The 72,089-nt window shown below is 38.3% G+C and overlaps 2 protein-coding genes across 10 annotated transcripts in view; both read left to right on the top strand.

Annotated features, from left to right (window-relative positions):
- Positions 1-232: 232 nt before the first annotated feature.
- LOC127157236 (R3H domain-containing protein 1) lies at positions 233-58,330 on the top strand. 8 transcript variants are annotated; one of them, XM_051100474.1, is made up of 27 exons: positions 233-377; positions 22,677-22,875; positions 24,377-24,539; positions 28,351-28,386; positions 28,677-28,769; positions 29,983-30,103; positions 30,190-30,268; positions 30,438-30,497; positions 31,392-31,532; positions 31,711-31,819; positions 31,929-32,021; positions 32,104-32,132; positions 33,030-33,083; positions 33,166-33,383; positions 34,389-34,616; positions 37,022-37,164; positions 37,469-37,570; positions 39,293-39,517; positions 41,738-41,858; positions 46,544-46,695; positions 46,838-46,953; positions 48,595-48,698; positions 52,201-52,370; positions 53,183-53,327; positions 53,407-53,501; positions 53,641-53,712; positions 56,505-58,330. In XM_051100474.1, exons 3-27 carry the CDS (start codon positions 24,417-24,419, stop codon positions 56,505-56,507), a joined length of 2,832 nt encoding a protein of 943 aa, XP_050956431.1. In that variant the 5' UTR covers positions 233-377; positions 22,677-22,875; positions 24,377-24,416; the 3' UTR covers positions 56,508-58,330. The 8 variants fall into 8 exon arrangements, with proteins under 8 accessions (XP_050956431.1, XP_050956433.1, XP_050956435.1 ...); XM_051100476.1 differs by having other exon boundaries at positions 39,296-39,517; XM_051100475.1 differs by lacking the exon at positions 233-377 and adding an exon at positions 20,108-20,394.
- Positions 58,331-64,916: 6,586 nt separating this feature from the next.
- Positions 64,917-72,089, top strand: part of LOC127157246 (serine/threonine-protein kinase Nek5) — an 18,767-nt gene continuing 11,594 nt past the window's right edge. The window contains exons 1-11 of one of the 2 annotated variants that reach the window (XM_051100500.1): positions 64,917-65,112; positions 66,002-66,101; positions 66,199-66,296; positions 67,131-67,214; positions 67,302-67,372; positions 67,444-67,530; positions 68,206-68,260; positions 69,129-69,329; positions 69,574-69,649; positions 69,749-69,849; positions 70,246-70,394. In XM_051100500.1, the coding sequence (XP_050956457.1) occupies positions 64,993-65,112; positions 66,002-66,101; positions 66,199-66,296; positions 67,131-67,214; positions 67,302-67,372; positions 67,444-67,530; positions 68,206-68,260; positions 69,129-69,329; positions 69,574-69,649; positions 69,749-69,849; positions 70,246-70,394 (1,142 nt within the window). In that variant the 5' untranslated portion in view covers positions 64,917-64,992. Of the gene's footprint in view, positions 65,113-66,001; positions 66,102-66,198; positions 66,297-67,130; positions 67,215-67,301; positions 67,373-67,443; positions 67,531-68,205; positions 68,261-69,128; positions 69,330-69,573; positions 69,650-69,745; positions 69,850-70,245; positions 70,395-72,089 lie in introns of both variants that reach the window. The other variant, XM_051100498.1, reaches the window with a different exon arrangement.

Raw genomic sequence — 72,089 nt, forward strand, 5'->3', positions numbered from 1 at the left:
TTAAAAATTCAAACACTTCTTATCTACCATTAGCCATATACATCACAGAAAAGCGCATTTATTGGCATAAACACGAACGCATCCAGACCCCAATCAACCTGAACTCATGTGCGCCGCTGTCGCAGCTCTGCTGGTATTTATAGCGCTCTTGTCTTCAGCACCCGCCTCTCAGGTCAACGCTGTGAAGCGATTGGCTCGCGATCGCAATTAGACGGCTGTGATTGGCCCATCGAGCTGCCCATCAAAGTGTTCCACGCCGCTCTCCTCAGCGGTCGCTCTCTCAGCCCGTGAGACCTAATGTTTCCACATTAAATGACTACAAACACTCCAAAAATATAAGCATTACCGTCCACAAACGACACACTGTACCGGAACCGGTAAGAATATGTGTATACTTGTTGTTTTTGGTGTAATGTTGAGAAATGGCCAACTGCTGCACGAGCGGTTCATTAGCGCGCCTGCTAACGCGGTAGCGGGATTAGCTGGTTAGTTGAGTCCTCAGACAGCTGGTTTAAATACACAAGCTGACTGTACTAGTCCTGTATTTGGTCAGAAGAGCTCGGGCTAGTTCGTGTTTTGGTTTCACAGCCTCGGTAAATGAATTCGCCGAGTGTCTTTCATTGAATCGGGCGCCGGTTTCTGTGACTGAACTCCTCAGATGAGGCCTGTGATTTTAAATGATTGACATGTCACATGAATACAGTCGCTTTGAATATTTAATGATCTGAATGAATACACTTCACTTTGAGATGACATGTCGGCCTTATAAAGGTTTACCACAGCCGCTGTCAAATGTCTGTGTTATTACTGAGTGTCTGTTAGCAGCAGAGCTAGCATGCTAGCTGTTGTCAGTGAGGGATTCAGTCAGAGATGATGATGATGATGATGATGATGACACCGACACCGCTGACAGGTGCTCACAACGCTTCATCTACAACTGTAAATATGATTCTGTGGAGTGACAATTGTTTATGTCCTGCTCATAAGTGACAGTAAGTGTGTGTGTGTTTATATGGTCATGTGTGACACATGTTTGTAATGGAGGGCTCAGTCAGAGATGCTTCAACCACACCGACAGTAAGTTTTCCACACGTGCACATGTGCAGTTAACACAGTGTACAGTACTGGAGAGCAGTGCAGCTGTTGTGTAAATGCTGCAAACCAGGCATTCACTGATGGTTGAGTAATGATGGATGCTTTTGACTTGTCTTTTGACCCCCATTATGAGGTTTGCACTGAGATTTAATGAACTGTATCTGGTGTTTGCAACATTTCAGATAAAAACAACTTTACAGTTTGCATCTTTAACCCTGTAAAGCCTGACATATGAAATAATAGTCCAAAAATCAGTTTTTTTGAAATGCCGAAAGTTATTGAACCTCTGGACAAAATAGAAAACCTAATAAAAAGTTTGCATGTGTGTTTTTTGTTTTGTGTCATATTTGATGCATCAAATCTGATACAGTGAGAATATGGAGCTCTGTTTTATTCAGAGACTCAGACTGAATCTGCAGCAGATGCTGATGTTAATATGATGAAATTCTGATACTTACAGTGTTGGGCACGTACCTTTAAAAAAGTAATTAGTTACAGTTACTAGCTACTTCTCACAAATAGTAACTGAGTTAGTAACTGAGTTACATCATTATAAAAGTAACTAATTACCAGGCAAAGTAACTATTGCGTTACTTAAAAAAAATCTAATTTAATATAACTATTAAATAAATATAAAACATTGTACACTAATCTACACTATTTTAATGTTGTTGTGGGCAGTGTTGGGAATGTTACTTTGAAAAGTAATTAGTTATAGTTACTAGTTACTTCTCACAAATAAACTCAGCAAAAAAAGAAACGTCCTCTGACTTTCAACTGTTTTTACTTTCAGTAAACTTAATGTGTAAATATTTGTATGAACACTAAAAGAGTCAACACCATAAGACATAAACTAAAAATGTTTCACAATGTGTCCCTGAATGAAGGGAGGCTCAAAATCAAAAGTACCAGTCAGTATCTGGTGTGGCCACCAGCTGCTTGAAGTACTGCAGTGCATCTCCTCCTCATTGACTGGACCAGATTTGTCAGTTCTTGCTGTGAGATGTTACCCCACTCTTCCACCAAGGCACCTGCAAGTTCCTGGACATTTCTGGGGGGAATGGCCCTAGCCCCTCACCCTGCGATCCAACAGGTCCCAGACGTGCTCAATGGGATTGAGATCCGGGCTCTTCGCTGGCCATGGCAGAACACTGACATTGCTGTCATGCAGAAACTCACGCACAGAACGAGCAGTATGGCTGGTGGCATTGTCCTGCTGGAGGATCATGTCCGGATGAGCATGCATAAAGGGTACCACATGAGGGAGGAGGATGTCTTCCCTGTACCGCAAGGCATTGAGATTGCCTGCAATGACAACAAGCTCAGTCCGATGGTGATGTGATATACCGCCCCAGACCATGACGGACCCCCACCTCTAAATCGATCCCACTCCAGGGTACAGGCCTCGGTGTAACGCTCATTCCTTCGACGATAAACACGAATCCGACCATCACCCCTGGTGAGACAAAACCGTGACTCATCAGTGAAGAGCACTTTTTGCCATTCCTGTCTGGTCCAGCGAAGGTGGGTTTGTGCCCATAGGCGGCGTTGTTGCTGGTGATGTCTGGTAAGGACCTGCCTTACAACAGGCCTACAAGCCCTCAGTCCAGCCTCTCTCAGCCTATTGCGGACAGTCTGAGCACTGATGGAGGGATTGTGTGTTCCTGGTGTGACTCGGGCAGTTGTTGTGGCCATCCTGTACCTGTCACCCAGGTGTGATATTCGGATGTACCGATCCTGTGCAGGTGTTGTTACACGTGGTCTTCCACTGCGAGGATGATCAGCTGTCCTTCCTGTCTCCCTATAGCGCTGTCTTAGGCGTCTCACAGTGCGGACATGGCAATTTATTGCCCTAGCCACATCAGCAGTCCTCATGCCTCCCTGCAGCATGCCTAATGCACATTCACGCAGATGAGCAGGGACCCTGGGCATCTTTCTTTGGGTGTTTTTCACAGTCGGTAGACAAGTCTCTTTAGTGTCCTGCGTTTTTAGAACTGTGACATTAAATGCCTACTTTCTGTAAGCTGTTAAGGTCTTAACGACCATTCCACAGGTGCATGTTAATTAATTGATTATGGTTAATTGAACATGCATGGAAAACATTGTTTAAACCCTTTACAATGAAGATCTGTAAAGTTATTTGGATTTTTACAACATTATTGTTGAAATACACAGTCCTGAAAAAGGGACGTTTCTTTTTTTGCTGAGTTTAGTAACTGAGTTAGTAACAGAGTTACATCATTATAAAAGTAACTAATTACCAGGGAAAGTAACTGTTGTGTTGCTTTTAAAAAAAAAACAAAAAAGGAAATATATTAACTTGGATGACCCCAATATTAAATATGTTAAATGAATGAAATTTTAATGAAATTAATTACATTTTTAGTTTACTCACCAGACTAATATTAAATATCTGATATAATATTATAATTATAATTAGCATTCAACTTTAGCCATTAGAACTTTAGTAATTAGAATAAGCATGTATGAATGCATGTTTGTCATGTTGACTGAACTTAGGACTGGTGCTGATATTGTTTGTAATTTAGTGTTTCTATGAACGTCTTGTTACTACCACAAATTCTACTATTAATAACAATATTAAACACACTAAGGTTTAATGAGCAGCTGGGTTCATGAATATTAATCGCGTTGTCTGCGTTCGCTCTAACTGATTTGCTGTAATCAAAACAGGGACGATAATAGGTGAGCGCCAGCCAATGAGATTGCTGTTTGCACATTAGTTCCGCCTACTACCGGAGAAACCAGCAGTTCTTAAAAGCTGAAGTATTCCAAAGGAGCTCCGTTGTTTTGAGAGGAAAATACAACAAAGAATATCGTTTACATGTAGCGCGTCAATTCTGCATGGTATGAGACTCTGTCGCTCTGTATCTTTCTTTGCGTGTGTGTGAGACAAAGCGACAGCGAGTCGTGTGCCTTCACACTAGAGTTTACAGCTCGTCAAATACATTCAGATGAACTGAAAAATAAAATTATAATAATATTATAATAAATGATAGTAACGCCGTATTTTATTGGCAGTAATGGTAACGGCGTTGTAACGAAGGAAACAGTAATTCGTTTGATTACTCGTTACTGAAAAAATAACGCAGTTAGTAATGCTGTTTATTTATAACGCCATTATTCCCATCACTGGATACTTGTCATGTAAATCAATGAGTTCTTTATAACAGTAGAGCAGATGCCGGCATAAAATGATCTAAATATCAGTGGTCACTCTCGTATCTCTAATAATATGTCTTGGTAAGATGAGATTGAAGTGATCCAAACATATAATGCAATGCAGTCTAATGATTGAGAGATGAAAAAATAACTCAAAAGATGTGAGATGTTTTGGAGGCTCGGGAAGATCATTCAAAGTAAAGCTTCTGGAAACAAACATTCCTAAAAACATCTTGATGATCAGACTTGGAAAAAAAAAAAGATTCATGGAGAATCAAGTAAAGCCAAGCTGCTTCAGTCCAGTAAGTGTTCATCTGGAAATATGACTGCAGTAATTCTGGTGATAATTCTTACACGTGAAGCTAATAAACTATTAATCAGATAACAGAAGGCATGGAGAAGATTTTGTGAAACAGGTTTTTTTTAATGAATGTGTTGATCATTTAGATGCCTTATAAATTCATGATCACATATTAGGGATGTGACGAGATCTCGTGATGATATCCCCCCAAAACATGCTGCAGTGTTTACATCAGAGCTGCACGATTAATCCTTAAAAGATCTCGATTCAAACACCCATGTGATCTTATTCCTGAATGACAACGATTTATCTATGTCTATTAGGACTGTTTCACATCGCGAGTGTCGGTGGAGCGTGAGCAGCACGTTTTGTAGCTGCCCATGTTAATGAATCAGAGGGTCGCCATCATTACGCTTCTGATGTGAACGCTGTCATTCACTGATATGGGCGGCGACAAAACGCTCTGCTCGCGCTCCACTGACGCTTAAGACGTGAAACAGGTGTTAAACGCATTGAAACCTACATTCATACTGCTGCTGATCCAGAAACAGCAACAAACAGTGTTTTCAACCACATTATAATCATTATTTCTGTGTTACAGACCTTTAGACAACAGAAGTACTGGGATAAAAGTTTATAGTTTGGGTATAAACACTTATTGTCTACAGTAGCGATCAAAACGAAAGTATCTTAACACTTGTATGTATAGTAACGCTGAACCTCTTCCGCCAGGAGGTGGCGACAACTGCCGTTTAAAAAAAGTATGTCATTGAATCATTCATTCAGGAGATTTCAATAGTGAAAAAAGTCTTAATGAATTGAGACACTGAGTCCTTCATTTAATTAATTTTTTTTTTTTTTTTTTTTTAATTTTGTTTAAATGAATATATGTTTTTAAAAGACTTAAGCAATGAACAGTTTGTCAGAACCACTAGTAAATTACCTTATTTTGTTTACTTTTCTAATCTTTTTTTTTTTTTTTTTTTTTTTACTGTGAGAGAATCCTGGTCTCCAATTTATTAAAAATCCAGAATCGTGCAGCTCTTGTTTAAATGTTGTTTATTACTGCATATAATGCATTAAAATGTAAGTTTCATTTTATAAAGTTCAAAATGCACCTCCATTTTTTTTTTTTTTTTTTTTGTACTTTGTCTTTTTCAGTTGAATAAGAATATTTTCCCTATATATTTCATCATTGAGGATTTCTTTAAAAAAAGTTTCAAAAATCAGTCTCGTGTCTCGTCACACCCCATCACATACGATACAGTAGCTTAATAGGGTCTGCGTCCAGTTATTCTGCTTGCAGTATGTATTTTCTTTTCTCTTTTAATAGTGCTTCTGAATGTTCTTAATAGTTTGATCGCAGTTTGTCAGAAGACGCACATTGTTGTTCTCAGTGAATGAGTTGAACCAGGTGTGGTAAATAAGGGAGGCTGTTGCTGTCAAGTGCTCTCAATAGTGGTGTAGTAGTGTATGTCTTGAGAACATTGTCTTTTTAGTGTGTAATGCACAGGGGTCAAACTCAGTTTAGTGGAAAAAAGTTTTGAATGAATGTTGATGAAAATTCTTTGAAATTTCAAATTATCCATTAACCACACACACACACAAAAATTAATGCAAAGTATACACAAATTTATAAGAACATGTAATCTAATAATTGCCAGTATATTAACCCCATTGGAATATAGGAAATTCAGTAAAAATTTCCTTTTAATTTATAATTCATGATTGCTCAAAAACATTCAACATTTTTGAAACATATTTCAAAAACAAAACTACATAAATATTACTTATAATAGTGTAAGTAATGTTTATTTTTATATGTTTATAAAAGTTTGTTGATGCTAATATGACTTCATATAAAAAAAGTATTTTTGACATCTAACAGTACTTCACCCCGGGTCAAAAATGACCTGAACACGAAACGAGAAACATTTTCTTTTTAAATGGTTATATCTCTTAAAAATATTGTTTAAAAAAAAAAAAAAAGAGAGAGAGAAGCAAAAACAACACACAAAAAAGTTGTATTTTGAGGGTCTAGTTTAGTTTAGTTTTTTAGGGAATGTTTATATATCTCTTCTGGGTCAAAACTGACCTGAATGCATTAGTAATAGAAGTAATAGTGGCAGCTGACGTGTGTGTGTGTGTGTGTGTGTGTTTGTATGTAATTTAGGCTGAAATCATGTATTTTGCAGTTGTTTGGGCAGAGAGAGGAAAGAGAGAGTTTTCTGTCCAGATGCATGCGTGTGCGTGAGTGTTGCGGCGTCTTACAGCGTTACAAGTGCTCTTATCAGCAGTATTGTTCGGCGTGTTCTTCTATGGCCTGTATCTGTCAGCGGCTGATATTAATAGTGCACTAGTGATGTATGAGCTCTGCTGAACACATGTACTGTAGTGCAGGACGGACGCACCTGAGATCCACCATCCTTCATCAAACACCTCAGAGCCATTTAATCAGCTGTTTAGTGTTCAATGTGTGGATCACGAGACCATGAGAGTCGAGTCAGTCTCAAAACAAGCAGCAAACTCTCTAGTTTCAAGCAAACTGTCTAGTTTTGAGCCATTTATTTATCCAGAAACATTCACTGATGCCTCTCAAATAAGTTGTGTTTAAATGCCAAACCTTGTATCCAAAACCATTAAAAACAATTATGGTATCAATTATCTGAGGTGATAGTGTTTCAGCAGTATTGATGTTGTGTTTGTGCCGCATGTGGACGTTGCTTTCATGTTTGCGTGCTAATGAAATGTGTTCCTGGTGCAGGTAATGTTCATGAGGAGTGTGCAAATGAGATTACCGTTTGATTTTACATTTGCAGAAGGAAATGTGACCCCATTATGCTAAAGATGCAGAAATAAATGTGTCTAGGCTTGTTGTCTATAATAAATATTGTTCATAATGAATACCACTATAGTTTGTTTCTTTACAGTTGTATTTTTCATTTTTCAATTTTTATTTACCAGTTTTCTAAATTTTTCAGAATGTAATAAGACAATGTGACAGACCTTATAGTCAGGTGTGATTTATGGTAATTGATCATGAAAATGATTGACAGTGAATTTGCACATGTATCTGAAGTACAGCGGATACTAGCGGAGGTTATTCTCAGTATGAAGGTGCTTTGTGAAGCACTTCAGACAAACTCATACACATGTAGGTGCTTTGGCAGATGTGTGTGCTGTTTAATGTGATTGAAAAATGTTTTTTCCCAGTGCAAACTTACAGTCTGTAATTCAGACGAACGCTGGCACATACGTGCACATCAAACAGACGGCGCATGATAAATCTGACTTTGCCATGTTAAATATGTGTTTTGTTGGGTGTTAAAATGACGCATGTGTGTTGATGAGAGCAGTAAATGTGAAGTGACTCGTACAAATGTAGTCATAATTTACAGTGAATGTGTGTGTAAATGATTGTGTATGTTTAATTTGTGCCTTTGTTTTACTTTATTACAGTGGCAGTGTTTCAAACCCTTTATTGCACATAATATATGGCATAGGTCTACATCGGTTCCTTCTTTGGTATATATGTGTGTTTTGTAAGATCCTAGTAGGCGTCTTCAGTCAGCATTAGTTTTAACACAGGTTTTATCTTCGTCTGTGATATGTCAGACGTGATCTGTGTACAGAAGCAGTGTTGTGTAGAATCTGTTGCTTTAAAGCACGTTTAGCATGTTATTTAATCGATTGAAGTGCGCGCCGGCTTTGAACTCGTCCGCCCCTGATTTAGAGCGTCGTCTTTCATCGGCGTTGCGTTAAGAGCAGTTGTGCAGTCGGAGACATTAAGCCGTGTGCGGTAATGGCCTGACCCGAATCGAGACGAGGTCCGTGAATGGCAACTCGCAGCTTTCTCACAAAGCGTAATAGACGCAGTCGCCATTAGAGCTGTCATTTGGCAAACGCCGCATCTCTCTCGACTGTATCATCATGTGCCCGTCCCGCCGGCGTTACGCGTAAAAGCCCTTCGCGCTCGCTCTTACAACCTCTTAGCATTTTATCCTCACTTTCCGTGCCCCTCTCTCCTGGCCTTTCGCTATGGAAATGTTCCTGACTGAATTTCCGTGATGTGCGTGTTAAAGGAACCGCGTCCGTGCCTTTTCTGCACTTTTTCCTCCGTCGTCCATTAGAGACATTCATTTCCCGTCTCTATATGAAGCGTCTGACACCAGGCATTTGTAGAGCTCTTCCTCTGACGCGGCGGGTGGCCGTATCCATCCACCTCTGAGTGCAGGTTTAACGCCATTAGCGGCTCACCCATCAGTCTTTCTTGTCTTTGAATGCTCGAGGTATCTAGAGCCATCCATCAATGCAGCGGGTCACCGAGTCAATTAAGTTTCCACAACATTACAGTTTCGCTTTGCGGAAAAGAGAGTTTTGCGCGGTTCGCCGGCTCAGTTCTCCAACAAAGTTGGAAGTCTGTGATATTCTGCATAGTGTTTTCAGATTCGTGAAATTAGCAACCGCGCGCTTTAACCGAATGTTCGGCGTTCCCCCGAGTGGAAAGCGTGTCCCGTTTCTCCCCGGCGAGCCGTGTGATTCTCCGGGTCCCGTCAGATCCAGGTAGAGGTCGACGCGTTGACCTAATTAGAGCATGCGCCTGCAGAACGCCGGATCGTCCCGCGGTGCCCTTCATGTGTTGGTGTGGGTTGTGATTGTACTGCGGTGGCACTGAGATGATTCTCTTTCTTTAATTGCTGCAGGCGTCTCTCCAGTCATTGAAGTGACATTTCTTTTTCTGTAGTGTGGTTTTCTGCAGATAGTTGCAGGTGAATGAGAGCTGCTGGCTCAGTGATGCCCGTAAAACGCCGTTAGCTCATCGTGCTGGTTTCCCATCAAAGGTCAATCACGTTGAGAATATTTTTGTTCTATGTGGGTCGCTCCATCTCAAATGTTTCAGAAATGGTGAAGTTGGTTGCTTGTGCTTTTAAGACTCCTAGGAAGTTATTAGTTCCTGCAGCGACACATCTGAGATGGAACGACCCATGCTGTTTAATTTCTAGACAGCAGCACACTAGCAAGTGCGCCTGGGATTCGTAATGTGAGTTTTTACCTCGATTAAAAGGTACAGACTAGTCCTGGAATGATGCTAGATCGAAGAAATGCTATTTATGATGTAATTTAGAGTCGAGTCAGCTTTATTTCTATAGCGCTTTATACAGTACAGATTGTGTCAAAGCAGCTTCACAGAAATAAACATGAAAATAACAGAATCCGTTATGGAGACATTACAGCAGCTCTAAAAGACAATAGAGTCATTATTCAGATCAATTCAGTTCGGTTCACATAGGGCCGCATGATAAATCGTATTTTAATTGTGATCATGATTTCTGCTGCTCTTGATTTATTAAGCATAATCGTGTGCGATATTTGCCTGCTGGTTATTTATCCTGAAAACGTTCCATTTTCATTTGGCATTTGATTTTTACACTGTGTTAGATGCCTTTGTAGGAAGCAGTTTGTGAAAATAAAGAGCTGGGACGACTCCCAAACAAGTCAAGACAAGGAAACACTTATGAAGGGCTGAAGCATTAATATAGAATCCAACTACATCATCAGATTGTGCTTTATGTCCATCAAAGATGGCAAAAGTACACACATCCTTCACTCAAGTACAAGTACAGATACTCGTGTTTAAAAATACTCTGGTAAAAGTAGAAACTTTTTGCTCAAGTTAAAGTAAAGAAGTATGAGCTCTGACATGTACTCAAGTAAAAAGTACCCATTACTACTGCCTGTTTTAGTGTCACGCTGTGGACCTCAAGTCATATTGACACATTAATACAAAATAGTTTACATATAAAATTTTGTTAGCTAATGAAAGTATCAAGTCTGAATAACCACCATGTAGAACAGGGCAGGACTGCGACAAAATTTGAGGCCGGTGAAATCTCACACTCATCCAGGCCGTCCCATACACCCACAACACATTCTGAATCCACCTATTTTTTGTATGACCATTACATTTAAAAAGGTTTAAAACCTAATAAACCTAATAATTAAACAAAATAATTAAAGGTTCTCTTTTGAACTGCACCTTCATTTCCATTTTCCTTTTCAGTCTCTTTAGTTTTCATGATCTCTCTCTGCATCTCACTTTGTGTGTTTAATTTTTTTCCACTAATTTTCAATAATTTTGTACCTGTCTCTTTTCCCATCAGCCATTTACTGTTATGAGCAGAACTGTCTCCACCTTCTTGCAAAACAACCACCTCATTATATTCTGTTTGCAATAACAACTTTATTTTAGTTCAATTTAAAATATCACGTTATGACCATGTGTTGTTTTATCATAAAATTACTTAAATACTATAAATTTAGTAAAACTATATTCTCTGAATTGCCTAAATGCCAAAAATAGTACAATAATAATTACATTGACAATATCTTTACATAAAAATTCTTATTCTGAACATGTTCTTGCTTTATCATGAGTTGTATTTTTCTCTTATCAAAATTAACCATGTTTTTGGTCGATTGATTACAGTCTGTTTTAATTCACAACCATAGTTTTGCTACAAATTTCATGGTTAGACTGTGGTTAGTGCAGCAAAACCATGGTTCATTTGTGGTCACCATGGTTTAACTACAGTTTTCGTAAGGGTTGTGTTATTATCTGCTCTAGCTCCCTCTAAATGTATTATGAAATGATCTCTTATAACATTTGTTTGCTAAATTACTACTGTAACTTTACAGTAGATAATAGTGATGTCCTTTTGCATACAGTATTTGGAGTAATTATTTAGTTTAGTTTAGTTTAGTTCACAGTATCATTAATCCTCTGGCTGTTGCTAGCACTTATAAGTAAACAAAGACAAAACTACAGTAGCCGATTTACTGATGAAACTGACCTGCACTTGAAGTCCTGGTCAATAGTTTTGCCTCTCAGATCCACTCCATTCTCGAGTCTCACGCACTGATTACTCTGATAGAAATCGTTTGGCGGAGACACAGAGCGCATGCGAGCCGAATAGCGTTGCCGGTACAGACGAACCGATTCGTGATTTAGAGATTTGTAACCGAATGGTGATCCACAAAATGCAGATTAAAACTAAAGTAATGAGCCTGGTTTGAAAATGTAAGAAAAATAAATAGTGAAGTAATGATACCAGAAAAATCTACTTAAGTACAGTAACAAAGTACTTCCCATCACTGAAGTCCATCAGGTTCCAAATTATTAAAAAAAAAAAAAAAATCAAATAATCTAATTAATTTACTGCATTATACAGAAATTGGCATAACTACATGATTTTAAACTTTTATTTTTTTTTATTTTTTACCAGAAAAATGAATTATATACCCTTAACGGTTGAAGCATCTTATGTTTTGTGGCGTTTCCGTGCTGGTTTTGAGTTTGTGTAGATTCTGTGTGATGGAGGTAAATGTGAAGAGCGCTGAGAGTGCTGCACTCATGCAGCGAGTGTTGAACTTCATGAATGATTCTCTGGAGCTTCTCCTGGCGTGACGTTAGTTTGACATATTGCAGGTGTGACAGGCAGCAGAGGTTGGTCATTTGTGTTAGGCTAACAGGTTAGTCTTCAACATGATTGTCATACTGTTAGTTTGTCAGCACTGTTAGGCCTGCTGTAGTTTCACTCCATAAGAAAAGTGTCATTGATTTTCCCCAACAACCAAAAGTTCATTTTAACCACAAACTGTCTAGCTGTTGATGTGTCCTGCCATCAGTGGGATGTAATTGCATCTCATCACTGATGTTCTGCGTTTTCATGAAACTAAACTGAGCGTGTGTTATTTGAGCAGGATCTCTATAAATCTTCATCCGTGTCACTGGTGTAATAGAGGAGATGCTGGAACACATGTCAAACTGGAACGTCCTTCATTCACAAACTTCTGCACATCTCAGTTTTATAAATAATTCAGCTAATTTCATCATTATTCCAGGTTTTTGCTCAGTTTAAAGGGTTACTTTATGCTGAAATGATCAGCATGTCAGCATTTCCTCACCTTGGGCCCTGTGAGACCTGTTTTATTTTTTTCCCAAATTTTGTTTTTTTCCCGTTTTTAATTTTTCTCAACTCCTTTTTAATGGTTAAATTTAATTTTATTAATCAAGGAGCATGTCTAATTAATTAAAATCAGGAAACTTATACAGTTTCATGATTTTAATTGAATGTTTTACTTTTTCTCACCATATGTTTTATTGTTATCAAATTCTGTTTTAGCATGTCTAATTATTTGAATGCATGCTATTCAAATTTGTTCTTAAAATAACCTTATAAAGGTTTTTTTACCCTCAGAAATTCTGTGTTGTGTATTTAAAATGTTCTGATTATCAAATGAAGGCATAAAACTTTCATAAATTTCATTTATCTTTTAATCATTGAAAATTAAGCAAACTTTTTTTTTTGGCAAACAAAGGGTAAATTACTATTAAAATTAGAGATCGACCGATATTGGATTTTACTGATAACTATAATTAACTGACCGATTAACTGACCGATACATTTTAAAATAACTACTAAACGGAAAATAAATAGTGCTCTACTTAAAACAAAAACAAAAGTAGCCTACTGAACCATACTTTGTAAATGAATACAAATATTAATATTAATTAATATTAGTTAGTTAGTTCATTGTTCATTAATATTAACAAATGCAACTAAAATATGTAAAATATATCAGTGAGGTGTTTAAATTAACACACTCAAGGAACAATACTTCTATTCTACAACTTTTATTAATCTTAATGTTACAAATGGACTCATATTGTAAAGTGTCACCATTACATCAACAGTCGAGCTGAAGATGGCCATCTTTAAATATCTACACAAACGCCATAGTATTAAAATTACATACATATGGATATTGTGTACTTTCACAATTTAACTGCTTCTATTCTAGAACATTTGTGGTTATCTGGTCAAAATATTAAAATATGTTAGTCACACAACGGGTAAAAGAGCAGCGTCGCGTCTAGAAGAACTCGCAGCTATCCGCTATCACACACACCGGACGCGTCGCGTTCAATTCAAGCAGCGTCTACAAGACTTTATTTGATCACCAAACGGGCAAAAGTATACTGCTGTCCTTTCCGCCAATCAACTATCAGTGCCGGTTAATTGGCAAAACCGATACATCGGTCGACCTCTAATTAAAATTAAAATTGAATTAAGAAGTGTGTGATTATACCCTAAAAAATAATGTTTGTTTCATTTTGGGGGTTTTTGAGCTTCCGTCTGTACCGTATTTGATCATTCCAAAAAAAAACAAACAAAAAAAAACAAACCCATATTTTACATCTTTTCATAATATAAAGCAATCATGTCTCCCAAGAAGACTTGGATTAAACCACTTCATTCATATGGATTTGTTTTATGATGCCTTAATGACTTTTTCAGGCTGTGAAAGTTTTGGTTGCATGGACTATCAATGGAGGGTCAGAAACCTGTCAGGATTTTATTAAAAATATCTTCGTTGAACCAAAGTCTTATGTAAATGATGACAGAACACTCATTTCTGGGCAAACCAATCCATTCCGCATGCTTTTTTTTTCTCATCACAGTTAGTACAGAAGACGCAAAAAAATGTTAAATAAATCCCTAAATTAAGTTTGTTCAAAGCAGTTTATTGCTTAATTCATATGGATTCGTTTTACAACACTTTATGACCTTTTTGTATTGTCAAAGTTTTGGATGCATGGACTTCCTCACAGGTTTCATTCAAAACAGCTTCTTTGAACCGAAGGTCTCATGGGTTTGATGATAATCATTTTTGGGTGAACAAACCCTTTAAATCCATTCCACATGCATTTTCCCCCCCAGAGTTGTTGCTGGAGATGCAAAAAAAAAGTCCATAGATTGAGTCATGAGACAGCGGTACGTTCAACAAGTCCGGTGTATATACGGTACGCTGGCTCTTGAACTCCTGAGCGTCGTGACGAGTCGGCCACATGAAAGGAAGCAGAATTAGCCCAGGTAGAGCGGCAGTCGAACATTTCCTGGGCCGTAATTGCCGCGTGACCCGAGGACAGGCGCGGGAAGGATCCGTGTGGCAGTAAGTGCGCATTAGGCGTCAGTTCGGCAGCCGCTTCCCGTCCCCACCTGTCCCGCGCTACAGAAGCAGCATGTCACGGTGAAGAGGAACACTGTCGCTGCTCGCTGACACATCCTAAACCAGAGCGGCATCTTTCCCCCGCTCTAATGAGGATGGAACAGTGTCCGCGCGGCGCTGTCACGTACCTCAGCACACGCCGAAGGCTCCTCTCCCGCTCGGCCTCCGGGGACCTCATTAGGCTTTTTTTCCACCGTCTCCGTGCAGGAATCACATCGTCCTTAGGGAAAAATGTAAATAAACGCGTTTGTCACTTAGCTCCCTCCCATTTTGCTTTTTCCAGGAAGAAAAATTGCATTGCGAGGCTTAATTAGTAAGCGCTGCCATTATGCGTTCTTTATTATGTAAATGAAGCGGCCGAGCACTTGGAACTGTTGTCTCGCAAGCTTTGTGCCAGGTGTTTTCTGGCTGAATGCTGCCGGTGCTTTTTTCATCCTCGCCGCAAAAGAAAAAGACAACTGTACTGTGAAATCGTGGGACGAGCTATAATTATTTGACAGATGATTTTCTTTTTTTCCCCTCCCCTGCGATCCGCGGCTTGAGTGACGCAGCTACTTTGATTTCCTTTGTTGCGGCCGAGCTCCGGTTTTGCCGAACAGCCGTGCCTCGATTCTCCGGGATTCTCGCGTCTCCCCCTCGTCCCGAGAACTTGATACCCGGAAATCCTGGAGTTGGAGAGGTAACGCCTGGAACGGGGCGGGCGCGTCTCCCTGGGGGTTAGCGCTTGATTAATATTGAAAATCTATAAGTCTCGGCCCTAAGCGGCAGGTGATGGCGGCTTTATGAGAGGAAATGTGGAATGTTAATCTTGCCCACCTGCTCCCGCCGTCCTCACGAGCGAGGGAAGATGATGAGGGAGATCTGGGAAGGATTATGGCTTGGAAATTGACAGTGACTGAGGAGGACGAGGCGGCCGTCCATCCTGGGCTTGACTTGATTTATTCTGAAGGAACTTTTCGCCGTCTCTCTTTGTCTGGCCTGAATCTTGAGTTCTCGGCCAATGGGATTCTCTACAGCATCACCTGTCCATTTTTTAGTGTTGAAAACAGTATGAGTACAATATCATTTAGATTTGGTTTAGATATGAGCCCTTCAGTTGTTCCAGTGATTCATGGATTTCAGCTAGAGTTTGATATTTGGCTGTCGTATTGGCATAGATGTTCCTCCACCTGTCACGTCCAAAATCTACTGACAGCACTGTTTTCAAGTCAAGTCAGCTTTATTTCTATAGTGCGTTGTGCAGTACAGATTGTGTTAAAGCAGCTGCACAGAGAAAATAACAGAAACTGTTCAGATTCAGATGTAAAGCAGCTCTAAAAGACAGTAGTGTCATTATTCAGACTAATTCTGTTCAGATTAATAACAATGTGAAGTTCATCAATTGAATTGAGTTCAATTCAGCTGTCTTCAAGTATGTTTTAGCAAAATATGAAAGTTAATATTGAGCAAAATAAGCATTTCCGCAGCGGTCACTGATGAAACTTTATTTTAATGATATTTAAGAAAACTGGTTAACATTATTCAGAGTACAGGGTGCTTAAAGTGCTTGAAGTAATTTAGCAAATTAAGTACTTGAAGGCCTGGAAAACCCTTGAAAATAGCTACATTTTTTGAAGAGGTCCTTAAATAGTGCTTGAGTTATTGAAAGACGATGTATCTATGAAATAATTGTTCAATTTTTTTCAATAAGCACATATCTCTTTACACAAAATTCACGTAATTCAAAAAACGTCATACCTTTTTTGCTTATTTCAGGTGATGTCAGAAAACAATCGAGCTAAGCCAGTAGCAGTACTGACAGTGTCATGTAAACATGTCTGAAGATGCGAAAAGAGGAACAGATGAACTGAATCAATTGAATCATTTACGCTGGAACCGCTCCGATCGATTCAAACTTGTGAATTTGATCATTCATTTCAAGCGATTCACTAGCAAAAACTGTTCAACAAATTTCAACATCACTTGTAATGGTTTACAAAAAGGATTCACAGTTTCGAAGCGCTCCGATCGGATCGGGTATCACGAATCGTTTGTTTCAGATCGGGAATTCAAATAGCGTAAAGTGAATCATTTGATTTAGATCAGAATGGGTATATGAATCATTTTGTGAATTGAATGATTAAAATTGAAATGATTCACAATAAGCAATTTAAAGTCCCGATCTAAATCAAATGATTCACGACCCGCGCTCCGAGTCCTGATCTGAAATGATGGTTCGCGAAGACTCCAGAGCGTAGATTGCAAATCATTTGATTCACTTTATTTTTTGCCTTTATATATATATATATATATATATATATATATATATATATATATATATATATATATATATATATATATATATATAATATATAATTTTTTTTTTTTTTTTTAAATAGAAGAAGTTTGATACGTGAGATCTCTGATTGTCCATGAAAATCAAAAAAGTAGTGTTTGGAAAGTCCTGGAATTTCATTGTACAGTGTCTGTATGAACCCGGATCACTGCGTGTGTTTCTAAAACAACAGCAAATTTGACATTTCCCTTTTCTGACCAACTTGCTTATCTCTCCATATTTTTCCTGTTTTGGAAAGTCATAGTAATGCTGTTGTGGATTTTTCTTTTGGTGCAAAAGTGATATTTGTTGTACTTTTCACTATAGACATTCTGAGAAAATGTGCTCAGGATTCATCTAGACCTACATATGCGCCATTGATCTCCTAATATCTGCACTGGACTCTTGATTAACTCCGTGATTAGTGACCATCAGTGTTGTGTTCTTCTTTTGTAAGCTGATCACTTCCTGTAGTCAAGGGCGATTAAGGAGGATCGTTTCCCGTCAGCGTGTGATGATGTTCTGAGCGTCTGACTGTGCGCAGGTGTTGCGCCGAGGCTGCTGCAGGTGCAGCGTTTCCCATTATCCTCTCTGGTGACGTTCCTCCTCTCTAACTGCCCAGTCGTGCAGGTTAATGTGTTGAGAAGCGTCCTGTTTAGTGACACCAGCCCTTGTCAGTCCGTAAGTCAGCGGCGCTCACGTGTTAAAGCGATGATGCCGCGGTGTTGGCTCGGGGTTCTTTGGGAAGGTCACGCCGCAGTTGTTGGCAGCAGCTCCACCCGTGCGCCCTGATGTGTTGACGCTTCTCGCCCACCCGCGCGCCGCTCGCACCTCCGCCTGTCAATCTGCCGCGGCACCTGAACACGGGTAATAAACTTGCGCGGCAGCTCAATGACACGCGTGTCAGTTTAGGTGGTGTTTTCGGCACCTCATTGTTCCTTTGAGCGATCGCAGAAACACGCGTCGCACGCTCGCCGCCGGAGCCGAAGACGCGTTTGGGAGAAATCAGCAAATATTAACATGTCACGGGTGATTTTAATGCGAGACTCGCGGCTGTTTGCTCACGTTCGTCAATAAAGCAGCTCGCGTGATGTTTCTCATCATCTTCTCATTATTAGGATATTATGTGCTCCTGCGTTATTACTCGTCGCAATCCCTGTTTTCTGAGGACTAATGTGAACTCTGAGGAGCTTCATTGAAAACTGATATTAGCCTAATTCTGCAGCTGCAGACGCGCTTGTGTCCGTCCGTCTGTCCGTCCCACACGGGAGGAAATCTTCATCTCGTCTCCTGGAGTAATAGTTCACACACACAATTGAAATAAATTGATTATGGGGTGAAAGATTTCCAGCGTGTCGTTTATCAGCGGGGCAATTATTCCAGAGCAGTGGAAGTGTAAAGATGTGAACCCAACTAGATGAGAATTTCTCTTTAATTACATGTAAATTACAGTTCTTCAGATGCCGGTGGACTGTTTTAGGGCCATTTTTACCTTCTTTAGTGCGTGTTTCTTACATTGTGTGCATCAATTATTTCCGTAGTTAAGGTTACAATTAAATGAACATCAACCATTCTGCTAGAATATGTGCTCGAATACGTTTGCCATCACAGGTTTGTTGTTTTTTGGGTTTAAACACTATTAATATTCAGTAGCATTATCGATTTAACTTAAGTTCATTGGATGAGAACAAAATATGAACTGAACTAAGCTACATAATGACACTACTGTCTTCTGCAGAGGTTGAAATTGAATTTGAACTTAAAATCGACACCATTATTGAACCGAATCGAATCAACATTGAACTGAACTATGACACGTTTGTCTTCTGTAGAGCTGCTTTATAGTTTAACATGAAGAATCAAATTTGCTTCATAACTGATTAAGTTTGTAACATCAATGCTGTTATTAAACTGAACTGAATCTGAATTGATCTGAATAATGACTGTTGTCTTCTGTAGAGCTGCTTTACAGCAGAAATTGATGAATTTTGCAAAATTAAGGTGAGACATTGCAGGTAAAAACTCTTTTTTTTTCATGCACCTGCACATTTTGGCCTTTTTGAAAATTTTTTTTTTTTTTTTTTTTTCTCTCCATGAAGTGTTTTTTTCAGACTAGTGGAAAGGAAACATTCAAAAGACACTGTTGAGTGTTTCTTTTATGGCGCTTTATCTATTTGTGTCAACAGATTTCAATTGCATTACATATTTTTAAAGGCCATTTTCCCTAATTGAGTTTTTTCTTCTCCACTTTAGCAGCCCTTACACACACCACACTTTACATTTTTATTCCTGTCTATGTCTTGAAGGTTTTTACAGAGGTATTTGTTCATATATAATTTGCTTGATTATACACAACATTTTGTTCCCCTAAAATTGTGAAAAATATATTGTTTTCTGTGTGTTTTTTTCTGAATTATGGAGTGACAAAATGAGATCCACAAAATTCTCTCACAGCATGTAAAAACATTTGACTTCATCCAGTGTTTAGATTTTTGTGTTAGAAATGTATGCAAATTAGTGCATATTTCATTAAATAATGCCTCGTTTGCATATTTAAAGCTAACATTTTAGAAAACTTGTAATACAAAAAATGTTTGCAATTATTAATGTAATCAATCAATTTTTTACGCTAATCACCTGCAACACTGTTATTTTCCAGTTTGTTAATGTGAATCTGCTTTGAATCAGTCTGCATTGTTCAGAGTGCTTTATAAATGCATGATTGTTTGTGGGATGTTGGCAGTATTTTAGAGCGTTTCGTCTGAAAACAGCTCCACATTCACCTCCTTTGTGCCCCGCTTAATTTAATCTGTTTAGTTGACATGGGACAGTCCGTACGGAAACGGACTGACTTTAATGGTTGACGTCGGGACCGTCCGTATGGAAACGAGCTTCTGGAACGTCGTAGCGATTAGAAGGATTGCATCCGAGTGAAAAGCGCCCTGCAATTATCGATTAAAGCCACTCGAAATAGCGCTCGCGTGTGACCCGTCTCCGCGGACCGGCGACCCGCCCCGCGCGCTGCGGGTGTATTTTTGGGGTTGGGGGTGAAGGTAAACCACCCACGTCTCCCCCCCGACTCCTCGGGCTGTGGCTGTTTGGCTAATGAAGAGCTCAATTTAGCCAGTGACGTGCCGCGAGCGCAGCCGCGCGATCTGACTGGCTGAGCGCTGCTGACATCACGCCGGCCAGCCGTTGATTTGCCGCTGTCTCTGAGGCTGCGGGCGAGAGTCTCAGCCATGGGCTCCGGCAGTTAGGCGCAGACGGAGGAGCTCTCGCTGCAGACCGAGCCACAGAGAGGAGGAGGAGAGGCGGAGGTGGAGGAGGAGGAGGAGGGGCGCTTTAGGGAGCGCAGCGGCGCATGCAGCCTCTGGTACTATGGAAACTAACCCTCTGACCGATGGAAATAATGACCGCCGACATGCGTCAGGTGAGTGCGGACAGGTAACGGCGAGCCGTGCGCCGCAGAGAGTTCGGCTGGTGAAAGTTTGCTCGAGGCCGCTCGTTTCAGAGAGGCGAACGTGTCGGGACGGAGATGGAGACGTGCTCCGGCGCGTTTGCGATCGGGTGAGGTGAGGACATTCGCGGGTCGCTGCCGCTGTGATTTATGATGAGCGTTCACCGTAATAGATGCTGTGAAGTGCACTTGATGAGTGGTGGTTTGTTGTATTTCACTATGAAGTTTCACCTGTGTGCGGAGAACGTTTGTTTGCTGTGTTTGATGAGCTGATGGAGGTGTTTGATCACTCGAGCGTCTTATGAAGCGCATCCAAAGTGTCGTATCAGTGACGGCGCTGGAGAATTCAGATTTAGAAAAGCTTTGGGTTGCAAAACCGTTTTTCACCTAAAAAATGTTTTATTGTTTATTAAGTTAGAATTAGAGACTGTGAAAGTTCACGAGACTCACTCCTTTTAAATCTGTCTGTTTATATAATAATCAAACCATTTTGTACTGTTTTTTTTGTTCTGTATTTTTAAGGCAGCTGTCAGTCATCTGAGCATAATTGACTGAAATAATGACGGTGTTGCGGCACAGATGGGGCTTGTGTTAATAAAGATGCTGTGGTTAGTAATGTATGAAGGAATAAATGCTGATATCATATGCGATTATTAATTGAGTGCACAGATTACACTTGATGACATGTCTGATACGAGATGTGATTGTTCCTCCTTAGATCATCTGCTAAATGCATAAATGATTGCAATGCTGCTGCTGTGTGTCAGTTGTCTGCTAATTTGATTTTATTTATTTATTTTTAAATAATTCCCAGGTTTGAGACGTGGCTGAAATTGGCAGCGTCTGTTTCTCGTCTCATTTCACAAACGTGTTCAGAACAAGCAGCTTATTTGTCTACGCTGACACAGTCGATACGTGTGCGGCGTTCGTCCGACAGCAACACCTCTGTCTCATTTAGACGCGAGGTTTCGTGAGCGTTAGGGCCGTGAGTTCAGATTGATAGTGCCATCAAACTGCGTTTTCTCTTTCCTGTTTCATTTTCCCAATCCGCCTGTCAGCAGTTCCCGGCGCGCTCGACCGTGCAGCTCTCGACGTCTCATTCAAACATCGTTTCTGTCTCGCTTCGACTGCTACGCGCCGGCCTATTAGCGCCGAACGCTCTCGAACACGAAACGTGCGCTTTATGGGAAAAACAAACACAGCCACTGTCATGCTTTATTTCTGTAGTGCTTTACACAAAGCAGATAAGACAAATCTACAAAACAACATTGTCATTTAATTTAGTGTCAGATTAACAGTTTTGTGTCTAAGTGACATTATTTGTGGTCATCGGCTCTTTGTCCTGGTGTGAAGGTGTTGTCGTGTATCTGTAAGCGTATGGTGTCTCCAGATCCTGGCACGCGTCTCTTCCCTTCTCTTTGTCCCCCGTCGAGGCTCCATCTTTGCTGGATTGGACATCCGGCTCGCGTCCGGTGCGGATCAGAACAAGCTGTTTCTCTCTGCATCTCAGTTGAGAGAGAAAAGAGTTTGCAGAATTCATTTTGAGGGATGTTTGTGAGCGCAGCGTCACTCCCACACACAGCGATTTGACAGCTACCTTGTGCAACATGATTGTCAGAGAGAGAGAGAGTGTGTGTGTGTGTGTGTGTGTGTGTGTGTGTGTGTGTGTGTGTGTGTGTGTGTGTGTGTGTGAGAGAGACCGATGGCAACACACACACACACCCCGGGGCTACAGATCTCATGAATATCAATCAGCCGCGGCCATCAGCCTCTTAAATAATGCAGCAGCAGCGGCCGCCGCGCGTGTTAGCCTGATAAATGCGCTACATTGTCAGTGTGGAGTGTTTGCTTAGCTGTGCCCTCCGTTCCACACACGCTTTCATCTCACGGGAAAAAAGAGGCTGCTTTTCAAAGCGGTCCGGCGTGCTGCTTCGCTAAAGGTCAAAGTGCAAGACGTCTAATTTCAGCTCTCGTTCGCCCCTCGTTGACTATAATCCCGCTTGAGTTTGCGATCATTAATGCGATTGCAACTTGGAGCTCATTGAAGATTGTGTATCATGTATTTGTCAGATTGATCATATATAAATGTAAAATGTTTTTTTTTTTTTTTTTCTTCAATTGTTTTTATGCAACGCTTGAATATTTTATAACCGGGTTGCTGACACGGCATTAAAATCTGTACTGCTGCCACCGCGATCGCATCGCTAACGAGTTTCCCAGTGTTAACGTCCTGACCTGTCGTTCTGTGTCTGCAGGTTCCTGAAGGACATGAGCGCCGTGTCGGCGGCCCGCGCTGCACCGATCGGGCTCCGGGGCCGGTGAAGGGGACATGGGCCGCCGCCTCACGCTCAGCACATGCGACGACACGCTCCGCAGCGCCACTGAAAGCGACGAGGGTTCGGTCTTCACGGCAGGGCGACGTCAGCCGGCCCGCAGCGCGCAGCAGAACATCCGGTAACGACGCCGCTCCTCGCTCTTCTGTTTATCGCCTGTGTTGCTCACATTGTGAAAAAAATGCTGATGGTTTTCCTGCATAAATGACCCTCATTACTGCAATCAAACACAGATTTTAACACTAATGTTTGAGCTGGTGCTCATTAGGAGACAGTGGAACGAAACGAATCGAAGCTTCTGATACTGAAAACCAACCGCACTGCACTGGAGTGAATCCTTAATGTGCGTTCAGAATTTGACTTGCATTAGATAAACACTAAAATACTGGATTAAGGCGAGACACTACAGGCAAAAACTATTTTTTTAATCAACTGGTCAATTCAATCAAAAAGTGTTTTTCTTTTTTTAGACTAGAGGAAAGAAAACATGCAAAATACACATTTACATTTTTGTTTTATTGCACTTTATCTGTTTGCGTCTGTAGATTTCCATTCCAGTCCATATCTTTAAAGAGGTTTTTCTCTTACAAATACCAGATTTTGCAATTTTATTCCTCTCTATATCTGAAGGTTTGTTCATTCACACTGATTTATACAACATTTCACTCCTAAAACATTATGAAAATGTGCTTGTTTTCTGTCTGTTGACAGTATCTATCAGATTTTCTGATGTTCAGATTTCTGTTCTGGAAATGCAAATTAGTGCATATTTAATTAGATAATGCTTCATTTCCATATTTACATATAACCTTTCAGAAAACTTTAGATACAAAAACTGGAGAAGTACTGTGATTATATATAGGTTTTTTTTAAGCGTATTCACCTGCGGTGTCTTGCCTTAAATGAAAATAAAGATTGTTATTGCACAGGTGCGCCGTGTTGCTTCTAGGCAATTCCTCAGAACATACAAATAATTCATATTTAATGAATTTTAAATGTTGTTTGAAGTTTGTGGATGGGTAAAAGATGATTAGAAATCGCTTTTCTGAGGGCAGAAGTGTGTTTAAAGGACGGAGACCAAGAGAAAAGCGTTCTTCTGGTTTATGAGTGTTTTTATTCCTCGCGGCTGTCTGATGCGACGCTTCGAAGCGCAGTTTGCCTGCATTCACAGGTTTCTCCACCATCTGGATGAGGTGTCATCGCTCCCGCGTCTCGCCGGGGATTTGGAGCGTCACGCGTGTTAGAAATCTCACTCTGCGCTAACGTGTTAATGAAAGTCTGAGATTGGTGTAATTCTCATTAGCTCACTTTGCTCTTCAGATTCTTGCGCGAGACTCTCGGCTCATAATTGTCGGAGGTTAATTGGTTTGGGTAACGGCGCTCATGTATAGCGTCTCCCTAGAGAACTCGACCGCGTCACCGAAGACGTCATGCCGTTTTATATAAGTTTATGCTATTTTAGTACATATTGACGGAGGGTAAATTGTGAAGAGCACAAAGGCTTGTGTGAGAGACATTTGCATGTTTAATGATGCGCTTCAGAAGCAAACCAGTCAGTGTCTTTGGAATATTTTTTCTAAATATCCACATTCGCACGTTAGAATAATTGGCCTGTGTTTCAGCTTCCAGGCTCTTGGTCGACGCTCCAGGTAGCCGTGTCTGATGAGGATGTCTGATTCTGTCTCCGAGACTATGAGATCTCTGGACGAGAACGCCTCGACCGCAGACGCGCCAGAGAGCCGCACGCACGAGGAACACTGCAGCGACGACAGGAACGAGACGCAGGTAATGACGTCACGACAGAGACAGAGCTCTCCTTTCTCCGTTTCAGTCCAAAGCCTCAAGAACAACAACTCAAAGCCTTATATGAAGAGAGATGATAAAACACACATGGAGAGCGTTTGTGAACACTTGCATGAAGACTTATTTTTAGGGCTGTGGATTCAAAGCGTGAATTTGGTGCACATGTTTTGAGACAGATAAAATGATTAATGCATTTTACCACAGCCGCCCGTCCAGGTCTGTCTGTCATCTTACACTGATGAACATGATGCAGGAGAACCGACTGTGTTATAGAGTCTATTAGAATTCAGTTAAATGAGCCTGAAATTCAAGATGTGAGCATGAAAAAAATCACCCTCTTATATTTATATCATATGATATAGTTCAGCAATATTACACCAGCGAGAGTGCTGCTTTTTCCCCAGTATCTGCACCACTGCAATTATTGATATTGATTTATACAACAGTTCAGTAAACAAGAAGTTCATATTGTGTTTTAGGCACAACATCATCTGTTTTGCTCAATTTCACAAATGAAAGTAGTTCCAATCAAAGCCGCGTTAGAATTGAGTCTCTGTTCAAAACACGCAGCTTTGATTCGTTACTGATTGACTCCGTGCTTTTGAATAATTCGAGTGAATCAGTGGTTCAGTGACTCATTCCTAAAGAGTCTTTTCAGCTTCCTTTCTGAATGAATCAGCAGTTTGAACAAATCAGTTGAACGAATGATTCAATGACTCACTCATTAAGACAGTGACTCACTGACACCCACTGGAGCTTTTAGTTTGAAAAAACATTTCATATTTCAGTATTAGAATTTAAAAGACATTAATTCTCATCTAACACATTAATGACTTCTAAATGATCTTTTGGGGGTAATTTTTCAGCTCAAATTGATGTGCAATTAATTTCCAATTAATTAATCAGTGCATCATCTAATTAATTGGATTAAAAATTATAATCGCGTGACAGCTCTACTAATAACTTCATATTACATGTCGCTCACGCACTGCTGTTCCGCGATCACCTTTAAGAAACGCATATTTATGAATATAACAGCAGCCGTTCAGCCGTGTCCTTATTGATTGGTTTTTAATTGATCGTTAGCCCCCTGCAGGCCGTTCGGAGCGCTGCATTGTTGCTGTATTGCACGTATTGATCGCAGTAGTTGGTTCTGTCCTTCAGAAGCGATTGTGCCTTTGTTTGTGTGAAGAGCAAGGGTCAGCGAAACAAATCAGCGCAGCGATCGTTCTGCCGTGGGAGCCGCAGCCCAGCGCCGCCAATCAATCGTGCGTAATTGTGTTACGAGGAGCGGCGGACGTGGACGCGACGCTCGGATGCAGAAGGTTAAGCGTTTGAAGGTTACGCCGCTGCGTCTCCATTAGACAGATTCCTCTGTTTCTGTCTGATACGGTGACATTTCCTCCGTCCAGCCTTTCGTTTCATTTCACGTGCGGCCTCTCCCGTCTCCGGCGGAGGAGAGAACGGATGTCCAATGCGAGCGGCGGGATCCCGCGAGCCGCGGCGAGGAGCTTTACGACCATCTGTCAGTTTCCTGCTGTCGGTGCAGCGCCGCATGTGCGCGTTACAGACGGACGCGACTCTTCCAGCATCGACTGTCATTGAGGATCCGTGGCCTCGTGCCAGATTCGGCCCCTCGGGGGAATACGGCGTGTTCAATAGCCAATTAAAGCTGAATAACCATCCGTCATTATTCCGTAAAGACACCCTGAGCTTATTAACAATCAGCCACTTCTGCCTGTTGAGGCTGAGAACAACTGAGACAAAAGACAGGCCAACAGATGATTGACTCAATCAGTGCGGATTTCTAGGTTTATATCTATCTATCTATATCTATATATATCTATATATATATATATATACACACACACACATATACATACATATATACACATACATACATATATAAATATATGTGTGTTTATATATTGATGTATGTTATTAGTGTGTCATTTTTTTTTTATTTTACTTTATTATATATTTTTTCTGTGTTTGAAGTATTGTTCAGAGTGATTATATGCAGTGATCAAAAACATCATACATGTATACACTGCTGCTCAAAAGTTTGGAATCAGTAAGATTTTTAATGTTTTTAAAGAAGTCTCTTCTGCTCATCAAGGCTGCATTTATTTGATCAAAAATACAGAAAAAATAATATATAAGTAATGTAATATATATTACTTATAAAATAAGTAATATTGCAAAATGTTATTACAATATAAAATAATGGTTTTTATTTTAATATACTTTAAAATCTAATTTATTCCTGTGATTTAAAGCTGAATTTTCATCAGCTGTTACTCCAGCCTTAAGTGTCACATGATTCTTTAGAAATCATTCTGATTTGCTGATTTAGTATTAGAATTATCAATGTTGGAAACAGTTGTGCTGACAAATATTTTTTTGGAGCCTGTTTTTTTTTTTTTTTAAGTTGAAAAGAACAGCATTTATTCAAAATATAAATCTTTTCTATCAATGTAAATCTGTGCTGTCACTTTTTATTAATTGAACACATCTTTGGTGAATAAAAATATTAATTTCTTTCAAAAAAAAAGAAAGAATAAAAAATTTACGGACCCCAGACTTTCAAACAGTAGTGTATATTGTTAGAAAACCTTTTTATTTTAAATAAATGCTGTTCTTTTTAACCTTTTATTGATCAAAGAATCTTGAAAAAAAACAAAAAACATTGATAATAAATCAGCATATTAGAATGGTTTCTGAAGGATCATGTGAGACTTAAGACACTTAAGACTAGAAATTTAGCTTTGCATCACAGGAATAAATTATATTTTAAAGTACATTTCAATAAAAAACATTATTTTATATTGTAATAACATTTTGCAGTATTATTGTTTTTCTCTGTTTTTGATCAAATAAATGGAGCCTTGATGAGCAGAAGAGACTTCTTTAAAAACATTACAAGTCTTACTGATCCCAAACTTTTGAGCGGCAGTGTACATACAGTGTGTGTGTGTGTATGTATAATTTATTTATATATATATATAAATATATATAAATATATGTGTGTTTGTTTATTTTTATTTTTTCAGTATTATTCAGAGTGATATATATGCAGTTTTGAAAAACATCATACGTGTATGTATATTAATATAATTTTATTTGATATATAAAATATATGTATAAATAATATTAAATAATTTTGTATTTTTTTTTTCTTTCTTTTTTTTTTATAATATAATTTTTTTTTTTTTTACATATTTTTTCCCCCTCAATTTTGTAAGTATCATTCAGAGCGATTCTGTAATGGGTTTTTCATCCTGAGGGATCATATTTCTATTCTATTATATTAACAGAAACCTCTAGTGTGTCCTGGAGGAACATTTGAAGATGGCGACACACTCTTTGTTCTCGTGTCTAATGAAGGAAGATGGCGGCTGTAAATCTAATAATGTCTTTGATTGACACTCCGGCTTTTATTAATCTAATCAGTGTCTGAGATATTTGACGGAAAGGTTTTCATAAATCGCAGGACTGGTTTAGCGCTAAATATATATTTATTTTAAGCCACTTTTCCAATATTCCTGCCGTTGAGCTCAGAAGCAAAACTCAATTTTGTCTCGTGAAGAAGAAACGGCGCTTCAGTCGTGTGATGTTTAATGATCTGTTACAGGATGAGCAGATGTTTTTCCTGTAAGTGCTTCAGATGTACAGTCTGTGTCTTTTGTCCGTTTCTCTCACGCAGAGCTGAGCTCTCTGTGGTTTGTGATTCAGAAACGTTAACGGCGGTGAGTCTGACATGCTTCGTTTTCTCTCATTGCTCACCGTACAGCGGCACACACCCGGAGCGGCCGCTAAAAGACCCAAGGTACGGCGGCATGAGCTCATCTGACGCTTCAGTCTTCACTGTGACGAGCGGTTCGGTGTCGTCATCCTGTGCTTCAGTTCTGCATGATGCTCATTTTTCGTTTAGGATCACGCACGCACCTGTTCGGCATCTGTTCGATTGAGCGTTTTGTGATCCGGGAGCCGTGTTTATGTTTGCATGGGGTTTTTCAGTTTCATCGCTGTGTTCAGGGCCTGGTTTTGTCATGCGCTCGTGCACGTGTGCTTGTGAAATCCGTGACTCTGTGTAATTTCACTCATGCTCTTCTCCAGTCGAACGCGAAGGTAAAGTTAGTTCGGAGCCTGGCCGTTTGTGAAGATCCCTGTCCTTCCACGATTACCACGCAGCTGCCTCAAGATCAGCAGGTAAACGAGCTCTAGATCACAGAACGCGCCGCTCGACTCAATCAATGTTCAGTGGAGTGTTATGAGTGCAGTCTTGTTTCGGTCTTACTGTACGTTCAGTAATATTTCTCTTACATTAGAGTAATATCTTATTATTATATGTCTGTATGAGGTCAGTTGAGCTGCATAATAAATCCAGTGATGTGAACATGAGCTGTGATAGCGTCTTCTGATTGGCTGGTTTTGTTGTTTACGTCGTGTTATGTAGCGTTTTAGCTTTCAATGTTTTTGGGCAGACAGGAAGTGTAAACTTGTGCATTTGTAGGGAATCGTGAAGGGTCTCTGTTTTCTGTCAGTTTTGCTTGTTTTCTCTGTTATTAATCACAGAATAAGCGATTAGTTTAGTCTCAGGAGAGTTGAAGGTTCATTCATACAAATTGTGACTGAAAGTGTCTTTATTCTCTTACTGACGCATTTATGCTGTTCTGAAATCAGACTAATTTCATATTTGTGACCCTGGAGCACAAAACCAGTCATAAGTGTCACGGGTATATTTGTAGCAATAGCCAACAATACATTGTATGGGTCAAAATGATCGATTTTTCTTTTATGCCAAAAATCATTAGGATACTAAGTGAAGATCATGTTCCATGAAGATATTTTGTAAATTTACTACTGTAAATATATCAACTTAATTTTTGATTAGTAATATGCATTGCTAAGAACTTCATTTGGACAACTTTAAAGGTGATTTCTCAATGTTTTTATTTTTATTATTTTTTTTTTTTTTTGCACACTCAGATTCCAGATTTTCAAATAGTTGTATCTCAACCAAATATTGTCCTATCATAACAAACCATACATCAATGAAAAGCTTATTTATTCATCTGATGTAAGTATTTTTGTGGTCCAGGGTCACATATTTTACAATTAAACATTGCTTGAAGACAAACTAATTCAAACTCATTTTCTTTTTCTTGTCAGTGCTTTTTGATCATTTTTAATTGATCCAAGTTATCAAATCTCAGTTGCATTATGGGAGGCTTTATTAAAAATTCTGGTTTATTATTAATTGATGGACGTTATCAAATCTTAGTTGCATATTGGGTGGTTTTATTAAAATATGATTGAGGTAGTTAGCATAATCACATCAGAATCTAATTGAAGTGTATATTTACTTGAAATTTCATTGGCTGTCAAGCTCCATTAGTGTTGTGTTTGTTTTTATCCGCAGGATGGAGATCATATTAAACTCTCCCAGACGTTTGACAAAGAAGAATCGCCTCTTACTGCAAATGAGGACGATAAAAGTGCCAACAAGCTGGAGAAAATGCCACGCAAGATGCTGTCCAGAGGTGTGTGAGATGAGGAGTGTGAGGATGTTTCAGGGGGAGGAAAACACACACACACGTGTTGTTAACATGTTGTTCTGCTTGTGCAGATTCCAGTCAGGAATACAAGGACTCCACTGGCATCGACCTGCACGGGTTTCTGGTGAACACACTGAAGAACAACCCCAGGTGAAACAATCTTGACCTCAAGCAAACACTCACATTTGACCTCCAGAGGTGGACGTGCATTTCCTGTCGTGGAAACTTCTGGTTATATTAGTTCTGTTAGTCAGTAATGGTTACTGCGTGTGATTGATTCTGTGTGAAGCGATGGCTAACTGTAGTTGTTCATCGTCAGGGACCGAATGATGCTGCTGAAGCTGGAGCAGGACATCCTCGACTTCATCAGTAATAATGAGTAAGTCCTTCAGCACAGCTCTGTGTCATCCTCACGACATCCATGTTATTTTTTCTCAAATAATGTTTTGTCAATTGTAGATGTTCTGGATTTAGTTTTTTCTGCCATAATTTTTCCTGATTGCTTGTTAATGTAATCTAACTGAAGCTTTAGTGATCAAAAAGCACATCATAGTAATTGAAATAAAGAAACTTCTGCAGTTTAACAACAATTTAACATTTAAATGTTTAACAAAAAAAAATTTATTTACATTTTTATTTTTATTTTAATATTTCCGTATTAAGTTTAATGATTTGTTTACTGAATAGTGAAACTTATAGAATTTATTAAATAGTCAACATAAATTAAATTTTTGGGCCCTATGAAACTCATTTCAGAAAATTTTTCAGAATTCCATTTTATTTTCCCAAATTTTTTATTTTTTTATTTTTTATTTTAACTTTTTTTTTTCTTAGTGAAACTTATACCATTCATTAAAAGTTCAACATTAATTGAACAAATTTTATTTTCCCAAATTTATTTTTCTTCTTCTTCTTTTTTTTTTTTTTTTCATTTTCTGGGTCCTGTTTTAGTGGTTTAATTACATTTTAATAATCAAAAGGCATGTATAATTAAATTAAATTATGAAATTTATACAATTTAGCAACAATTTTGACATTTTAGGGCCCTATGGAATCTTTGGAATTTGAATTTTTTTTTCTCAAAATTCTATTTAATTTTCCCAAATTCCTTTTTTTTCCATTTAATATCTATTTTAATATTTCTGTATTCAGTTTTGAGGGTTTGTTTAAATTTTAGCTATCAAAACACAAGTCAAATCAGTTGAATTCATAAACCGTTTAATAGTTTAACACGTTTAAGCGGCGGGTTATTGATGTTTGCGGTGTGTTCCAGGAGTCAGAGGAGGAAGTTTCCGCCCATGACCTCCTATCACCGAATGCTCCTGCACAGAGTCGCTGCTTACTTCGGCTTAGACCACAACGTCGACCAGAGCGGCAAATGTGTCATCGTCAACAAAACCAGCAATACACGAATGTGAGTGACCTCTGAATGCTAGCGATCAGTGTGAGACAACGAAACCAAACGTTTTGCATTTGATCCCTTTGAAATGAGTTTTGCGTGAGAAGCGTAATTGTGAGGGGTTTGCGTCGGGCTGTCGCAGGGATCGTGTTGAGCGTTTCTCATTTTGATTTCTCTCTCCGTTCGTGCGCAGACCAGATCAGAAGTTTTCTGAACACATCAGAGACGACAAGACGGACGATTTCCAGAAGCGCTACATCTTAAAAAGGGACAACTCCAGCATAGACAAAGACGACAGCGTGGTAGGTGGAGATCTGCTAATGAAGCCACATCAAACCATTAGCTCGCATAGTAACGGCATAATGTGATGTGATGCCGCATTTGGAGTTCAAAGAGCGTTCCGTGTTTCAGATGCGCATGAAACTGAAGGAGGACAGGAGGAGCAAGTCCATCGAGGAGCGAGAGGAGGAATATCAGAGAGCAAGAGACAGGATCTTCGCTGATGTGAGATGCGTTACAGCAATATTATCTCATGTGCTTATGGCTCTTTGACATGAAAATAAACAACACTGAATCTCTTTTGCAGGGTTTAGACACCTTTCCGCTGGACAGAAGGTGAGTGTGAGAAGTCAAGTCACATCATTTCTGCAGTGGTGTATACAACGCTGATCGTTTCAAAGCAGCTTCACAGAGATAAACAGGAAAAAACAGGAAAAAAACAGAATCAGTGATGCAGAGACTCAAATTCTAGCTCTAAAAAGACTATTAATCTAAATTACTATTCAGCTTCAGTTCAAACAGCAAAGTATGATGTCAGCAACACCAAGGTCATGGGTTCGAATCCCAGGCAATGCATAAACTAAAAAAAAAATGTTTTAGGTTAAAGCTTCTGCTAAATGCATAGATTTTTACTAATGGTCATTTTAATGCACTAACTTGGTCCAGATCATGGTGTTAGTAACTCCAAGGTTGTGGGTTCAAATCCCGAGGAAAACATAAACCGAAAAAAATGGAAGTGGCTTTGGGTTAAAGCTTCTGCCAAAGGCATAAATGTTTAATGAGCATTGTTTTCATGCACTAAACTGGTGCAGATCACAGTGTTAGCAACACCAGGGTTGTGGGTTCGAATCCCAAGGAAAGCATAAACCAAAAAAATTGAAATTAATTTGGGTTAAAGCTTCTGCCAAATTCATAAATTTTTACTTAGGGTCGTTTTCATGCACTAAACTGGTGCAGATCATGGTGTTAGTAACTCCAAGGTTGTGGGTTCGAATCCCAGGGAATGCATGAACTGAAAAAGGTAGAAGTGGCTTTGGATAAAAGCTGCTGTCAGATGCTTAAATGTTTAGTGAGGGTCTTTTTCACACACTAAACTGATGCAGGTTGTAGGTTCGATTCCCTGGGGATGCATGAACTTGAATGCTTGAAGTGCACCTCAAATGCAATGTAAGTTGCTTTAGATAAAACCATCTGCCAAATACATTAAAAAGTAATAAGCAACATGTTTTCCAGGATTCAAGAGGACGAGGTGTGCAACAACATCCAGCAGAGACGGCAGATCTTCAGGTGATTGTGAGCGTCCATCAGATCTAATGAGTTGCATGAAATGAAGCTGTTTCTCTGAATCTGTCTGGTGTTCCTCTCGCAGACTGAAAGACGGCCGGTCGGGGAGCAGCCGCCAAAGCAGCTCAGAGAACGAGGCCAAGTATTCGGAGCCGCGGCCGTGGAGCAGCACCGATTCGGACAGCTCCAACCGCAACCTGAAGCCCGCCATGACCAAAGCCAGCAGCTTCAGCGGGATCCCGGTTCTGATCCGCGGAGACAGTTCCAGCAGCGGCAAGAGCGTGGGACGGCTCTCAAAGACAGGTGAGGGAAACACCGCAGGACAGCAGCAGGACGCCTGGACAGATGTATATGATTGTCGACACACAAATCGCCTGCTTTCTTCTTATACAGTCTCTGTTCTTGCAATAACCGCATGTTTTATGTAGCGACTCGTCTGTGTCTCACTGCATGCTCTGAATTCACACATTCAACTTTATTAACACTGTTTGTTCAGTCTTCGGAATTCATTGGTGATCGTTTATACACTACCGCTCAAACCATTCAAAAAGTTACAAATCTAATGTTACAAAAGATTTCAATAAATCAATAAATCAGTAAATAAATGCTGTTCTTTTGAACTTTCTATTCATCTGTGAATCCTGAAATATAAAATACATGAGTTTCCACAAAAATATTGTGCAGCACAACAGTTTTCATCATTGCTAATAATCAGAAATGTTTCTTACGCAGCAAATCAGAGTATTAGAATGATTTCTGAAGGATCATGTGACACTGAAGACTTGAGTAATGATGCTGAAAATTCAGATTTGATCACAGAAATAAATTACAGTTTAACAGATATTCACATAGAAACCAGCTTTTTTTAATTGCAAAAATATTTCACAATTTTCACTGTATTTTTGATTAAATAAATGCAGTGAGCAGAAGAGACTTGTTTTAGAAACATGAAATATCTTGCTGACCAGTAGTGTGTGTGTGTGTGTGGTTTTTACCTTTGACATGTACACACATATTTTTAGTTTCAAAGAGGAAAAACATCCCATATTTGAAATGAAGCGAGACACTAATCAGAAATTAATTAACATGTCATTCTCAGCTAATACAATTATTCTCTTCTTGCATTGCTTTGGTCCCTGAGGTAATTAGAAATGAAATTGAATTGAGCATCTTGTTGAAATTTGTCTGACCTTCCATATTCTGGAGTGTTTTAATATCCGTGACGCTGACGATCCCCAATGAATGTCCGCTATCCGCTGCTCTTCTCTCAATCTGCTCGTTAAGGCTCATGTGGTTGTTCCTCTCTAGGTTCTGACTCTTGTAGTAGCGTAGGTTCGTCCACGGGTTCGCTCGCTCGATCCCAGCCTCCTCCGGCCGCCGCGGCTCTAACGCAGCCCGTGGCCTTCCCCGCTGTCAGCGCTAGCGGCGGCGTTTCCTATGAGCCGCCGGCGTCCACGGCTAGCGCTAGCTACTATCTGCTTCCGCTGGACGCCGCAGGGATACCGGCCGGAAGTATCCTGGTCAACCCGCACACAGGTTGGTAAACGCTGCCGCCGGTTTCTCTCGCATGCGTGATTCACGTCCTCCACTAACCCCGATCCTAACCCCGCGTCGCTCAGACTGACGCGTCATGCTGTATGATGGGACGTTACGCTGCATTATTTCACCACAGGTTTTGTTTTCTTCTGAAAGGTCTTAAATCTCTTCTTCACAGTGAAATTAAAAAAGCTGTGTCGTAGATGCACTATCAGTCGTATTTCCTCTCAGTTTATCAAGGGTTATTTTCTGCAATATTTGCTGGTTGGTTCATCCTGAAGCCGTTTCAGTTTCATTTGCCAATTTCATTATCTTGCATCTGTAACAAGCCGTCACAGACGTAGTGGTTGTCAGGTATCAAGAGCTTAAATCCCCCAGTCAGAGATTTTCTCTTAAAAAAAAAAAAAAAAAAAAAACTCAGATTTTATACCCAGTAGTTTACTTAATCTTCCCAATCTGGCAACCATTAAAAACACTGACAAAAATGTACGTTTAAGTTCATCAATGTCTATTGAGATATTCTGCTCAAATAAGTGTATTACAGCCAATCTGTTTTCTTTAACACAGACACTTGTGCTGTTTCTTGTGTCACTCAGACTGACGTGTTTTAAACACGCATGTATGCATGATTTCTGTTTCTCCCAGTTTGTTAAGCATTATCGTTTGTGATATTTGCTCGCTGATTATATATCCTGAAATGTTCAATTTTCATTTGCCATTTTGCGTAATGATCCTCCACAACTTTTATGGTTGTGGTTGCCAGATGTCAAGAGCTTAAAACCCCATTCAGGGCGTTTCTCTTACATTGACACATTTTATACCAATAGTTTACTTAACGTTCCCAACCTGGCAACCATTAAATACACTGACAAAAATGTGATCTCTGAGATATTCTGCTCAAATAATTGAGTATTACAGTCGTCTGTGATATTTGCCTGCTGATTATATATCCTGAAATGTTTAATTTTAATTTGCCATTTGCGTTATCTTGCATTGGAGTCAAGCATCCACAAGCTTTTAAAGTTACGGTTGCAAGATGTCAAGCGCTTAAATCCCCCAGTCAGAGCTTTTCTCTTATATCAATACATTTTTTTGTCCTGTGGCTTACTTGATTTTCATGACCTGGCAACCAGTTGCACGCTTGCTCTGCTTTACGAAAAAGGCACTGATGAGCTGAAAACACCACAAACGTATGTTTAAGTAAAGCAATCTGTATTGAGAGATCCTGCTAAAAAAAAATAGTATAATACAGCCAATCTGCTTTTTTTTGCGCTGTTAAATCTGCGAGCAAACCATGTGAGTTGACGTTCTGATGCATGTAAAATAACAGTAAACGTGATTGTATATTTGAGCAGAATAATCCTGATTATCGCTCGGCCCTGTGCAGTATTGATGTGAATATACCGGTGTGCTGCTGGGAAACTCGTGATGAAGCCGTTGTTATGTGTCCGCATTCAGACGGACGTGTGAAATATGGTGTCTCGTTGGAGAGCCGTGTTTAAATATGCACGCGGCTGCTAGGACGGCTCGTAATGCATTTACAGCAGGCGGCGCGGCTGTGTAATTGCTTATTGACCTCTTTTAAGGAGTTTGCAAATGGGAAATTTCTCTCTTCTGTCGAGGCCTCTGGGATGCGTGTTTGTGTTCTGGAGCTCAATGAGGCTGTTTGTAAGACCAAACGTCTCCTGTGCTCCATTTGTCATCATTTACAGGCTTATTTTTAGACTTCCTCTCTGATTTTACCTCGTTTACACCATCGTTCGTAAACTGGTGCTGTTCATCTTTGTCTGTGAACAGATGAAACCGCAGTGGAAATAATTTACAAAAACCTATGAGAGGTTAATGTTTATAATATCTTATTATCTTCATTTTATAGTCACGTTGAGTGGATCAGAGCCAGACGATGATATAGTTCACATTTTGCAAAGATATTAATAATCACACAGCTGAGATGTGCTGTTTATCAGAGGAACGCTACGCAAAAAAGCCGCTTCACTCTGTGCCGCAGTTTTGAAATCAGCACAGAAGAAAACAAAACACAAATTGAATTCTTTTTTTATTAAACAGTGGTTTACTGAACAGATCTAGCGTTGTCTTTAAATAAATTAAATTATAATTAAAAATGTCCTAAGTCTAAAACTATATAGATTACTGGCACGTTACTATAATATTAAAGGTTACAATAAACATCAGAGCCCAAGCTATTAAATTGAATGGCTTTTTTTATTTTTAGATATAATAATCAACACTTAAGGGAGATTTTACATTAACTTTTACATTTAATTGTTTCTTTTTGTAATATATATTCATCTTTATATAAAGAGCTCTTGATATAGTTGGATTTTAATTGTTTCTCAATTCAGTAAATTATTGCTGATCATGATTTTTTTCTGTAATGATCACAGGTCAGCCGTTTCTGAACCCTGACGGCAGTGCAGTCGTCTACAACCCCAGCGTGGCCTCACAGGCCCCCAGGTGTCAATCATCTGTAGCTCCGCCTCCAGCCGCCCACCCCCAGCACCAGCCCACCAATCACGTCATGCCGCAGGTGAGTTTAGTGGCTGTGATGTCGCTGCGTCGGTCCGTAGGTCAGCTGTGATGCATTATGGGAGTATTTGATGGTCATCCTGACGAATCGTTAATTGGTGGATCGCTACTTATGAATGAAGCGCTGACATGTTCTTCTGACGACAATAGAGCATGATGGGAAATTAGTTCGAGTCTGTCAACAGCTTCTACACTCGATAAACCTCTTGTTGTGCTGTAAACTAACACCTCCTTTTTCCATCCTGTACATCTGGAACTAAATCCATTTCCTCTGTGTGTTTCCTCTTCCTGCTCGGCGTCTTCAGCCTCTCTGGTCTGTCCAGCCGTCGTCCGCTCCGCCCGTCCAGCACTCGCCGCTGTCTTACCCGCCGATCCTCACAGTGTCTCCCAACCAGCCGCTCACTGTGGTACCTACAGCTCTTTCTCTACTTCCTGTTTCTCTCTGATCACTTCCTGTCTCGTCGCTCTGCCCTTCATCCGTTTGTGTTGTGTTTCTGCTGAGGATCTGTGTGCTGTACCGTGTGCGTCTCATTTCAACAGTCGAGTGTTTCTCAGTTTCATGACTCCCTCATCGTTCGCTCTTCACCGCTGTCAATCCCACAATCCCCTGACACTCCAGTCCTGTAGATCAGTGATTCCGTTACTGTTCCGTCAGCTGAACCTCTTTGAGATAAAATAAATATATATATTTTTTTAAATGTTTACACTTCTAGTCAAAAGTTTTTGAACAGGAAGATTTTTAGAGAAGTCTCCTCTGCTCACCAAGCCTGCAATTTATTTGATCCAAAGTACAGCAAAAACAGTAAAATTCTGAAATATTTTTGCTATTTAAAACAGCTGTTTTCTATGTGAATATGTGTTAAACTGTAATTTATTTCTGTGATGCGCAGCTGAATTTTCAGCATCATTACTCCAGTCTTCAGTGTCACATGATCCTGCAGAAATCATTCTAATACGCTGATTTGCTGCTCAGAAAACATTTATGATTGTTATTATTATGAATATTTTTCAGGATTCTTTGAATATAAAGATCCAAATATTGTAACATTATTCACTAGACCATTCAAAGCTTGGAGCAGGGATGCTTTAAATTGATCAAAAGTGATGATAATGACATGTATAATGTTACAAAAGATTTCTATTTGAAATAAATGCTGTTCTTCTGAACTTTCTATTCATCAAAGAAACCTGAAAAAAATCTACTCAGCTGTTTTCAACAAAATAATAATAATAATTGTTTTCTGAGCAGCCAATCAGCATATTAGAATGATTTCTGAAGGATCATGTGACACTGAAGACTGGAGTAATGATGCGGAAAATTCAGCTTTGAAATCACAGGAATAAATTACGTTTTCACAACAGATATTCACATAGAAAGCAGTTATATTAAATAGTAAAAATATTTCACAGCATTGCTGCTTTTGCTGTACTTTGGATCAAATAAATGCAGGCTTGGTGAGCTTCTTTAAAAAAACATTAAAAATCTTACTGTTTGTTTCAATTTCAATGTAACATTTTGATGATTTACTAATTACTAGCTTTTTTGATTAATTGATAAACTCTGATTTGGGAGAAACTGTGTGCAATTATTTTTTATTAAATTTTGTTTTAACTGCAATTATATTGATGTGAGTTGTTTGTCATTTGTTGTTTTCTCCCTCACTAGTGTGATATTACTATCAGTTTCCTCTAAAATACATTGACCTTGCCATGAAAATAGCCGTAGATGCTGGTATGGCGATAAAAATAAGTAAGTAAACGGCAAGGACGCGGTACGTTCAGTATTTTAGGAAGCGTATTCAAACCCATCAGCACTCAGTAGGACGCACATCATGTGCTCTCATAACCTCTTTTTCTTGACCTCCCTCAGCAGTAAACATCCCTTAATGACTAATTAAAAGAGTGGGAGATGCTTTGAATAATTAATGCAGGAGCAGATGCTGGAATTAATATTCAGTGAATAGAAAAGCGTCTCGTCTCTTCCCATTTCTGATCACATCTGTACAGTAAAAGCACTGATCTCAGCGTACACGTGCTCTGCTGACGAAGTGACTAGTCACATGTCACCAGGTGAAGCGGACGGCGGCAGACGGCTGTAGTGTGACGTCTGGTGTGAACTCTTGTGTCAGCAGGATAATCTGAGCGCTCAGTTCAGTCATATGATGCTGGTCCAGCCGGGCTCGGGCGACGGCCGTGACGCTCACGCGGCCGTTTACCCGCTCCAGACCCCTGCGCCTCCTCCGCATCAGACCGGATACGTGATGCCCTCGCCGGGACAGACTGTGGCCAACCCCGCGTTTCCCGCTCCGCCCGCCGTCAGCCAGCAGCCGCAGCAGAGCTTCATCCAGCAGCAGGTGTGAGACGCATCCATCGTCAGAGCGTTAACACATACGACTGCAGAAATCACAGTTTAAACAGGCTCCGATTGTTCGGGTCTGTCCCAATACACACACTTGTGATCTTTGCACTTGAACGCCTGTCTTTTTCATGATGCATTTGGTCTCGGTGTTCAAGTGTGTGTGAAGAACACAAGTGTGTGTCGAACTTTTGATTATAACCGCTGGCGCACAAGTCAAATCACATTTATTTCTACAGCGCTTTACACAATACAGATTGATTCGAAGCAGCTTCACTGAGATAAACAGGAAAACAACAGTATTAATGTTGGGTAATTCATCAGTTATGAAACAAACTCAATTTCAGCAGAACAGAAGACAGTAGAGTCATTATTCAGATCAATTCAGATTCAGTTTTGTTTTCATGCAGAGCGTGGATAATGGAGGATGTTTTTACAGATTAACATTTTCAGAGCAATCCACTTTAACATTAAAATCTGAATATCTGTTTGGTAGTTGAAAGATCATTTCCAGTCATTGAATAAAAGGGTAATTGCTACTTTTTATCTGACAATTTTGAGTTTATATGTCACAATTCAGACATTTATGTGCAAGTTATGAGGAAAAACTCAAAGTCAGAATAGTGAAATTAAAAAATGACTTTAGTGGTTCCTGTCTGATCTAATTGTGCTGCTTCTAATGAAGTGTTACAAAACAGATGCTAGCATTTTACAAAACAAATCATTTTCATCAACATTTTATTACCAAATGATATGCAGTATCAGTTTAACCTGCACTGAAAATAATATTCAACATTGTGCAGTTTTTGACACAATTTTTGGCTCTGAAGTAGGGCTGTCAAACGATTAATCGCAAATCATCGCGTGCAAAAGCAAAAGTTTGTGTTTATATAATATATGTGTGTGTACACTGTAAAAAACAATTTGTTGAGTCAACTTAAAATAATTTGTAACCTGGCTGCCTTAAAATTTTAAGTTCAGTCAACTCAAAAAAAGTTTATTCAACTTGAAATGTTAAATTATACTAAGTGTATATATATATATATATATATATATATATATATATATATATATATATACACAACAAAAATCACTTTGACATATTAAAAGATGAATTACTTTCACCCCAAATACTAATTAGTTGAAATTCTACATTTTTAAAATGTGCCACTATCCTAGGTTTTGCCCATTTGTCAGTAAGAATCTTTTACTCATTTAAAACTCTTTTATATATTTTAATATGTACAAATCAGAATAAGCATGTTGTTTTGAATTTTTACGTAAATATTGTGTTACACTGAATGACAGTGTAACATTATTTCAACCTAATTTTGACATTTTATTCCCCAAAAATGTATTTGAAACCTTTAAAGTAGACACTTTTGTAAAAAAGTTTATGTGGACAGCTTAACGTCTTTGACCCATATATAATTTATATTATATGTAAACAAAAATATTGTGTATATCATTTTTCTTACATTTTTTTTTTTAAATATATGCATGCGTATGTGTGTGTTTATATATACATAATATTTACACACAGTACATACACACACGTGACCCTGGACCACAAAACCAGTCATAAGGGTCAATTTTTTGAAACTGAGATTTATACATCATATGAAAGCTGAATAAATAAACTTTCCATTATTAGGATAGGACAATATTTGGCCGAGATACAACCATTTAAAATTCTGGGGGTTCAAAAAAATAAAAAAAAATCACCTTTAAAGTTGTCCAAATGAAGTTCTTCGCAATGCATATTACTAATCAAAAATTAAGTTTTGATATATTTACAGTAGAAAATGTACAAAATATCTTCATGGAAGATGATCTTAATATCCTAATGATTTTTGGCATAAATGTATTGTTGGCTATTGCTACAAACATACAAATGAAACTTAAGACTGGTTTTGTTCTCCAGGGTCACTTATATAAACACAAACTTTTATTTTGCATGCGATTATTCGTGATTATTTGTTTGACAGCTCACATTAGAGATGTAGTGTAGTGCGTGTAGATGTGTAGATGTAGTGTGTGTTCAGGGTTTTGCTATTATTCAGACCTCAAGTGGCCTGCACCGGATATTGGGACGAGCCGTTAGGGTTAGGGTCCCTCAGAAATCACACACTGCAGCTGTGATGAGTTCAGTGATTGTAGGCGTCACATGGAGGTGTTGCGTGTCATTGGAGTTTACTGTATGTTGTTCTCGTCACAGATGCCGTCGTGTTACTGTTCGCCCAGCCAGTATCCGGTGTCTGGACAGCCGTACCGACCCGTGGGTTCAGTGCCGTACAGCGCTCAGAGTCAGATGCCTCCCGCACACGCGCAGCAGACAGGTAAATCACTGCACACGAGACACACGAGAGTGGAAACAACACAATGAACAGCAGCCAGCACATGATATATCACAGTCCTTTTAACTCTCTGGAGCTGTTCACTCATTTTTAACCAAAAAAGTTTATGTTGTTACAAAAATGGTACAAAACATGGTAAAGGTTTTGGCCCCTGCTATGTGAACACAAAAAAAATCATGGACATGATTTAAAAGGTTAAATGGTCCTGGAACAAATAGTCACGTGTGCTGTTTGCAGTCACAAATGATTTTGGAAATGAGTTTGATCTAGTGGAAGGGTTTGGTACTGCAGCAAAACAAAATCTGACTGAAGGCTCATGTTTTGAGATATCAACCTCAAATTTGGAACACGGCTTGACTAGATTCATGGATTTGATTTTCTCACACTTTTAAAACATGTTTTGGAAAATATATATTTCATATAAACAACTTGTGTATTTGGGCTTTAGTCTCAGTAGTTTCTGTCCCAGATGAACTGTGGTGGTGATGGTGAAATCCGGCCTTTTCCTGTTTCAAATCACAATATCACTGGATTATTGCAAGATCAGGAATGTTTGAGAGTCTAGAACTGATGTTTTGTGCTGGCTCACTAAAGCTAAAGACACAAAGAGGCGTGTAATGTGACTTCAGCACAGGACTGTATGAAGCGCTGATCTGTTACCAGCGCACTGACACGCGTTCTCATCCGGCGCTGCATCAGGAGGGCGTTTTCTTGAGCTCCTGTTGACTGTAGATTGTGTTAATGACCGAGTCGTGGCTCCACGCTCTCGTTCTTTATCCACACTCTGTGTGTTTGTTGTTTGGTTGTTCCCTCTTGTGCCACACACACACACACACACACACACACACACACAGAGTGATTGTCTCAGGAAATGAGGCAGCGCCGCAGGAGCAGGAGATCACAGCCCGGAGCTAATTACAGCGAGGCAGGCGTTTGGCCCTTTAACACACACAATACACGTTTTGTTTCAGCCGTATTGTTCTCTTCAGCGCCGTTCAATGTCCTGTGTGCGGCGACAGATGTTTGACTGGATTGAATTGAAGAAGGTTTTCGTGAAGCCGTGAATATCTGCAAGCGGACGCGTGAGGTTTGGAGGCGCTGACGGTAACGGGACGAATGCCTGCGTTTTGGTTGTCGGAGCGGCTGAATGCGGGGCCGAGGCACTGTCTGAGACGCCCTACGATTCTCACAGTGAACCGGTCTCTTTTCCAGCCCCTCACTCCTCCTCGATAACTCGTCTCTGCAGGATCCGTCTGCGAGTCACGCGACGCGTTTGATGGTCACACAACATTAAACCCTCAGTGTCTGTGCTGTTTGAATAAAATGCTGAACACGATTCTCTTTTTTGGGTCAGTTACTGGCGGATTGTGTTATGTCTTTAGTACTTACTTTGATATTTGTGAAAGAAGTCTCTTCCGCTCACCAACTCGGCATTTATTTTTGGTCAAAAATACAGTAAAAATTGTAAAATAATATTAGAATGTAAAATACCTGTTTTCTATGTGAATATGTGTTAAACTGTAATTTATTTCTGTGATGTGCAGCTGAATTTTCAGCATCATTACTCCAGTCTTCAGTGTCACATGATCCGTCAGAAATCATTCTAATAACAAACATTTATGATTATTAGTTGTGCTGCCCAGTATTTTTTTTGGAAAAAAAAGTCATACATTTTATTTTTCAGCATTCACAGATCAAAAAAACAGCATTTATTTGAAATAGAAATCTACTGTAACATTATAAATCTTTACTGGCACTTTTGATCAATTTAATGCATCCTTGATGAATAAAAGTATAGATTTTTTTTTTTTTTTTTAAATCATACTGACTCCAAACTTTACAATGGTAGTGTATCACAGTTTCAATAAATAAATAAATAAATAAATAATATTTTTTAGAATATTGTTTTTACTGTATTTTTCATCAAATAAATATTGGCAAACATAAGAGACTTTTAAAAACAACTTAATAAACATCATAAGAAATATTAATCCATATTTTTGTCTGGTAGTTTTTTGTTTTTTTTTGTCGTCAGGACATTTAATGTTAAAATGTTTTATGTATTAAATAATCATATGGCAATGTCTGTGTATAATATGGTACAAATTAAAGCTGCTCGTCTCATTTGATTTTCTTAAAAAGAATCACATGATCAGATGATTCATATCAAAAGAATCGGTATAAATGAAAACTGATGTTAAAATCAGAATTTAGATTGATTCTGATTGATTGAGACTCGTTTAAAAGCTCTTATAGTCGGGTCAAACGATTAATCACAATTAATTACATCCAAAATAAAAGTTTTTGTTTACATAATATATGTGTGTGTATGCTGTTTATTATATGTATATAAATACAAACACATGCATGTGTGTATATATAAGAAAAATATGTAATATTTATATATTAATTCTATTTATATTTAATATAAATTATATGAATATAAATATATGCATGTAAATATTTTCAAAATATATACTGTATGTGTCTTAATGTATACATAATAAATATACACAATCCACACATACATTATGTGAACAAAAAAAATTTTTTGGATGCGATTAATCTCTAATAAAAATACACAGATGTGACTAATGTATTTCTACACTTCATTTGCATCTTAAAGGAACATGTCGTATGTGTGAATGCTGTGTATCGATGATATTTGCCCCAGAAATGAAACCCGTCAGATGTTCCTGACTCTGCAAACCTGCGCTGAATCCAGTGACAAACATGTTCTCCTGTTCTCTACCTGCTCGCTCAGCTGGAGTGTTTAATATTATACTCCCATCACGCTCTGCTCCTCAGCGGAGGTGAGAGAATAGAGCTAAAAATAGCGCGTGTTCGCCGTCTCCTCGCCGCGGGCCGTCCGTTTCCTTTGTCCCACTTCTGCTCTCATCTGGGCTAAATTGATTGCCGTCCCTTTGGCCGAAAGCCAGCAGAAATTGAAAACGGCCCGCTCCGCCCTCCGCACGCCTCCCGCAGGGCAGCGGCTCCTCCGCGGAGAGGCGTTTGATAGCGCTCCCCCGATAACCTTGACAGCGACGCAAATGATCCCGCTCGTAACGGGCCGCTTCCTGCACCTGTTCGTACGCTCGCACGCAGACGTGACGTGGCAGGCGTCGTGTAAGCTGCTGTCATTTGGGGAGCGCGTGCGTTGGGATAATGAGAGGCAATTTAACGCTGCTGGTTTGGTGAGAGCACCAGTGATTTAAAGCGTTTAGCTAGTAAGGGTGTCATTAGCTCGTTCTGCTCTAATTGAGGAACTTCATGACGACACCAATGTGAATTCAGAGATTTGAGCTCAGTGTCGATCAGGCGGATCTGTCAGTCCTGATCTGATCTACAGACACTTGTGATAGAAATACTGGAATAACACTCATAATGCATTTACAGTCTGTGTACTGTATTTCACATTCCTGCTCCGTTTGGACCCGAAGATTTGTTACTTGATTTTTTTTTTTTTTTTTTTTTCAGCTAAAGCCATATTGTGTTTGATTACGTTATCATTAATAATTAAATGTGAGAGAAAAAAAAACTGATGCTAAATATATTTATATTTTTGTCACATTGATTACAATTTTTATTGAAATTTACAAGAACATATCATCTGTAAATGACTTGTATATTAACCTGATTGGAATGAATAGAATTAACTTAATTGATCAAAAAACATTCAAATTTATGAAACCTACATATTTATTTCTAACAAAACGACATCAGAACAACATAAATTTTACTATGAAAAATAAATTCATTTTACTGCATAAACTTCAACTTTCAGATGAAAAAAGAAGATTTTTCATTCTGCAATGGTTCATTTATACATTTTTCAAGTTTAGCAACAAAATTCAGTTCCAGAAATGTGTGAGAGTGTTTTTTTGACACTGGTATAACTTCATAGATAATTTAACAGAGTATTTTAACTTCGTGCAGAAGTGAAGTCAAAATGACCAGATTTTTGACCTGATGATATTTAAGTATTTGAGTATATAATCTGAGAATTACTTGTATATTAATCTGATTGGAATGAATGGAATTAATTTAATTAAATGTATAGCTCATAATTGCTCAAAAAAACAGAACATAAATATTACTATGAAAAATTTTCAAACAAAATAAATTCATTTTACTGCATAAACTTTAACTTTCAGATGAAAAAATGATAAATTTTGCATGCTGCAATAGTTCATCCAGACATATTCAGGTTTATCAACAAAATTCAGTTCCAAAAGTGTGTGAGAGATGGGGAAAAGTTTTTTTTGACACTAATATAACTTCATAGATAATTTATCAGAAGGTATTTTTAACTCCTGTTGGGACTCTGTGCATAACTGGGTCAAAATGACCAGATTTTTGACCTGATGACATTTTATATATATACATATATATTTTTAAAATATTATATACATAAAAATCTGAAAAAAAAGTGTTATTGAGTTTCACTTACTAAAAACTATGCTTGTTTTTTTTGTTTTTTTTTAATGTTTATATTTCTATTTTATGTAAATTGCATTATGAGGGTAAATTGTTGAGGGTAAACTGAGTTTATTGTTGTTTAACAGGATGATTTAGTTTTGTTCAGTGAACGGTAAATGATTTATTGGGTTTTTCAGTCACAGTTCTCCTGTTGTCGTGTTTTGAGTGGTTTCTGTGCGTTTCTTCAGGTTACCAAACTGTGATGCCAAATCAGCAGCAGAACTACCAGAACATCATGCAGCCGCCGCCCAATCAGACCCTGGTCAGCGGCCAGCACAGCAATATGGGAAATCAGATGCAGGGCATGATGGTCCAGTATCCATCAGTGCCGTCTTATCAGGTGAGCGGCGCGTTCGTGTAATGAGTCTGTCGGTGGAGTTAATCGACATCCTCATTAGAGCGCATTAGCGACTGTAAAGCTGTGGCGTGAGGAGCGCTTTAATTCCCGTGTTGATGAGCGCCGGCCGTGTTTTGTGTGTCAGGTGTCCGTGCCGCAGCAGACGTATCAGCAGCCCGTCATCAGCCACGCTCCCGTTCCTGCCTCCAGCATTCAGGTGTACTACAGCATCATACCTCCCAACCAGCAGAACCACGTCAGGTACACGCGCTCATTCACTTGCACTGACCAGACGTGAAACTGGACGATGTATTTGGATTTGGTTCAGATCTTATAGAAACTACAGATTTAATTGAAATACAAAACAAAATTGCAATTTGGCTTGGTGTGCAAAGGCTGAGATTTAATTAAAAATAAACTAAACGTACATGCTGTGTGTTTCAGAGTGAAGCGCGGCACTGCGGGTTTTTTTTTGTTTTGTTTTTTTTTAAGCAACTTTGGGTTACTTTAATATGCATTTGGGAATAAAACATGAGCCCACCTTAAATACTTTTTTTTTAACTCTTTTCTTAAGTATGTGATTTTTATTTTTATTTTACAGTAAAATATTTCAATAGTAATATTTATTATTTTTTGGTTTTATGTAGTTATTTTTTAGTAGTAGTAGAAATAAATAAATTAATTAATTAATTTGAATATTTGATTATAGTCATATTAGACTATTTTCACATTCCTGCTAAATGAAGAATTTTTGACCTGAAGACTTTTTATTTTATAAAACATTCATAATTGTATTTTTTTAAGCTAAAATCATATTGTATCTGATTAAGTTATCATTAATGAGTGAATGTGAAAAAAAAAATTGTATATAACCATGTTATTACTGCATTTACTTTTTATTATTTAAGATATTGAGTTTTTTTTAGTACAAATCATACATGAACGAAAAAAATAAAACCTAATTCTATATATATAATAAAAATGAAATCTAAAATATATTAATATCTAATCACAAAAGTCCAAATTGTGCAGCCCTACAAATACACAGAGCAAACCTGGAATTTTCACATTTAAATCCCAATTTTATCAGAAAAATTGGAATCAGATTTTTTCCTTATATATATTTTTTTTAACCAGATATATTTTATATGAAAAAAGGTTTGAATTTGTCCTCATTCTTGTAGCATTGCGCTAGCAACACCAAGGTCGCAGGCAAAATTTGCACTTTAAATGCAATGCAAGTCACTTTGGAATAAAGCATCTGTCAAATGCATAAATGTCAACATGACAGTGACATTCAGAGATGGGTAATATAATAAAACATGTATGTGTACCAATTTACAGAACAGATTTGGAAAGTGTCAGAATTAGGATGAAAAGCACACAATATTGTGATGATCTGCCGGTGTAAAACTGAAAATGTATGGAATAATAATTCTGAAGCACATTAAGTGTTTCATACATATATATTTTTTAGACTGATTTAATTTTCTGCTACAAACTCAAAATGAGAGCGGTTTCATCGTGGTGTGAAACGGCTCTATCCGTACAGGTTAAACAGGTTAGTTCTGTATGCGCGGTAAGGAAGAGGTCGTTGGCTCGCTCTGGTCGTCTCCCGGGACTTTGACTTTAGTAGGCCACGCTCAAGATGATTTATAAGGCCAGAAATGCAGCTGGTCTTAATATAACGCGGCGGGTCCCGCGAGGAGAGCGATCTCAGCGCAGCACATCCTTCATATGAAGCGGCTCACAGATGGGCGAACGGCTCCTCGCAGCTGCGTCACGCGGCTCGTGTCCTTATTAAAGCGCCAGAGCCGCTCCGGCGCCGTGAATACTGACGATCCGCACCTGTACCGATCGGAGCTGACGTGCTGAAGGGTTTGCGTGTGTTTGTCTCCTCAGCTCCTCCGTGGGGTTCCTGCCTCCTCCAGGAGCGGAGCAGATGCCGTTCCACCGCACCTCGCCACCCTGCGGCTCGCAACAGATTCCCGCCCAGCAGTGCTCAGGTACGGCCGCCCGCCGGCACCCATACGGCTCTTCCTCTGTGCTCTCCGCTCTGCTTTCAGACTGCGATGTTCCAGAGCTCTGCTCTTCTGACATACGGATGATGGGAAACAGCGCAGTATTAGCAGAATATTTCAGTCCAGTACAAACAAATCCTGCATCAGCTGCTTCATTTTCTCCTTGATCAGAAATGATTAAATTCATGTTCCAGTTACACTTAATCATGACACGTTTTTCAAGTTAAATTAATATAATATTACTGACTCTATCGAGAACACAACAACCAATGCAATTCTGTTTTTACACTAACATTATAATTAATCTTTTATTTATTAAACCAAAGTATATTTCTGAAATTAGTGCTTTATATGCATTTATTCCAAAATATCTGTAAGAACAATTGCAAATTTCATATTTCAGCTGTTGTTTAATAAAGTCACCTTTGTTGTTAGTGCTTTATACAATACAGATTATTTTAAAGCAGCTTCACTATGATAATAATAACAATAACTGTAAAATTAATCAATTATACATTTTTAATTGTAAAGCAGCTCTACAGAAGACAGTAGAGTAATTATTCAGATCAATTCAGATCAATGCCGTCTTGTTTTAGTATCATTTAGATATCATTATAGGTTTTATTAATTTATTCATATTTTAAACTTTTTTTTTTTTTTTATATTTCAAGTTTTCATTTCACAGTTTAATTCAGTGTTAGTCATTTTGTTTTATAGATGTCTATAACTTTAATTAATTTTTATTTGAGTGTTAGTTTTAGTAAAAGTCAAACAAAATCAAAATGAGAAATGTTGCCATGACAACTAGCTAAGTTTCTAAGTTTTTAATTTTAATTAACATTTATTTCAAGTTTTTTTTAATGCCTTTAATTTTAGTTTTAGTTAACTATATATGGTTCAATGTTGATTTAATTCAATTTGATGACAGTTTTAATATTGCAAAATTTGTCAGTTATGAAACAGATTGAATAAAATAAAGCTACAAAAAGACAATAGTGTCATAATAAATCAGTTTAAGTTTGTTTTCTGGTAGTGAAATCATCAGTCATCAGAACTTGGTAAACGCTGCACGTGTCCTGATCAGTGTTGGGGAAAGTTACTTTTAAAAGTAATGTGTTACAATGTTGCGTTACTCCCTAAAAAAGTAACTAATTATGTTACTTAGTTACTTTTTGTGGAAAGTAATGTGTTACGTTACTTTTGTGTTACTTTTTAAATCTGGGCAGTGTTTGTTTGTTTTTAATATAAAAGTTCTATTTGTAGCAAATGTAAAATCTGTTTTACACCCAAAAGTGAAATCAGCCTCAGGCTGAAGGAAAAGTACATTTACATCTGTACAGTAAAACACAGGAAAAGAACTTTCAGCACTCTTCAGCAAAAAACAAAAACCATTAAAAACAAATGTTAGTTTATCTAAAGTAATTTTAGCTTATTAGTATGGTTGAACTGGATCATTAAAAGTCAGCAGCAAAGACACTGCTTAATAAAATGGGATTAAAGACATAAAGGATATTTGTGTTATTTAACATTTCATTATTGCAGGTTTGTGTCATATCCTGAGTTTGCAATTCACTGTTTTAATTCAGTTTGATGAATACTGAATCTGTTTTTTTTTTTGAGTGAGATGAATTAATGACAAGTTCACATTTAGTCCTGAACTCCAGACAGCGCCTCTGTACGTCTGATTTGTCTCACCGTGGCAACATAAGAGCTGTCAATCAATACAGGGGAAACAAAGTAACTGATGCTGCTTATCTGAAAAGGTTTCTTAGATGTTTTCTTGCTAATTTAGAAACTAGTGCTACTTTACTAGTTACTTGAAAAAGTAATCTGATTACGTGATGTGTGTTACCCCCAACACTGGTCCTGATGACAGTAGTTTGATTGAGTTAGAGAGGTTTGAAGTGTGTGATCTAATCGTTCGTACTCTGTTCCTGAACTCTTAATGATGGTGTTGTCAGTAGCGCTCGTTCCGGCACAGATCCGCGTTTCTCCTTCAGTCTCACCCCGATCGTCTTTTCTTCATTCGCTGGAGTTAGAGCTCGTGTCTGCGCAAAGGACGTCTGGAGAACACGAGCGGCAGCGGATCGGCGTATCGTTTCGTCGCCGTGACCTTCGGTCTCGTGCCGTTTCCTGCGAGGCATAAAGGTGCTAATTGAAATGACACTCTCTGCTCCCAACAATCCCATTATTGAACAGATACGGGTGGTAATTAAAAAGTAATTCCTGCGCCGCTTTGTTCGCGGTTACGGCTATCTCTTAAAGAAGGCCTTCACGGCTCCTGCGATTCTCATTTGCCGTCGACGTGTCCTCCATTAACGTGAATGGCTTCTCTCTGATCGCTCCGTGGCGTCTCTCCGTCGCTCGTCTTTAATAACTAATTAAAAGAGGAGGCTGGAAGGGCTCCTCAAATACTCAAATTAGATTTCTGTTCCTCTTCTCAAGCGTCTTGTGGTTTAATTTGATTGGAGGATTAGGCGGCGAGAGAAAGAACGTCCTTTCAGAGCTGTTGTGGCTCTTCTGCGCCGTTTTACTCTCGTGTTGAACGGCTCTCGAGTGTCGACTCCGTGAGACGTCTGGATACGTGTCTTCTGATTCACTGCAGTGTTCCGAGTTAATGTGCTTAATGTGTAATCCATTTAATTCCCATAAGTTCCCCGTCCTATCTGTCTATCTGTCTCATTGATATACCATTATAGTCTTTATCATTTTTAAATAGATTTTAATTTTTCTCTGCAATTTTGTTGTTTCTTTCCATTTTTATTAGTTTTGTGTGTCTATATAGTTTTTTTTAGTTCAGTTAGTTACATTTATTTTAGTATTTCGAGTTAAACTAAATGAAAATGTAAAAATGCTGCCTTGGCAACTAGTGGAAATATATATATATATATATATATATATATATATATATATATATATATATATATATATATATTTAAATATTGAATTTCAGTGTACTTTTATTTCATTTTATTTTAATTATTTAATTAATTATTGTATTTTATTTTATTTTATTTATTCCATGTTCCAAGTCAAATTTTTAGGGACCAAGTCCATAAGGGGCAAATGGCCCTCTTGTTCTTCTAAGGATTATTATTGTTTTTTTTCTCCGGGCTTTTTGGGGGCCTTAACATGCTGAAAAACTCTTGAAAATTGGCACACACGTTGGAGTCTGCAGTCATTAGGACACCACAGACACTGGGACCCGGGTGTGGCACAGGGACTCTACAGCGCCCCCTGGAACGCAGTCAGAAAACTTGATGTATATCCCACACATACTTGCACATATACATATGAAACTCGGTGCACATATAGATCTCAATACAATACAATTGCCCAACAATTTTCACACTCCATGCTGTATGTTCCGCCCAACAGGAAGTGAGCTATTCAGGGCTGTGTATGATGACATACTGTGTTGTAAATGATGTTGGAGGCATTGTGTAATTGTGTGTGTGTGTGTGTGTGTGTGTGTGTGTGTGTGCAGGTGCTCCGCCCCCATCAGCAGGTGGGATGGTGATGATGCACCTGGCGTTACCTGCATCCCAGCAGCCTCAGTCACATTCACCACAACAATGGAAACACAACAAATACTACAGCTCCGATCACATGCGCTCACAGAAACCCAGCGACGTCTGCGCTCTGGAACGGTCACGAGTAAGAACACGCTAACATCATGTTAAAAATTCAGTGTTTTGTTTTTCCGTTTCAGTGTAAAACTCTGAAATCATTTGTTTTTGTGGCAAAAATGTGCAGATCTGACAACAACTACATTAAAGTTGGCTGTAAATGTGCTCACCTGTAGACCATTCCAGATTAGGGTGTCATTCCATCACATTCATCTCACTAATGGATGTGAATGGGTGCCATCAGAATGAGAGTCCAAAAAAAACATCACAATAATCCACAAGTAATCCACACCACTCCAGTCCATCAGTTCACATCTTGAGAAGACAAAAGATGAAACAAATCCATCATTAAGACGTTTTTAACTCAAATACATTGAGTCCATAATCCATAATAACACTTCCTCCAGTGAAAAAGTCCATCTCCTGTTGTCCTGTGAGAGTCACATCAAAATCCAGCCACATATTTGTTTTGTTTTGGCTTGTAAACGGTGCTTGATCTGTGCAGATTTCTCTCCTGATTCAGACCAAACCACTTTTTCACTGGAGGAAGCGTTATTATGAATTATAGACTCATATTTTACTAAAAGGCGTCTTAATGATGGATTTGTTTCAGCTTTTGTCTTCTCAAGATGTGAACTGATGGACTGGAGTGGTGTGGATTACTTGTGGATTATTGTGATGTTTTTATCATGTGTTTGGACTCTCATTCTGACGGCACCCATTCACATCCATTAGTGAGATCTGATGAACAAACAGACTCGTCCAAATCTTGGACAAACTGAGGCTGAGCACATTTTGTTAGACGCAGCATCATTGAGATGTTTAATGGTTTGTTCACAGAACAGTCCTCAGCTGGGCAGCCCGTCCTCCTCACCGGCTCAGTCGCCCGCGCCGACACACCTCACTAGCGTGAAAAACATCCGTCCCAGCCTCAACAGCGTTCCCATCATGCCTCACTTCTCCAGATCCTTCGTTTCAGGACAAGGTGAGTGGTCTGGTGCTGTCTGGTGTTTATCGGGGTGTTTGTCGGGTGTTGAGGGTCATCAGGTGTGTTGTTGTGTCAGGTGACGTGCGTTATCCTCTGCTGGGACCGACGCTCCAGTACAACCCTCAGATCCGCCCTCCGTTACTTCAAGCCCCGCCCATGGTGTCCAGTCAGGTCAGTCCACCAATCACAGTCCAGATCACATTAACATGATGAGTTTAACTGGCTTTAGATGTTAAAACATTTCAATAAAATATCCTGGATGAGGAGAAGCGGTTGTTGATATATTAAAGTGTGTTCATCTTCTGTTTAGGCTCCGGTGGGGATCCGGCCCGCGGGTCGAGGCAGGAAGCCGCCGAGGAAAGCGCTGTCTACAGATCTCAGTGTAGGTGACGCAGGTTACGGTCCTGCAGAGTTGAGCTCCAACACTGATCAAACACCCCTCAACAAGCTGCTCGAGGTCTTCAGGATCACTGGAGAAAGATACAGACGGAGGAGTTTGATGAAGGTTGGAGCGAAACTCTGCAGGAAAGTGGATCGGAGTTGAGATCAGAGATATATAAGTTTGGGATCAGTAAGATTTTAATGGTTTTTAAAGACGTTTCTTCTGCTCATCAAGGCTGCGTTAATTTGATCAAAAACACAGAAAAAAATGTAGTATTGTGAAATATTATTACAATGTAAAACAATGTTTTTTCTATAATAATATACAATAAAATTTTAGTTATGTCCGTAATTGAAATTGAATTTTCATCAGCTGTTACTCCAGTCTTAAGTGTCACATGATCCTTCAGAAATCATTCTAATATGCTGATTTATTATTAGAATTATCAAGGTTAGAAATATTTTTGGAACCTGTGATTCTTTTTTTTTTTTTTTTTTTTTTTTTTTTTTTTCAGGATTCTTTGATCAATTAAAGGTTAAAAAGAACAGCATTTATTTAAAATAGAAATGTTTTCTAACAATATACACTACTGCTTAAAGTTTGGGGTCAGTGCATTTTTATTCTTTCTTTTTTTAAAAGAAATGTAATACTTTTATTTGCCTCAAAAAGTGACAGCAAAGATTTGCATTGTTAGAAAAGATTTATATTTTGCATAAATGCTGTTCTTTTTAACTTGTTATTCATCAAACAATCATGAAAAAAAGAATCACAGGTTCCAAAATATATTTGTCAGCACGACATTGATAATTCTAATAATAAATCAGCATATTAGAATGATTTCTGAAGGATCATGTGACACTGAAGACTGGAGTAACAGCTGATGAAAATTCAGCTTCGCATCACAAGAAAAAAATTAAATTTTAAAGTATATTAAAATAAAACCCATTATTTTATATTGTAATAACTTTTTACAATATTACTGTTTTTTCTGTATTTCTGATCAAATAAATGGAGCCTTGATGAGCAGAAGAGACTTCTTTAAAAACATTACAAGTCTTACTGATCCCAAACTTTTGAGCTGTAGTGTATATATTATATAACATTTTTAGAAATAATTAGAATGTTTATCTGTGCACAGCAAACAGAGTATTAAAGCTGACCTTGTTTTTTGTAAATATCTCTAGATATTATTATTGGCTGGATAACATTAGTTTAAGTCATAAGAATAATTCATTGGAGAAGTGTCAAATTCAATTTACTTTTGATCATTTATATATCACCATGTCTAATTTGTTGGTTAAATTGTGTATTATTTATTGTTTCAACTTATTTTAGTAAATATTAAGTAAATTTAAATGTTTAAAATAATTGAATATAAATATTATAAATTAAATATTAATTTAAATATACTTTATAATTTAAATATTATAAATTAAATTAGTTTAAATATTATAATGTATCATTTAAATCCTATAAATTCAGATATTAATTTAATGCAAACATTTTTCCATGTATTATACTAATTTGATGTAAGTATTTACTGTTTGCTTGTGTTGATCCATGTTGTCATTGTTGCACGAACGTCTGGTAGAGTGACGCATGTGACCCACAGATGATGCAACAGAAATGAAAACACTGCAGCTGAACCCTCTGGCCCCCCTTGTTCATTTTTGACCAAAAAATTTTATATTGTGAAATTTTACAAATCGTAGCTTCATCAGAATGAGATGACACTTGGTGACTTTTGTCACATTATCTATGTGAACACACAAACAAATCATGCACATGATTCAGATATGTTAAAGGGCCAAAAAAAAAGTGTCACACTTGCCTTCTTCGCCGTCAAAAATGACATAGGAAGTGAATAGGAAATATGAAAACTCAGAAAATCTTTTGGTACCAACTACAAATCAGCCACTGTGCAGAAAAAAAGTGCACAGCAATCAAGGCGTGACACTCTAAAACATCAAGAGTGCAAAACTGAAACCCACACACACACAGAAATGAGGTGGTAAGACTGCAACAGAGCAAATTTTAAGTATATGTGAAATAAAATGAATACATGGGGAAAAAATACGAAGAGTCTTTATCTCACTCCCACACAAACTGAAACATCCTTTCAATGCTTCCATTTCTAACACAATTTTAATGTCTGATTGTAATCATAATACCTGATATTTGTCTAACCAAAAATATCTAAAAATTAAAAAAAGTAGTCTTTTAGAATGTCTAAATATATTTATAAATGCAAAACCTAATAAAACGAAGAAACTATGTCTAAAGACAAAAAACAAAAAACAATTAAAAAGTGTCTGTCTATAGGGAGCTGCACAAGAGGTTACATGACATTTCAGGAGTTTTTATTTTTTAATGCCACCAGATGGCACTGTTAAATGGATTTTAAATGCTTGCACTGTATTTTAATATGAAATGTTGCATTTATCAAAAAATAATACAAAAAAAAATTAAATGCAAAAAAAAAAAAAAAACATATTAATTCCAATGGAAACAATAGCGCACTTAAATTATATAAACATTGCATAGTATCATAAAATCTCCTCAAAATTCTAAATAATGATCCAAAAATATTATTGAACAAAAATGTCTTGGGAAAAAAAAACAAAAAGGCTTCAAGGCTTCTGTCACTTCTGACCACGAATGAGGCAAGTGTGACCCCCAAACGGAGAGGGCCGGAGGGTTAAACGGATCATTATGAATGGGCCGTGGCTGTAGATCAGTGTTTTTTCGGTGTGTGTTGCTTTGTTCTGAGTGTCGGTCCGTGTCTCCTGCAGTGACGGGTCGTGTGCTGGAGGTGGCGCACCTGCCCGCGGGCGTCAGTGGTGTGGAGGCCGGCTCTCTGCTGTGACACCTGTGCGGGGCACGAGCTCCAGTCAGCGGCGACCCACGTCCTCCCACGCCGTCCTGCTCACATTCCCCAACGGGACGCTCTTCGGACCCGCGGCGAGCGGCCGATTCACAGCGTCTCTGACGGACAGACTGACGCCGGGTGGAACTGAACGCAGCCGTGTTCTGCTCTCGTTGGACAGTTGACTGGAACATATCAAAATACAGCCGGAACTGTGTTCTTCTTTATTTTTTTATCACCGTTTATTGGTTCGTTTTTGTTTTTTTTTTAATTTGAATAATCTGGTGTTCGAACACTTCAGATGGACTTCTTCCATTCGGTTTCACATTTGTATTCGGTCACTTTCTTCACCAGCCGTTGGCGCTCCGTGTGTCGCGGCGTGCCTTCAGTCGGACGAACAAACACAAACGCGCGTCCCGGGACAAACACAACCTGCTTTTTTGTAAATAATTTATAAAGTAGCTGTGTAATTCAGTTGATTCTGTGAATTGTGGGAATAGACGCCGGTAAGAGTGACAGCAATTCTTTTTTGTTTTGTTTTGTTTTGTTCATTTCTTTGTTTTTAATTTAAGACGTCACCTCAGCAGATCCACTGTCACGTTTTTAATAAGTTGAACGGTTGTGTTTGCCGTTTTCACACACGTCATGTCAATTCTTGTTTTTTTGGGGTCTTTTAATATTATATTCGTACTGGGGAAAATAAAAAGAGAAAACCAATTAAAAAGAACAACAGTTTGCACATTTATACAAACTCTATATATATATATATATATATATATATATATATATGAATCTATTTTTCTTTAGAAATGCGTGTAAGTCTGAAAGACTGTTGGATGTTTACTGGTGCGAGTCCATTTTTATTTCAGTTTGAGAACCAATAAATGTTTACAGCAAATGATCTACTTTATCAAACGCTGACGTGAATCAGTCTGTCGATTCTCTCCATGTACGTTGCTCTTCCTGCCTCTGTCATTCATCACGCTTTATTTTCCGGCGACGGTTCATAAAGCGGCGGCACGACGTCGGCTTCCTCCGATCCGAGCGGACGGACGGCGTCGTTCATCTCAATTCTGCTTTTATTGGCTCATTTGTCTGCTACATTAACCTGCCGTTCACCTCATCCGTGCGAACGCCCCGCAGTTCATCTAGATTCTTCTCTGTATTTTCCTCCTCCAATAACGTCAAAGTAATTTGGCAAAGGAAAAATCCCCCACCTGCCGGTGTTCTTATTGAGCCGGAGGGAGCCGGAGGTGCCGGAATCCGTAATGGATGGCTTCATCTTCATACGAATGTCCGGTAAGGGTGTGAATTGGCTCTGTGCCGGCGAGATTATTAACGTGTAATTAAATCAACATCTGGAGAGCTCGGCCGCACGAGGATGAGGTCTGCTCATAAAGCCTCCGTCGAGCTTCTGTTTATTCAGCAGTAATTGATGTTTTTATCAGAGAGTCTCCGGTGCTGAAACGCTCCACCGTCCAGTCCTTCTCCGTTATACCACAGTAAAAGAGTGCAATAACGCTGTATTTTGATCTAAAAACACTGAAGTCACAGCATAAGATTGTTTTTTTGTGTTAAAACAGGTTTCGGCGCTGCAGACGAGAGCATCTTCACTCATCATATAAAACCAACATAAATCAGTGCTATAAAACACATGAAGACCAGAAAATGGAGCCTTTTCACAGACTCTGGTGGTTTCCACAATCATTTACATTGTAAATATAGCAAAATATTAAAATATTTTAATGTACATTTCAGTGTTCATATGCTGTTAGTTTTTCTGTTAACATTTTAATTTGAATTTTATTTTTATAAATTGTTAGTTTTATAATGTTTTGACATTTTTATTAGTTTATGTACATATAGGTTTTTTTGTTTTTTTCCATTTTGCTTTTATTTAAGTTGAGTTATTTTGGTACTTCTACTTAAATGAAAATCAGAAATGTTGCAACTAGCTGACATACATTAGTGTTTTTTTTATATTCTGTTTCAATTAAGTTCATTTAAGTAGTTGGGCTTTTTTTTTTTTTTTTTTTTTTTTTGGACATTTTTGTCCATTTCATTTTTTTTTTTTTTTTTTTTTTAATCATTTTGCCTGTGTTATTGCCGGCTGCATAAATTTTGGCACAGGTGTATATTTTTATTGGAATTTTACTATTGCACCCCAATTTCCTTAATCCAATAAATCTATTTTGCACTAGGTACAAAAAATAGTTCCTCTCAGGACCTTAAGGACAAAATTGTCCCCATTGAAACCCAATAAAACCTCTATTTTTAATCACAGTGCCATTTAACTGTAAAATAATGCAATTTTTGTTAACAGACTTTCATTCTGTTGGCAAGGCTTCAAAATTGAATTTTTTTTAACCTTTTTTTTTTTTTTTACCAGATGGTGCTGTTTTTTTCAGGTTTGGCCAATAAAGCAAATATTCACTTTATTCCTGTTTTCTGTTTCTGCGTATTCTAGAGCCAACTGGATTAATAATGCGGCTACAATAGTGTGGGTGTGTTGGTGTGGATGTCAGAGTGTGGTTTGTTTGTGTCTCATAAAAAACAATTGTGTGTGTGTTCTTGTAATATTTGAGAGAGAAAAGAGAAATACTCCTACTGCAAATCACAAATCCAACCAGTGTGTGCACCAGCAGAGTTTTTCTGGCATCTTATAGGGAAACTTTGGTACTGCATCCAAACAAAATCTTCCTGAAAGCTCTTTTTTTTTTTGAGATATCAACCTCAAATTTGGAACACAATTTGTTTGGATTTATGGCTTCAATTTTCTAGCAGGTTTGGAGTCCAACATTTTTCATAAAATATATATTTTATATAAAATATTGTTTATAAAGAATTTTTATAAACCTAAGTCTCTATAACTTTTTTTTTTTTTCACTTTTTAAACTTTTTCTACTTCAGCAGTAATTCGCCATGGGACTTTAAAATGGGACCAAACGGAAGTCTGTGCTCCCAAACTTCAAATTTTTATGACAGTTTTTTTTTTTTGAGACAGACATTTTTTTCACTGTGGACTTTTTTTTTGTTTGTTGTTGTTTTTTATTGACACACAAGAGTTAATGGTTTTAGTTACTGATAATAACTGTGGTACATTTACTGTACTTTGTCTTACACTACCCTGGCCATGAATTAAAATGAGCTAAGAAACCATTTCTTCTGCAACAAATGAGGAGCTGATGGGAAAGTTGACAGCTTTCTCTATCAATGTAATTCATTTTTCACTATTTTTTTCTTCTTTAGGAAAGTCATGGAAACACTATTGGGTTGTTGTTTATTTTGCTGTTGGAGCAAATGAGAATGCAAAAATCATATTTCCTATCTTCTCCTGTTCACCCTTACACACTTTCATACACCTGGAATTACATGAGATCATAGAGCAAAGAGAAAAGATGAGTGTGAATATGAATTATGAGTTAGTGAGGATGTCGTGTCCAGAGGTCGGTTATTCACAGCAGGAGAGTCACGAATATCTCAGTATTTTAACTTGAAATGTGATGCATGTATTCTAAAAAAATCTTCCAAGCAACACTGCAGTGACTCATTTTTCATGGTTTTAGCAGATGTTGGACCGGTGTGGAATGGACTTTTATATTGTCAGTGTGATGTGATCAGATGTGTTTGGGATGAATGGGAAAGCTGACAGATGGAGAACTCCAGGTATCACAGAGCTCATGTTTTGTTTACAGCTGAACGTTAGCAGTGATTTCAGTCGGCAGCTGTGATAACTTCACATGTGCGTCAGGTTTCAGATCAGCAGATTCTTTCATCCAAAACTCAATGATCAGTCACTGCAAACTAAAGTCAAGAGTATAGGATTGATTTTGGCACTGGTGGGGACAAAACAACAGCCTACAAATATTAAATTGTTTGATCAAAATTGTTGCTAGGGACAATGTAGTAGTGTGTGGATATTGATGTCATAGCATCTACTAAATTCTACAGACATTGAAGTGAGTTGATATTTTTGTCACTCTTCTGAGGAAGATTCATTTACTTGTTTGTCAATGAACCACACAGAGATTTATTAATGTTCATTCAATCCGAGTAAGTGACTTTTCTTTGGATTGTTTGGCTACACAAAAGACAATATAGGCAAATATAAGTAATTCATTCGTTTCCTGCTAGCTAAATTTCACATACATAAACAAAAATCTGTCTCTAAATCCAACTTTATTCAAAGTTGATCTTGACAAGTACATGGAAACTATCCAAAGTTGTTAAAAAAAACTCTATATAACTCAATATTCATACACTTTTACTATAATATAACAATCTTTTCTTTTTTTTTTTTTAAGAAATAAGCTGCCTTAATGGATTGATGTTTTCTTGTGTGTAAATTACAAAAAAAAAAAAAAAATCGGGAAAAAGATTCGCTTTCGCAAACCCGCTCAGAAATCCCGGTCTGAATCAAATGATTCGCGATTCGCGCTCTGAAGCCCCGAACTGAATCAAATGAATCACGATCCGCTCTCCGAAGTTCCGATCAAAATCAAATGATTCGCGCTCTGTAGTCCCTATCAATGATTCGCGAACCGTCATTTCAGATCGGGACTTTGGAGAACGGATCGCGAATTAGGTACTAAGTTCCGATCTAAATGCAGCAGCTAGAGTTCTTACTAGAACCAAAAAGTATGATCATATTAGCCCGGTTCTGTCTACACTGCACTGGCTCCCTATTAAACATCGTATAGATTTTAAAATCTTGCTAATTACTTATAAAGCCCTGAATGGTTTAGCTCCCCAGTACCTGAGTGAGCTCTTATCGCATTATAGTCCCTCACGTCCGCTGCGTTCTCTAAACTCTGGCAATTTGATAATACCGAGAATATCAAAATCAACTGCGGGCGGCAGATCTTTTTCTTATCTAGCGCCCAAACTCTGGAACAATCTACCCTACAATGTTCGGGACGCAGACACACTCTGTCAGTTTAAATCTAGATTAAAGACCCATCTCTTTAACCTTGCTTACACATAACAAATCAACATATTCTTATAATTCAAATCCGTTAAAGGATTGTTAGGCTGCACTAATTAGGTCAACCGGAACCGGGAACACTTCCCATAACACCCGATGTACTCGGTGCATCGTCAGAAGAATGGCATCTACGCTAATATTAGTCTGTTTCTCTCTTATTCCGAGGTCACATTAACCACCAGATCCAGTCCGTATCCAGATCAGATGGTCACTGCAGTCCCCCGGATCCAGTCCGAACCCAGCCCAGACGGTGGATCAGCACCTAGAGACGACCTCTACAGCCCTGAATGTCAGCGGAGTCCACATCAACTAGATGAGCCCCAGAGACGGATCCACATTAAAGACCACATCACCTAGACGGCTGTCGGCACAAGACCACGGGAACTTTGGCCAGAGGGAACTGGCCCCCCGACTGAGCCTGGTTTCTCCCAAGGTTTTTTTCTCCATTTGTCACCGATGGAGTTTTGGTTCCTTGCCGCTGTCGCCTCTGGCTTGCTTAGTTGGGGACACTTTCTCTTAACACAATATTGCATTTTATTTTATTGTTTTTGATTAACTACCTTTACCTATAATGTGAGTGTTTAATGTTGCCTTTGGTTTGCCTTGATGTACTGTTTCCTATTTAATACTGTACAGCCGCCTTGTCACAATTCTGTATTGTTAAAGGCGGTATATAAATAAAGGTGACTTGACTTGACTTGACTAAATCAAATGATTCACGATCCGCTCTCCGAAGTTCCGATCAAAATCAAATGATTCGCGATTCGCGCTCTGTAGTCCCTATCAATGATTCGCGAATTAGGTCCTAAGTTCCGATCTAAATCAAATGATTCGCTATCCGCGCTCTGTAGTCCTTATCAATGATTCGCGAACCGTCATTTCAGATCCGGACTTCGGAGCACGGATCGCGAATCATTTAATTCGCGAAATGATTCGCGAACTAGGTCCTAAATTCCGATCTAAATCAAATGATTCGTCATACGCGCTTCGAAATCCCGATCGGGGCGCGTTTTCGAAAGTGAATCATTTTGCGACGCAAAAGGTTTATTCGAAATTTCGAAAAGTTCAGTTTCACTATACGTGCTTTTTAAAACCGTTACAAGCGATGTTGAAATTATACAACGAATGCTCTTTTGATTCAACTGGAGCGGTTCTAGCGTAAATGAGTCGCATCAAGGAACTTCTGTACTGTCTGCTGAAACTGAATCGGTTCATCTGTTCTTTCGCTTTTCGCGTCTTCAGTCATGTTTACACGACACTCTCAGTACTAGTGACTTACCTCGCTAGTTCTATGAGAATAACTGAAAGGAGATAAAGCATTATGTTTACAAATAAAATACCCATATTTCCATTCCAAAGAAAACATCCAACACAAATCTGCTCCATATTGAGGTGTGGTGACCGGTTTACTGTTAACTAGTCAAACACTGCATTAATATGACGAGCTGCAGCTCAAAATACACGTTGTTCATTATGATGGAGTTTGTAGATTAATTCACTAGATTTGAAATAGTTTGAGCTGCAGTTCAATAGGAATCAGCTGAAATCATCCAGTCATCTCACACCATTCAACACAATCTCACATTTATCAGAATATACTGTAATAGAGAAATGATTGTTGTTTCTGATTGACTGTCACTCTATATCGACTAATACAATGTAAAAAGAGCAAATGGGAGAAGCAGATGAACAAAAAAGGCAGAACAACACAAAGTTAAAGATGTTCAACATTACCGTTCAGCTCATCTGTGCTCGTGTTTTATATTTCAGCGGCCTTTTATGTTCTTACTCCACACGTGTATTTCTTGCTCTAGTCTGAAATCGCCCCTACATCTGTGCACTATTGAGGGGACGGACAGTAATAGTCTCCAAAACCATAATGGACATTAAGTGCACTCGTTCAGTCCCATAACCGCCGTACGGTGAACTACATTATTTGGGGTAATGTAATAGTGAATGAGGGTATAGTGAACTGTGAAAAATAGTGAATGAGGGTCTCATCAGGACACGAGTGTTAGTGTGCAGCGCCTTCAAGCGTCTTCATCAGGAATGACAGAACAGCGATCAAACTGCTAGGAGCCTCACACAACAGCATGATGTTATGAGCGAACTTACTGGATGCTAAATTGAGTTAAAGTTAACACTGACTGCATAGTCAAGACTCAAATGAACACAGATCAGCTCAACTAGCGCGGTACATTATTTGAAGTTGTTATCTTACACGACATATGTCGAGTTTTAATGTCACAATGTTTGCAAAAACGATGTTAGCACGCCACCTTGCGACGATCTACGAACATTACTACACACAGTGTTTTATATAAATGAGTCAATTTGAGCCCCCGTTGTTGTCTTTTCTCAATTTCTTCATAATTCAATGCTCTAAATGATATGATTGGTTTAAATCCGAATAACCGCTATTTCAGCTAATATTTCTATAGCGCTTTAATACTGAACAGGTTTTTAAAGCATCTTCACAGTAATAAACTGGAAAATAACAGTGTTAATGTTGAAAGTTCATCAATTATGACACCATCACAATTAAAGTGTAAATCAGCTCTACAGAAGAAAGAGCGTCATTATTGAGCTCAGTTCAGTTCAACGGTGATTCAGTTCGAAAGAGTCAAAGTTTAAATTTATGAAATTGATGCAGGTTTATGAAACCTGCACCTTAATGTTATAGGCCTATTATTCCCATGTTTTATTCTTCATTATTTTAAATAATTGATGTAATATCGTAAGATAAAAGTGTCTTACCTCAGGACTCCGTCGTGTTCCCGCGCTGCTCTAGTCAGTTTAACGGTTTTTTGTTTGAATTAAATTTGCCGCGGGACTCGTGCACGTGCGTTGCGCCTACTCTTCCATTCACAAAGATCAAATAATATAATGAATCATTATTGTTTTTATAAATATTTCATTTGAAATCGTTTAATTTAAGCTTGTTTCTAGCTTTTTAAGAAACACATAGGCCATAAATAAGGTTCCGCATTGGTGGTCATTCATGTTTCAACTCTTATTTGACAATAAATAAATAAATAAAAACATATAAAATTGGACCTTTATGAGAACAAATTTAATTTTATGTTACACTGGCAGTAGCACAACCCGAGAAAATGCTAATGAATAATCGATGGCGATGGGAATCCCACAATGCTTCGCTGTCCTATCGGGCGCGCGCCTGCACGGAGTGTTTTTGTTTTTGTTTTGTTTTTTAAAGAAATTTCCTTTTACGAGCTGTTCATTTTCATACTAGTGTCGAAGAAACTTCAGAAGTTGTTCGATTGTGTTTGGTGAGAGTTTTTCCACGCGTGCCACTGTCTGCTGACACTGTTGACCTGTTGCTATGGTGACGCGCCGCTCGTGTTCACGCGCGTCCGGACCGACCCACAGAAGATCTTCATCATCATCTTCATCATCATCATCAGGAGCGATGGATCAGTATGAGGTGGTTCGGCAGGTCGGTCAGGGCGCGTTCGGGCGCGCGCTGCTGGTCAAACAGCGACACGGAGACGCGCAGCTCTACGTCATCAAAGAGATCAACCTGAGACAGGTGAGACATTCCTGAGACACACTGGACACTGACAGAGAGGCACTTTTAAAAAAATGAAATGTCATCAGACAGGACTACAGTTCAGATCATGACTTTGTTCAGCACTCAACTGGATTTAGGATATTTGTTCAGTTTTTCGTAGAAACCGCAGAGTTTTTCCAACACAAGTCAGCTGACAGTCAATTCATTTAGAAGTAAAACATAAAAATACATTGATTCTGAATTAAAATGTGGAAATATACACTCGGTAAAGAGAGGATTAATTAACACAAATAAATGCATGGCTGCATGTTAAAAATTCTGATTTGCTGATTTAATTAAACTTAATTTAATTCCATTTAATTAATTTTAAGTTCTTTACATACATTACATTTACTTTGACTTTACCTTTGAGACTTTATTTCGAACATGTAAAATAAATACAATAAAAACTAAAGGCATATAACTTCAAAACATTATGCAAAACTTCAGGCATAATAATGTTGATCATTAATGCTGTTAGTAATTGAAAGCAAATTTTTTGTGTTAATTGATTTAATTTAATAATAATAATAACAATAATAATTTTTATTCGTTGTGTGTTAAAAAATGAGAATATATTATTTTCTAAAGCTGTTAGGTTTCATGTTTAAAAGTGTTTATGTTCCACAACTCAGTAATGTTGAAATTAGTTGGAATTACATTTTTCTTTCTTTAAATGTTTTTGTTTTCATAACTCTCTATTGCAAATCTTCATTTTTTTTCATGTTTATTTCTTGTTAAATTAATTTTGAAGTTTAATTTTTAATTTAATTTATTTATCATTTTTGCTGTTGTTATTTTTGTTAAAATCTATCTTTTCAAACACCTGTCCATCTCTCTCTGTCTGTCTCTGTCTGTGTATGTCCAGCAGTTGTCCTCTCGGGACAAAGACGCCTCCAGAAAGGAAGTGACTCTGCTGTCCAAAATGAAACATCCAAACATTGTGGCGTTTTATAAATCATTTCACGGTGCGTTGCTGCATTTGTCCTGATTTCATCAGTATAAATCACTGTGTCAGATGCAGATGCATTCACATGTGATGTTGTGTTTGTGTGTGATATCCAGACAGGAACAACCTGTACATCCTGATGGAATACTGTGACGCTGGTGATCTGATGAACAGAATCCGGATGCAGAGAGGAAAACCCTTCACAGAGCAGCAGGTCGAACACACAATCACTCTTACGTGTTCGTCAGGGCTTATTTACTGCTAATGTCTTAAAGTTTCCTAAAGATGGTGTCGTGATTTGTCCCCTGAGCATGAGTTCAGAATGATGATTCAGTACAGTCTTTCCTTTAAATGAACAGAGTTAGAGTTGGTAAGTATGATTCACTTTTGTGAATCAGTTCAAACTGTCCATTTTAGTGAGATTCGTATGCAATATGATTTAGGACGTCTCTGTACATGTATTAAATGTTTTGGTAAAAATATCTGTAGGCAAAATTATGGAAGCTTGTTTCTAACAGGAAATAATGACAAAAATAATAAGAAAAAAGGTAATTGTGACTTTTTATTTTTGTTATATGTTACAATTTGTACTTTTTTCACATTTCTAAGGGAAAAAAAGAGAGAATTGTCTGGTAAAAAATTGCTATTATCTCTTTTATTTTTATTCCATGGTGAAAAAAATAATAATTTTGAGAACTTAGAATTGCACAGAATTAAAATATTCGAAGTCTTAATTTATATCTTATGATGCAAATTTTTTCTCAGAATTGCAAGAAAAAAAATTAAGGTAAAAAAGTCACAATCGCCTTTTTTCTGTTGTGGAAATGGGGAAAAACAGAAATGCAAGATGTCAACTCAATTCAGAGAAGAAAAGTTCAAATTCTGAATTTTTTCCCTCAGAATTGCATGTTTACACAAAAAAAAAAAAAAATATATATATATATATATATATATATATATATATATATACATAATTCTATAAATTAATAGTGTGTGTGCTGTCATTTTAAATGGATATGATGTATCTTTTGGTGTGTGTGTGTTTCAGATCGTGGACTGGTTTGTTCAGATCTGTCTGGGACTGAAACACATTCACGACAGGAAGATCCTGCACAGAGACATCAAAGCTCAGGTACGTTAGTCAGACGTGTGTTGAAACGACACTCATCTGTCTGTCATTAACCCGTAACCGTCTGATCGTGTCCACGGTGGTCTCCAGAACATCTTCCTCACTCAAGGAGGACTGAAGGTCAAGCTGGGAGACTTTGGCATCGCCAGAATGCTGAACAGGTGAGTGTGAGTGTGTTTATCTGTGTGTCTGTGGTTTGTTCTGATGTTGTTCTGTCGTCTGTGTCGAGCAGCACCATGGAGCTGGCCAGAACCTGCGTGGGGACGCCGTACTATCTGTCTCCAGAGATCTGTGAGAACAGACCCTACAACAACAAAACGTACGTCCTTCAGCTCTTCATCGGACTGCTGCCGGTCTTTCACAGATCACAAGAAAGTGTTCAAAGAACGTCATGCATTAACATTCCCAGCAAGTTACGAAAACGTATTTCTGAATGTTTTTAAACATTTTTTTAATGAGAATGTTTTTTCTTAGTTATGCGAACGTCAGACAAACATTTAATTGTATCATTTAGAAAACGTTATGACAACGTTACATTTGGATGTTTTCTCATCATTTAAAACACAATTAACATTTAAAAGACATTTTTTAATGATGTGTCTGAACACTTCATCATTTTGAAACCGTTATGAAAACATTCCTTTTTTTATTGTTCTTTTTCTTTTAAGTTTCAGAATGTCCAGGGTTTGTTCCCCCTGGGTTATGTGAACGTTGCAAAAAAAAATCCATTTTATCATTTTTAAACCATTATGGGAATATTCTGTTATTACATAAGAATGTTTCTGAACACAGTTTAGTTCTGAGAACATAGAAATAAGATCATAAGGACATTGTTCTAGGAACATTTCCTCTCAACATTCTGAGAACATATATCAAATATTACCAGTGTTATAAGAACGTTCCATAAACATATTAACATTATAACACTATATTTAAAGGTGAATGACCCATGATGATGATGATGATGATGATGATGATGATCTCTGTCCTGTAGGGATATGTGGTCTTTGGGCTGTGTTCTCTATGAGCTCTGCACACTCAGACACCCAGTGAGTGAATCATCACACACACACACAGATTCATTAACATCATTTAGTGTGTTTAGTAAGTTGTTTGACAGCTCCTCATTAGAGTTGAAATTGTATTTTCTTGTAAAATGAACTGTAATAATCTTAGTTTAATTTACAACTTTGAAAAATAATTGTTTATAGTGTAAAACTAAAATCATAATAAAAATAATTACTTAAAACAAAATAAATGTTAACTGAAAAAAAAAAACTGGTACAATTTTTAAACTTTTAAACAGTTTGAAAACTTTTAGTAATTTTGTTGTGTTTTTTGTATTTGTTATTTAGTAGGGTTTTTTTGTCTATTAAGCTTTTTAAAAATTTTATATAAGTTTTGTTTATTTTAGTACAATTAAACTACATTAAAAAGAGTAATGTTGCTTTGGCAAAAAAAAAAAAAAAAATATATATATATATATATATAATAGCTGATATAAATTTTTTTAGAAACTTAATAGACAAAAAAAACCTACTAAAAATTACAAAAAAACAACAAAATTACTCAAACTTAAGCTAAAGTTAAAATGAATGGATAACATTTCAAAACTTGAAATAAATGAAAATGTTACATGAATTAACATTAAAAAAAATTAAAATTAGTAAAAATTAAAATTAAAATACAGAAAAATTTAATTTCAGCTAGTTTCTAAGGCAGCATTTATAGTTTTAGTTTAGTTTGACTTGAAGTAATAAAATACTAACTAAAATTAAAGAGCAGAAAATAAAAAAAATAAAATCTCATTCAAAATATTAATTATATAACTATAATTGTATCTTGATACTAAAGGAACATTGGCACACATGGTGATGTTTGGTTGGGCTTTCATGATCTGATGTGTGTGTTCTGTAGTTTGAGGGCAGTAATCTGAGGCAGCTGGTGTTGAGGATCTGTAGGGGGCGCTATAGTCCCGTGTCTCAGCGCTACAGCTCTGACCTGCGTCTGCTGCTCCAGCAGCTGTTTAAGGTCAGTCCACGAGACCGTCCGTCCGCAAACTCGCTGCTCAAACGACCGATGCTGCAGCAGCAGATCAGCAAACACCTGGACGCACAGGTACCACATTACCAAAAAAACACAATAATCTAGAGTCATAGTCACTCTTTTTTTTAGTAATTCTAATGTGTTTCTTCATAATTCTTTATAAAATCGGATTTTATAGATTTCCTATAAATCTTATCTTATAAAAATATAACTATATCTTATAAATCTAGTTTATATCCCACAATTCTGACTTTTTCTTACAATTCTGATTTCTTGTAGTTCTGAGTTTATTTCAAACGATTCTGTTTTATTCCAGTTGTTGGAGGATGAGTTCAGTCACACGGTTCTTCACAGACACACACCAGCGGCGCCTAAAACCACAAACAACACAGGTCAGAGTGTGTGTGTGTGTGTGTGTGATTGATATGTGTTTTATCTGTATGTGGTGTTTCTGGAGTGGATCAGAGTAACATCAGGACTTTCTCCAGCAGATCATGTTTCCAGAGATCCAGTCGTGTGTAAACCGATCCTCAGACCCGCTGTCAAACCAGAACAGAGACTCGATCACAGACGAGCGGGAGCAAACGCCCCGGTGATTCTCCATCTGACGCTTCTTCATCACAGACACAAAATTCTGTTTTCACGTTCATTTTAGCTCATTTTTCATAACATAGTTTTTATTTCTGTTTTAATTAGTTTAGTGGAAATCTTTATATTTTACTTTATTTCAGGCAATGTTTATTCTATTTCAAGTAACAAAAATATTTTATTTATGGTTTTAGTTTTTGTTAAGTATAATAACCCTGAATTGTGGTGGTGCTGTGAGTCGTGTGACTGGGCCTTATAATGAATTAATTTAGATGAGATGAAAATAAGCGAATGCACACTCTCACAGTCCAGTTTTGACCACAATAATGACTGATAAATATTACAAATATTATAAATGATTACTCATAAAATTAATAAATATTGTTTCTGTCTCTCTCAGCACAGAAAGCCTGATGTTCCTGCGGTTGAAAAGCGGGTTGCGTTCAGACCTGGTGTTGTTCACGAGCGGCGGTGGATGAGTCCGGTTGAGCCGCCGCAGGAACCGGATCATGACGAGCACAGACCCGCTGATCTGGAGCCGTACAGACTGTGAGAAACTGAACCGTCTTACGTCACGATCCGCTCTCATCCATTCACCGGAATATCAACAATCCCAGAGCCCAGATGTGCTGTACAGTATATGCAGCACTCAGGATTATTATCCTGAACTAAATATAAAAATGCTACAAATAAATACATACTCATGAACTAAAAATACAACTATTAGACACATTTTGTTACATTTACATTTACATTTACATTTATTCATTTAGCAGACGCTTTTATCCAAAGCGACTTACAGGTGGGGAATACATCAAGCGATTTGTCCTAAAGAAGCAAAACGACCTACGAAGTGCTCAAATTACCATATAACAGGCATTGTTCAAATAAGTACAAGCTAGAAAGGGAAAAGAGTAGAAAAGCAATTTTTTTTTTTTTTTTTAAGTCAAGTAGTGTCGAAAGAGATGGGTTTTCAGCAGTCGCTTGAAAGTTGTTAGGGAGTTGGCATTCCAGATAGCGGTGGGAAGATCATTCCACCAGCCAGGAACGGTGTAAGAGAATGTTCTGGAAAGTGATTTTGTGCCTCTTTGTGATGGTACAATGAGGCGTCGCTCACTGGCGGATCTCAGAGTTCTGGAGGGAGTGTAGATTGGTAGCAGTGAGTGGAGGTAGGCGGGCGCTGAGCCTGTGGTTGTTCTATAAGCATCAGTGTCTTGAATTTGATGCGAGCCGCAACCGGGAGCCAGTGCAGGGTGATGAAGAGAGGTGTGACATGGGCCCTTTTGGGCTCGTTGAAGACCAGTCGTGCTGCTGCATTCTGAATCATTTGTAAAGGTTTGATTGTGCATGAGGGAAGACCGGCTAGAAGAGCATTGCAGTAGTCCAGCCTGAAGATGACCAGGGCCTGGACAAGAAGTTGTGTGGCCTGCTCAGTTAGAAAGGGCCTGATCTTTCTAATGTTGTGTAGGGCAAACCTGCAAGATCGAGCAGTTTTAGCAATGTGGTCTTTGAAAGTCAGCTGGTCATCAAAGATAACACCAAGATTTCTGGCAGAACTTGATGGGGTAATTGTTAAAGTAATTGATGGTGAAATCATGCTGTAGAGTCGGAGTGGCAAATAAGTGGAAAATAAGGAGCTCAGTCTTTGCCAAGTTGAGCTGTAGATGATGTTCTTTCATCCACTCCGAGATGTCCGCCAAGCAGCCTGAGATCCGTGCAGCTACTGTTGGGTCATCTGGTTGAAATGAAAGATAGAGCTGCGTGTCATCAGCATAGCAGTGGTAAGAGAAGCCATGTGCCTGTATGATGGGCCCCAGTGATGTAGTGTATGTGGAGAAGAGGAGGGGTCCAAGAACTGATCCCCGAGGAACCCCTCGGGGGTTCTTACCTATAAGGCACTGAACGGTTTAGCTCCTGCGTACCTAACTAGTCTTCTACCACGCTACAATCCATCACGCTCCCTAAGGTCACAAAACTCTGGACTGTTGGTAGTACCTAGGATAGCAAAGTCCACTAAAGGAGGTAGAGCTTTTTCACATTTGGCACCCAAACTCTGGAACAGCCTTCCTGATAACGTTCGGGGTTCAGACACACTCTCTCTATTTAAATCTAGATTAAAGACACATCTTTTTAGCCAAGCATTCAAATAATGCATCTCATAAACTTTTTCTGCAGCTATATCTGATCAAATGTTCATTTTAATCTTTTAGCTCTGGTTTAACAAACCTTCCTTTTCTTAGTTTG

This window comes from Labeo rohita, unplaced genomic scaffold, assembly GCF_022985175.1.
Source record: "Labeo rohita strain BAU-BD-2019 unplaced genomic scaffold, IGBB_LRoh.1.0 scaffold_102, whole genome shotgun sequence".
In the NCBI taxonomy this organism is placed as follows: Eukaryota; Metazoa; Chordata; class Actinopteri; order Cypriniformes; family Cyprinidae; genus Labeo; species Labeo rohita.

What these genes read in the sequence shown, in the direction of transcription:
- LOC127157236 (XM_051100474.1), top strand. Translation starts at nt 24,417, where the DNA reads ATGAGGATGTCTGATTCTGTCTCCGAGACTATGAGATCTCTGGACGAG. An exon ending in CCTGGTCAACCCGCACACAG is followed by an intron (nt 34,617 to 37,021) that starts GTTGGTAAACGC and finishes TAATGATCACAG; the next exon opens with GTCAGCCGTTTCTGAACCCT. An exon ending in ATCCTTCGTTTCAGGACAAG is followed by an intron (nt 53,328 to 53,406) that starts GTGAGTGGTCTG and finishes TTGTTGTGTCAG; the next exon opens with GTGACGTGCGTTATCCTCTG.